Source organism: Pseudophryne corroboree, chromosome 10, assembly GCF_028390025.1.
Source record: "Pseudophryne corroboree isolate aPseCor3 chromosome 10, aPseCor3.hap2, whole genome shotgun sequence".
NCBI classification, from domain to species: Eukaryota; Metazoa; Chordata; class Amphibia; order Anura; family Myobatrachidae; genus Pseudophryne; species Pseudophryne corroboree.
In genome coordinates, this window is record NC_086453.1 from 88247270 (window position 1) to 88318535 (window position 71266).

Sequence of the window (71266 nt, forward strand, 5' to 3'; positions counted from 1 at the left end):
TGGATTTGTAGTACAATTCAGCTTGCACATTCTGTGGCAGGATTGCCACAGCCAAAATCAGTAAAAGCCCATTCCACAAGGAAAGTGGGCTCATCTTGGGCGGCTGCCCGAGGGGTCTCGGCTTTACAACTTTGCCGAGCAGCTACTTGGTCAGGGGCAAACACGTTTGCTAAATTCTACAAATTTGATACCCTGGCTGAGGAGGACCTGGAGTTCTCTCATTCGGTGCTGCAGAGTCATCCGCACTCTCCCGCCCGTTTGGGAGCTTTGGTATAATCCCCATGGTCCTTACGGAGTCCCAGCATCCACTAGGACGTCAGAGAAAATAAGATTTTACTTACCGATAAATCTATTTCTCATAGTCCGTAGTGGATGCTGGGCGCCCATCCCTAGTGCGGATTGTCTGCAATACTTGTATATAGTTATTGTTACAAAAATTCGGGTTATTATTGTTGTGAGCCATCTTTTCAGAGGCTCCCTTGCGTTTATCATACTGTTAACTGGGTTCAGATCACAAGTTGTACGGTGTGATTGGTGTGGCTGGTATGAGTCTTACCCGGGATTCAATATCCTTCCTTATTATGTACGCTCGTCCGGGCACAGTATCCTAACTGAGGCTTGGAGGAGGGTCATAGGGGGAGGAGCCAGTGCACACCACCTGATCCTTAAGCTTTTGTTTTGTGCCCTGTCTCCTGCGGAGCCGCTATTCCCCATGGTCCTTACGGAGTCCCAGCATCCACTACGGACTATGAGAAATAGATTTATCGGTAAGTAAAATCTTATTTTTACATTAAGAACCGAATTACTGCTGAAATGAGAAAGAACCTTTCCTGAATAAAATGTATCTGCTGCTGAATACATGTTTCCTCTATCTCTAATTAACCCCGAAAATAAATCAGTTATGTGGGTGTCCTCATGAGGCATGTATTCCTGAATAGGTCCCCATGAGGAAGGTTCCAGACATATGTCCCGATGAGGATAGAAAAACGAGTATGTGTGTGTGTGTGTGCGTGTGTCCTGTGCACTTGTTTATATATCCTAATGGGGACAAGGGCCAGACGGCACACCAACACTGGCGGGACCTCCGACATGGTGGGGACCTAAAATGAGGTCCCCACGAGTCTGACCCTGGGAGGTGATAGAGGAGTCATGTCTCAACTACCCAGCATACAATTCTCGCAAGTCCCCGAGAATCACGTTTACCAGACTGGAATGGGTGTCGGTGTGTATGCAATGCAGAGTGTGTTTAAAGCAAACAGTTCCCCTGCAGCGGTGGGGAGCATTCCGAGCGCGGCGGAGCGCGGAAGGGGGGGTCCCTCCCTGGTCCGCCCGGGGGCCGACGTGGACTCCCTGGCCGGGCTTAATAGTCAGGGGCGGGTCCACCGGGAGGGGAGGAGGGCCCGGAAGGCTTAAGCCTCGGGCCGTCAAGACGGCTGGAGCGAGTCCGGGCCTGGCCGCCTCCTCGTCCCGGCCAAATCAACCCCCGGTCCGTCCGGCGGCTCCACGGCCTGGGCTTCCCGTCCAGCGGAGGACACCCCTCCTCTCGCCTGATCTTCACCCGGTGAGAGCCCGGGCCGCGGAAGCCGGCGGGTGGCCGGGCTGCGGAAGCCGGCGAGAGCCCGGGCTGTTCTTCTCTTCCATGCATCCGTCCGTTATTTCATTTTCTGTCTGCATGTACGGAGCCCGGGTCGGGGAAGCCGGAGGGAGCCCGGGCCGCGGAAGCCGGCGGGTGGCCGGGCTGCGGAAGCCGACGAGAGCCCGGGCTGTTCTTCTCTTCCATGCATCCGTCCGTTATTTCATTTTCTGTCTGCATGTACGGAGCCCAGGTCGGGGAAGCCGGAGGGAGCCCGGGCCGCGGAAGCCGGCGGGTGGCCGGGCTGCGGAAGCCGACGAGAGCCCGGGCTGTTCTTCTCTTCCATGCATCCGTCCGTTATTTCATTTTCTGTCTGCATGTACGCCGTCCGCCGCCTCCCCCCGCACGCGTCGGTCCTCCCCCCGGGCCCCCGCGGTCCGTGGAACGCTGCCGGCGAGCGTCGCCCTCCCGCACGGAAGTGTCGCGGATGACTGCGGACCGGGGCGCCCGCGGCTGGCCGGCGCTTCCATGGGTTCGGGGAGGAGAGTGGGAAGCCTGGGTCGAGCGCGCCCTCGGCCGCTCGTGTCGCTACCCGCCGGAGCACACCTCCGCCGGATCAGTAGGTACCAACGAGGCGAGCGAGAGAGCTGGGACTCTGTCCGGGGCCGATAAGCCTGGTTCCCTGGAGCTTTTGCGAAAGGACCCGTGACAGAAGATGCGCAGAGCTCAGAGATCGGCATGGGCAGGGCCTTCTTGCATCCGATTTTGCCCAGGCAGGGCTCCAGGAACCGTGTCCCAAAAAGCAAAATCATTTGGAGCTCTGGTGAATGGGCGCGTGACAGGATAGCCGTGGAGCTCGGATAACAGCTCAGAGATCGGCATGGGCAGGGCCTTCTTGCATCCGATTTTGCCCAGGCAGGTCTCCAGGAACCGGGTCCCAAAAAGCAAAATCATTTGGAGCTTTGGTGAATGGGCGCGTGACAGGATAGCCGTGGAGCTCGGATAACAGCTCAGAGATCGGCATGATCAGGGCCTTCTTGCATCCGATTTTGCCCAGGCAGGGCTCCAGGAACCGAGTCCCAAAAAGCAAAATCATTTGGAGCTCTGGTGAATGGGCGCGTGACAGGATAGCCGTGGAGCTCGGATAACAGCTCAGAGATCGGCATGGGCAGGGTCTTCTTGCATCCGATTTTGCCCAGGCAGGGCTCCAGGAACCGTGTCCCAAAAAGCAAAATCATTTGGAGCTCTGGTGAATGGGCGCGTGACAGGATAGCCGTGGAGCTCGGATAATAGCTCAGAGATCGGCATGGGCAGGGCCTTCTTGCATCCGATTTTTCCCAGGCAGGGCTCCAGGAACCGTGTCCCAAAAAGCAAAATAATTTGGAGCTCTGGTGAATGGGCGCGTGACAGGATAGCCGTGGAGCTCGGATAACAGCTCAGAGATCGGCATGGGCAGGGCCTTCTTGCATCCGATTTTGCCCAGGCAGGGCTCCAGGAACCGGGTCCCAAAAAGCAAAATCATTTGGAGCTCTGGTGAATGGGCGCGTGACAGGATAGCCGTGGAGCTCGGATAACAGCTCAGAGATCGGCATGGGCAGGGCCTTCTTGCATCCGATTTTGCCCAGGCAGGGCTCCAGGAACCGGGTCCCAAAAAGCAAAATCATTTGGAGCTCTGGTGAATGGGAGCGTGACAGGATAGCCGTGGAGCTCGGATAACAGCTCAGAGATCGGCATGGGCAGGGCCTTCTTGCATCCGATTTTGCCCAGGCAGGGCTCCAGGAACCGTGTCCCAAAAAGCAAAATCATTTGGAGCTCTGGTGAATGGGAGCGTGACAGGATAGCCGTGGAGCTCCGATAACAGCTCAGAGATCGGCATGGGCAGGGCCTTCTTGCATCCGATTTTGCCCAGGCAGGGCTCCAGGAACCGGGTCCCAAAAAGCAAAATCATTTGGAGCTCTGGTGAATGGGCGCGTGACAGGATAGCCGTGAAGCTCGGATAACAGCTCAGAGATCGGCATGGGCAGGGCCTTCTTGCATCCGATTTTGCCCAGGCAGAGCTCCAGGAACAGGTTCCCAAAAAGCAAAATCATTTGGAGCTCTGGTGAATGGGCGCGTGACAGGATAGCCGTGGAGCTCGGATAACAGCTCAGAGATCGGCATGGGCAGGGCCTTCTTGCATCCGATTTTGCCCAGGCAGGGCTCCAGGAACCGGGTCCCAAAAAGCAAAATCATTTGGAGCTCTGGTGAATGGGCGCGTGACAGGATAGCCGTGGAGCTCGGATAACAGCGTGGGCAGGACCATCTCCCCTATGGTTCCTATTAACGGTCCGCGACGGGCGTCCGTTGGAGCCCGACGTACGGCCCGGGCACGTCTCCTTTTCCCCCGCAGGCAGCGCCCCCCGGCGGGCCAAATCGGGTACTGCAATTTGTGGAAGTCTGGCCGTTGAGTGCGGACTGGCACCCCTCGGGCCGGGACAGGCTTCCGGGAGCCTGGGGAAAATCGGAGCATGTGATGCAAAAGTGTTGCGCGCGCCACCCGACACGTGACTCTAGTAAGAACCACCTCTCCGGATGTGTAATAGAAAGCACGTGCTGGGGCCTGGGACCTTTATTCACGGTGGGCGTGGTTAGACAGAAAGCGCGGGCTTGGTACGGTGTGTGCGCCACAAACCCCGGAAGTCCTGGGTCTGCTGGTCACATTGAGGCAATGGACGGAACCGACGGCAGTGACGAAGACTATCTCCCCGACTCGTCAGAGTTGAGCAGCTTGGATGATAGTGGAGGGGAGGAGATGTCTTTTCACGGCAGGCAGGTTCTGGAAGTGTCCGGGGCTTGCTCCACGGAGGCTGAACCAAGTCTCCATCCGGCCCGCGCAGTGTCGGTCCAGGTACTTACCCGAAAAGCAGATGGTTCGATTGCATGTAACAAGAAAAATTTCTGCCTGTGGTGCGAGAGGCCATTCTCAAAAATTGCGAGACATGTGCAAGCTGTCCACCACAATGAGCATGAGGTAGCAAGGGCACTCAGCTTTCCGAAGCGCTCCAGGGAAAGGACGGTGCAGCTAGACCTGATTCGCACCCGGGGAAACTTTGCCCATAATGTCGGGGTTCTCCGTGAGGGCAGCGGAGTCCTCCTACCGTGCAAGCAGCCGGAAGAAGCAACGGCTCCCCAAGATTTCATGCACTGTGTAAAATGTAAAGGGCTATTCTCCAGGAAGCACCTGTGGCGCCATGTGAAGAGGTGCCCGCTCCGCAAAAGTGACAGCCCCAAACCTGGAAGAACCAGGGTGCAGGGTCTCTTCACTTACGCCACACCTCTCCCGAAAGATGTTGGCACCGGCCTCTGGAAGTTGCTGAGCGAAATTAATTATGATGATGTGGTACCGGTAATCAAAGGGGACCGCTGTATTATGCAGTTCGGTCAGCACCTCTATAACCGTCTGGGGTCTGATGTCAGCAAGCATGATTACATCCGTCAGAAGCTCAGAGAGGTGGGGCGGCTTCTGCTGAAGGCGATGAAGGTCACACCGTTGCGGTGTATGGAAGATTTCATTTGCCCACCGAATTTCCTGCAAGTGGTGCATGCTGTGAGGAGCCTGGCTGGTTACGATGATTGCACCAATACATATAAAATACCCTCGTTGGCTCTGAAGGTGGGACACAGCTTGCAGAAGATTTCTGCTATGGTGGAGTGTCAGGCACTGATGGAGGGCAGTGCCCTGACAGTGGAGCGTGCCCGAAACTTTCGGAAAATTTATGAGGCGAGGTGGAGCGAGCTCATCTCCACTGCTGCCCTGAAGACACTTCGAGAGATAAAATGGAATGCACCGCTGCTTCTGCCCTTCACTGATGATGTTAAGCGCTTGAACCTGTACCTCCTTGACCGTCAGCGAGAGTACATTGATGAGTTGTCCGCCCACCCTTCCAAACAGCAGTGGTCCATGTTGGCCAAAGTTACCCTCACACAGTTGATTCTCTTCAACCGCAGGAGAGAAGGTGAGGTTTCCAAGATGTTGCTCTCCTCCTTCGATTTACGGCACACAGCCGATTTGCAGGGTGATGTGGCTCAGGCCCTGTCAGAGCTGGAGAAGGCACTCTGTCGTCACTTCTCCCGTATTGAGATTCCTGGGAAAAGAGGCAGGAAAGTCCCTGTCCTGTTATCCCCAAGCATGCAGAAAGCGATGGAGCTCCTCACAGAGAAGCGGACAGAATGTGATGTGACCCCACACAATATATACATGTTTGCTAGGCCAACAGCCATGTCCCATTATAGGGGATCCGACTGCATACGTCTCTGCGCCCGGGAGTGTGGGGCCAAGCACCCCGAAGCATTATCTTCCACCCGCCTACGGAAGCATGTGGCTACACTTTCCAGGGTCCTCAACCTGAGCGATACAGAGATGGATCAGCTTGCTGATTTCCTTGGACATGATATCCGGGTGCATCGGCATTATTACCGCCTCCCGGAGGGTACCCTTCAACTGGCCAAGTTGAGCAAGCTCTTTCTGGCTCTCGAGCAAGGGAGAATGGCTGAATTCCGGGGCCACAATCTGGAAGAGATCTCCATTGATCCAAACGGTAGGTATCACTTGACAGTGTGGCTCCACGGACTGACTGTCTAAGTGGGCTGGTGTGATCGGTTTCCCTGTCCTCTATCCACAGAGCCGATCCAGGTGGTGAGCGATGACTCTGGGGATGAGTCAGAGAGTCAAGATACTGAGGTTCCCATGGGGCACATGGGAAAAGAAGCCGGCAGCGTGGTGGCGGCGGATGGAGGTGCAGCTAAAGGTGGGTGTGACTGTCCATTCCATTTGAGATGCGTCCATGACTGGTGGTGGCGTTGCGTGGTGACTGACCTTTCTTCTCCCGCACAGGTGACAAAAGGGGTGCCAAGCGCAATCCGTGGACCCCAGCAGAAGTGAAAGCTGTTGAACGTCACATGATTCGGTTCATTCGCTCATTCAAGGTGCCGGGCAAGAATGACTGTGATGCGTGCCTAAGGGCAGAACGACAAGCGCTGAAGGCTCGGAACTGGCTCTCGGTTAAGTTTCTCTGACGTCCTAGTGGATGCTGGGACTCCGTAAGGACCATGGGGAATAGCGGCTCCGCAGGAGACAGGGCACAAAATAAAAGCTTAAGGATCAGGTGGTGTGCACTGGCTCCTCCCCCTATCACCCTCCTCCAAGCCTCAGTTAGATTTTTGTGCCCGGCCGAGAAGGGTGCAATCTAGGTGGCTCTCCTGAGCTGCTTAGAATAAAAGTTTAGTTTAGGTTTTTTTATTTTCAGTGAGTCCTGCTGGCAACAGGCTCACTGCATCGTGGGACTAAGGGGAGAAGAAACGGACTCACCTGAGTGCAGAGTGGATCGGGTTTCTTAGGCTACTGGACATTAGCTCCAGAGGGACGATCACAGGTTCAGCCTGGATGGGTCACCGGAGCCGCGCCGCCGTCCCCCTTACAGAGCCAGAAGAGACAAAGAGGTCCGGTGAAATCGGCGGCAGAAGACATCCTGTCTTCAGTCTAAGGTAGCGCACAGCACCGCAGCTGTGCGCCATTGCTCTCAGCACACTTCACACTCCGGTCACTGAGGGTGCAGGGCGCTGGGGGGGAGCGCCCTGAGACGCAATATAACAGTATATACCTTAGGTGGCAAAAAGAATACATCACATATAGCTCCTGGGCTATATGGATGTATTTTAATCCCCTGCCATTTTTACACAAAAAAGCGGGAGATAAGGACGTCGTGAAGGGGCGGAGCCTATGTCCTCAGCACACAAGCGCCATTTTCCCTCACAGCTCCGCTGGAAGGACGGCTCCCTGACTCTCCCCTGCAGTCCTGCTTCAGAATCAGGGTAAAAAAGAGAAGGGGGGGCATTTTTGGCAGCAAATAACGATAATAACAGCAGCTATAAGGGAATAACACTTATATAAGGTTATCCCTGTATATATATATAGCGCTGGGTGTGTGCTGGCAGACTCTCCCTCTGTCTCTCCAAAGGGCTAAGTGGGGTCCTGTCCTCTATCAGAGCATTCCCGGTGTGTGTGCTGTGTGTCGGTACGCGTGTGTCGACATGTATGAGGAGGAAAATGATGTGGAGGCGGGGCAGTTGCCTGTGTTGGTGATGTCACCCCCTAGGGAGTCGACACCTGACTGGATGATTGTATTTAAACAATTAAGTGATAATATCAACAATTTGCAAAAAACTGTTGACGACATGAGACAGCCGGCAAATCAATTAGTGCCTGTCCAGGCGTCTCAGACACCGTCAGGGGCGCTAAAACGCCCGTTACCTCAGTGGGTCGACACAGACCCTGACACAGATACTGAGTCTAGTGTCGACGGTGACGAGACAAACGTAATGTCCAGTAGGGCCACACGTTACATGATCACGGCAATGAAAGAGGCATTGAACCTTTCTGACACTACAAGTACCACAAAGAAGGGTATTATGTGGGGTGAGAAAAAACTACCAATAGTTTTTCCTGAGTCAGAGGAAATAAATGAGGTGTGTGAAAAAGCGTGGGTTTCCCCCGATAAAAAACAGCTAATTTCTAAAAAATTATTAGCATTATATCCCTTCCCGCCAGAGGTTAGGGCGCGTTGGGAAACACCCCCTAGGGTAGATAAGGCGCTCACACGTTTATCTAAACAAGTAGCGTTACCGTCTCCTGATACGGCCACCCTCAAAGAACCAGCTGATAGAAGGCTGGAAAATATCCTAAAAAGTATATACACACATACTGGTGTTATACTGCGACCAGCAATCGCCTCAGCCTGGATGTGCAGTGCTGGAGTCGCATGGTCGGATTCCCTGACTGAGAATATTGATACCCTGGATAGGGACAATATTTTGTTAACTATAGAACATTTAAAGGATGCATTACTATATATGCGTGATGCACAGAGGGATATTTGCACCCTGGCATCAAGAGTAAGTGCTATGTCCATCTCTGCCAGAAGAGCGTTATGGACGCGACAGTGGTCAGGGGATGCGGATTCCAAACGGCACATGGAAGTATTGCCGTATAAAGGGGAGGAGTTATTTGGGGCTGGTCTATCGGACCTGGTGGCCACGGCAACGGCTGGAAAATCCACCTTTTTACCCCAGGTCACTCCACATCAGCAGAAAAAGACACCGTCTTTTCAAACTCAGTCCTTTCGTTCCCATAAGTACAAGCGAGCAAAAGGCCACTCTTTTCTGCCCCGGGGCAGAGGAAGAGGAAAAAGACTGCACCATGCAGCCGCTTCACAGGAGCAGAAGCCCTCCCCTGCTTCTGCCAAGTCTTCAGCATGACGCTGGGGCTTTACAAGCAGACTCAGATATGGTGGGGGCCCGTCTCAAGAATTTCAACGCGCAGTGGGCTCACTCGCAAGTGGATCCCTGGATTCTACAGGTAGTATCGCAAGGGTACAAACTGGAATTCGAGGCGTTTCCCCCTCGTCGGTTCCTGAAGTCTGCTTTACCAAAGTCTCCCTCCGACAGGGAGGCAGTTTTGGAAGCCATTCACAAGCTGTATTCCCAGCAGGTGATAATCAAGGTACCCCTCCTGCAACAAGGAAAGGGGTATTATTCCACGCTGTTTGTGGTACCGAAGCCGGACGGCTCGGTGAGACCAATTTTAAATCTGAAATCCTTGAACACTTACATAAAAAGGTTCAAATTCAAGATGGAGTCACTCAGAGCAGTGATAGCGAACCTGGAAGAAGGGGACTATATGGTGTCTCTGGACATCAAAGATGCTTATCTCCACGTCCCAATATACCCTTCTCACCAAGGGTACCTCAGGTTTGTAGTACAAAACTGTCATTATCAGTTTCAGACGCTGCCGTTTGGATTGTCCACGGCACCTCGGGTCTTTACCAAGGTAATGGCCGAAATGATGATTCTTCTACGAAGAAAAGGCATTTTAATTATCCCTTACTTGGACGATCTCCTGATAAGGGCAAGATCCAGGGAACAGTTAGAAGTCGGAGTAGCACTATCTCAGGTAGTGTTACGTCAGCACGGGTGGATTCTAAATATTCCAAAATCGCAGCTGATTCCAACGACACGTCTACTGTTCCTAGGAATGATTCTGGACACAGTCCAGAAGAAGGTGTTTCTCCCGGAGGAGAAGGCCAGGGAGTTATCCGAGCTAGTCAGGAACCTCCTAAAACCAGGCCAGGTCTCAGTGCATCAGTGCACGAGGGTCCTGGGAAAAATGGTGGCTTCTTACGAAGCGATTCCATTCGGAAGATCCCATGCAAGAACATTTCAGTGGGATCTACTGGACAAATGGTCCGGATCGCATCTGCAGATGCATCAGCGGATAACCCTGTCGCCAAGGACAAGGGTGTCTCTCCTGTGGTGGCTGCAGAGTGCTCATCTACTAGAGGGCCGCAGATTTGGCATTCAGGATTGGATCCTGGTAACCACGGATGCCAGCCTGAGAGGCTGGGGAGCAGTCACACAGGGAAGGAATTTCCAGGGCTTGTGGTCAAGCATGGAAACATCTCTTCATATAAACATTCTGGAACTAAGGGCCATTTACAATGCCCTAAGTCAAGCAAAACCTCTGCTTCAGGGTCAGGCGGTGTTGATCCAATCGGACAACATCACGTCAGTCGCCCACGTAAACAGACAGGGCGGCACGAGAAGCAGGAGGGCAATGGCAGAAGCTGCAAGGATTCTTCGCTGGGCGGAAAATCATGTGATAGCACTGTCAGCAGTGTTCATTCCGGGAGTGGACAACTGGGAAGCAGACTTCCTCAGCAGACACGACCTTCACCCGGGAGAGTGGGGACTTCACCCAGAAGTCTTCCACCTGATTGTAAACCGTTGGGAAAAACCAAAGGTGGACATGATGGCGTCACGTCTAAACAAAAAACTGGACAGATATTGCGCCAGGTCAAGGGACCCTCAGGCAATAGCAGTGGACGCTCTGGTAACGCCGTGGGTGTACCAGTCAGTGTATGTGTTCCCTCCTCTGCCTCTCATACCAAAAGTACTGAGAATCATAAGAAGGAGAGGAGTAAGAACTATACTCGTGGTCCCGGATTGGCCAAGAAGGACTTGGTACCCGGAACTTCAAGAGATGCTCACGGACGAACCGTGGCCTCTACCTCTAAGACAGGACCTGCTACTGCAGGGGCCTTGTCTGTTTCAAGACTTACCGCGGCTGCGTTTGACGGCATGGCGGTTGAACGCCGGATCCTGAGGGAAAAAGGCATTCCAGAAGAAGTCATTCCTACTCTGGTCAAAGCCAGGAAGGACGTAACCGCAAAACATTATCACCGCATTTGGCGTAAATATGTTGCGTGGTGTGAGGCCAAGAGGGCCCCTACAGAGGAATTTCAACTGGGTCGTTTCCTTCATTTCCTGCAAACAGGACTGTCTATGGGCCTAAAATTAGGGTCCATTAAGGTTCAAATTTCGGCCCTGTCGATTTTCTTCCAAAAAGAACTGGCTTCAGTACCTGAAGTTCAGACATTTGTAAAAGGGGTGCTGCACATACAGCCTCCTTTTGTGCCTCCAGTGGCACCTTGGGATCTCAATGTGGTGTTGAGTTTTCTAAAGTCACATTGGTTTGAACCACTTTCCACTGTGGACTTAAAATATCTCACATGGAAGGTGTCGATGCTGTTAGCCTTGGCTTCAGCCTGGCGTGTGTCAGAATTGGCGGGTTTATCATATAAAAGCCCTTACTTAATTTTTCATTCTGACAGGGCGGAATTGAGGACTCGTCCTCAATTTCTACCTAAGGTGGTTTCTGCATTTCACATGAACCAACCTATTGTGGTACCTGCGGCTACCAGGGACTTAGAGGACTCTAAGTTGCTTGACGTTGTCAGGGCCTTGAAAATATATGTTTCCAGGACGGCTGGAGTCAGAAAATCTGACTCGCTGTTTATCCTGTATGCACCCAACAAACTGGGTGCTCCTGCTTCTAAGCAGACGATTGCTCGTTGGATTTGTAGTACAATTCAGCTTGCACATTCTGTGGCAGGATTGCCACAGCCAAAATCAGTAAAAGCCCATTCCACAAGGAAAGTGGGCTCATCTTGGGCGGCTGCCCGAGGGGTCTCGGCTTTACAACTTTGCCGAGCAGCTACTTGGTCAGGGGCAAACACGTTTGCTAAATTCTACAAATTTGATACCCTGGCTGAGGAGGACCTGGAGTTCTCTCATTCGGTGCTGCAGAGTCATCCGCACTCTCCCGCCCGTTTGGGAGCTTTGGTATAATCCCCATGGTCCTTACGGAGTCCCAGCATCCACTAGGACGTCAGAGAAAATAAGATTTTACTTACCGATAAATCTATTTCTCATAGTCCGTAGTGGATGCTGGGCGCCCATCCCTAGTGCGGATTGTCTGCAATACTTGTATATAGTTATTGTTACAAAAATTCGGGTTATTATTGTTGTGAGCCATCTTTTCAGAGGCTCCCTTGCGTTTATCATACTGTTAACTGGGTTCAGATCACAAGTTGTACGGTGTGATTGGTGTGGCTGGTATGAGTCTTACCCGGGATTCAATATCCTTCCTTATTATGTACGCTCGTCCGGGCACAGTATCCTAACTGAGGCTTGGAGGAGGGTCATAGGGGGAGGAGCCAGTGCACACCACCTGATCCTTAAGCTTTTGTTTTGTGCCCTGTCTCCTGCGGAGCCGCTATTCCCCATGGTCCTTACGGAGTCCCAGCATCCACTACGGACTATGAGAAATAGATTTATCGGTAAGTAAAATCTTATTTTTACATTAAGAACCGAATTACTGCTGAAATGAGAAAGAACCTTTCCTGAATAAAATGTATCTGCTGCTGAATACATGTTTCCTCTATCTCTAATTAACCCCGAAAATAAATCAGTTATGTGGGTGTCCTCATGAGGCATGTATTCCTGAATAGGTCCCCATGAGGAAGGTTCCAGACATATGTCCCGATGAGGATAGAAAAACGAGTATGTGTGTGTGTGTGTGCGTGTGTCCTGTGCACTTGTTTATATATCCTAATGGGGACAAGGGCCAGACGGCACACCAACACTGGCGGGACCTCCGACATGGTGGGGACCTAAAATGAGGTCCCCACGAGTCTGACCCTGGGAGGTGATAGAGGAGTCATGTCTCAACTACCCAGCATACAATTCTCGCAAGTCCCCGAGAATCACGTTTACCAGACTGGAATGGGTGTCGGTGTGTATGCAATGCAGAGTGTGTTTAAAGCAAACAGTTCCCCTGCAGCGGTGGGGAGCATTCCGAGCGCGGCGGAGCGCGGAAGGGGGGGTCCCTCCCTGGTCCGCCCGGGGGCCGACGTGGACTCCCTGGCCGGGCTTAATAGTCAGGGGCGGGTCCACCGGGAGGGGAGGAGGGCCCGGAAGGCTTAAGCCTCGGGCCGTCAGGACGGCTGGAGCGAGTCCGGGCCTGGCCGCCTCCTCGTCCCGGCCAAATCAACCCCCGGTCCGTCCGGCGGCTCCACGGCCTGGGCTTCCCGTCCAGCGGAGGACACCCCTCCTCTCGCCTGATCTTCACCCGGCGAGAGCCCGGGCCGCGGAAGCCGGCGGGTGGCCGGGCTGCGGAAGCCGGCGAGAGCCCGGGCTGTTCTTCTCTTCCATGCATCCGTCCGTTATTTCATTTTCTGTCTGCATGTACGGAGCCCGGGTCGGGGAAGCCGGAGGGAGCCCGGGCCGCGGAAGCCGGCGGGTGGCCGGGCTGCGGAAGCCGACGAGAGCCCGGGCTGTTCTTCTCTTCCATGCATCCGTCCGTTATTTCATTTTCTGTCTGCATGTACGGAGCCCAGGTCGGGGAAGCCGGAGGGAGCCCGGGCCGCGGAAGCCGGCGGGTGGCCGGGCTGCGGAAGCCGACGAGAGCCCGGGCTGTTCTTCTCTTCCATGCATCCGTCCGTTATTTCATTTTCTGTCTGCATGTACGCCGTCCGCCGCCTCCCCCCGCACGCGTCGGTCCTCCCCCCGGGCCCCCGCGGTCCGTGGAACGCTGCCGGCGAGCGTCGCCCTCCCGCACGGAAGTGTCGCGGATGACTGCGGACCGGGGCGCCCGCGGCTGGCCGGCGCTTCCATGGGTTCGGGGAGGAGAGTGGGAAGCCTGGGTCGAGCGCGCCCTCGGCCGCTCGTGTCGCTACCCGCCGGAGCACACCTCCGCCGGATCAGTAGGTACCAACGAGGCGAGCGAGAGAGCTGGGACTCTGTCCGGGGCCGATAAGCCTGGTTCCCTGGAGCTTTTGCGAAAGGACCCGTGACAGAAGATGCGCAGAGCTCAGAGATCGGCATGGGCAGGGCCTTCTTGCATCCGATTTTGCCCAGGCAGGGCTCCAGGAACCGTGTCCCAAAAAGCAAAATCATTTGGAGCTCTGGTGAATGGGCGCGTGACAGGATAGCCGTGGAGCTCGGATAACAGCTCAGAGATCGGCATGGGCAGGGCCTTCTTGCATCCGATTTTGCCCAGGCAGGGCTCCAGGAACCGGGTCCCAAAAAGCAAAATCATTTGGAGCTCTGGTGAGTGGGCGCGTGACAGGATAGCCGTGGAGCTCGGATAACAGCTCAGAGATCGGCATGGGCAGGGCCTTCTTGCATCTGATTTTGCCCAGGCAGGGCTCCAGGAACCGGGTCCCAAAAAGCAAAATCATTTGGAGCTCTGGTGAATGGGCGCGTGACAGGATAGCTGTGGAGCTCGGATAACAGCTCAGAGATCGGCATGGGCAGGGCCTTCTTGCATCCGATTTTTCCCAGGCAGGGCTCCAGGAACCGGGTCCCAAATAGCAAAATCATTTGGAGCTCTGGTGAATGGGCGCGTGACAGGATAGCCGTGGAGCTCGGATAACAGCTCAGAGATCGGCATGGGCAGGGCCTTCTTGCATCCGATTTTGCCCAGGCAGGGCTCCAGGAACCGTGTCCCAAAAAGCAAAATCATTTGGAGCTCTGGTGAATGGGCGCGTGACAGGATAGCCGTGGAGCTCGGATAACAGCTCAGAGATCGGCATGGGCAGGGCCTTCTTGCATCCGATTTTGCCCAGGCAGGGCTCCAGGAACCGGGTCCCAAAAAGCAAAATCATTTGGAGCTCTGGTGAATGGGCGCGTGACAGGATAGCCGTGGAGCTCGGCTAACAGCTCAGAGATCGGCATGGGCAGGGCCTTCTTGCATCCGATTTTGCCCAGGCAGGGCTCCAGGAACCGGGTCCCAAAAAGCAAAATCATTTGGAGCTCTGGTGAATGGGCGCGTGACAGGATAGCCGTGGAGCTCGGATAACAGCTCAGAGATCGGCATGGGCAGGGCCTTCTTGCATCCGATTTTGCCCAGGCAGGGCTCCAGGAACCGGGTCCCAAAAAGCAAAATCATTTGGAGCTCTGGTGAATGGGAATAATTAATTAGTATAGCTAAATTGTAGAATTATTTCTTTGTATACTTCAATCAAGAAAATGAGACAAACCAGTAACAATCAATACTACTCTGTCCAATTAAGATGGGGTTTCATATTGATTAGACATGACCTTTGCTTTTTTGGACGAAGTGCCTATGTTGTAGTTATTTAAGGTATCAACAGAGTAGTAGCTGATGATACAATCGCTTGGTGTATGGGCGCGTGACAGGATAGCCGTGGAGCTCGGCTAACAGCTCAGAGATCGGCATGGGCAGGGCCTTCTTGCATCCGATTTTGCCCAGGCAGGGCTCCAGGAACCGGGTCCCAAAGAGCAAAATCATTTGGAGCTCTGGTGAATGGGCGCGTGACATGATAGCCGTGGAGCTCGGATAACAGCTCAGAGATCGGCATGGGCAGGGCCTTCTTGCATCCGATTTTGCCCAGGCAGGGCTCCAGGAACCGGGTCCCAAAAAGCAAAATCATTTGGAGCTCTGGTGAATGGGCGCGTGACAGGATAGCCGTGGAGCTCGGATAACAGCTCAGAGATCGGCATGGGCAGGGCCTTCTTGCATCCGATTTTGCCCAGGCAGGGCTCCAGGAACCGTGTCCCAAAAAGCAAAATCATTTGGAGCTCTGGTGAATGGGCGCGTGACAGGATAGCAGTGGAGCTCGGATAACAGCTCAGAGATCGGCATGGGCAGGGCCTTCTTGCATCCGATTTTGCCCAGGCAGGGCTCCAGGAACCGGGTCCCAAAAAGCAAAATCATTTGGAGCTCTGGTGAATGGGCGCGTGACAGGATAGCCGTGGAGCTCGGATAACAGCTCAGAGATCTGCATGGGCAGGGCCTTCTTGCATCCGATTTTGCCCAGGCAGGGCTCCAGGAACCGTGTCCCAAAAAGCAAAATCATTTGGAGCTCTGGTGAATGGGCGCGTGACAGGATAGCCGTGGAGCTCGGATAACAGCTCAGAGATCGGCATGGGCAGGGCCTTCTTGCATCCGATTTTGCCCAGGCAGGGCTCCAGGAACCGTGTCCCAAAAAGCAAAATCATTTGGAGCTCTGGTGAATGGGCGCGTGACAGGATAGCCGTGGAGCTCGGATAACAGCTCAGAGATCGGCATGGGCAGGGCCTTCTTGCATCCGATTTTGCCCAGGCAGGGCTCCAGGAACCGTGTCCCAAAAAGCAAAATCATTTGGAGCTCTGGTGAATGGGAATAATTAATTAGTATAGCTAAATTGTAGAATTATTTCTTTGTATACTTCAATCAAGAAAATGAGACAAACCAGTAACAATCAATACTACTCTATCCAATTAAGATGGGGTTTCATATTGATTAGACATGACCTTTGCTTTTTTGGACGAAGTGCCTATGTTGTAGTTAAGGTATCAACAGAGTAGTAGCTGATGATACAATCGCTTGGTGAATGGGCGCGTGACAGGATAGCCGTGGAGCTCGGATAACAGCTCAGAGATCGGCATGGGCAGGGCCTTCTTGCATCCGATTTTGCCCAGGCAGGGCTCCAGGAACCGTGTCCCAAAAAGCAAAATCATTTGGAGCTCTGGTGAATGGGCGCGTGACAGGATAGCCGTGGAACTCGGATAACAGCACAGAGATCGGCATGGGCAGGGCCTTCTTGCATCCGATTTTGCCCAGGCAGGGCTCCAGGAACCGTGTCCCAAAAAGCAAAATCATTTGGAGCTCGGGTGAATGGGAATAATTAATTAGTTTAGCTAAATTGTAGAATTATTTCTTTGTATACTTCAATCAAGAAAATGAGACAAACCAGTAACAATCAATACTACTCTGTCCAATTAAGATGGGGTTTCATATTGATTAGACATGACCTTTGCTTTTTTGGACGAAGTGCCTATGTTGTAGTTATTTAAGGTATCAACAGAGTAGTAACTGATGATACAATCGCTTGGTGAATGGGCGCGTGACAGGATAGCCGTGGAGCTCGGATAACAGCTCAGAGATCGGCATGGGCAGGGCCTTCTTGCATCCGATTTTGCCCAGGCAGGGCTCCAGGAACCGGGTCCCAAAAAGCAAAATCATTTGGAGCTCTGGTGAATGGGCGCGTGACAGGATAGCCCTGGAGCTCGGATAACAGCTCAGAGATCGGCATGGGCAGGGCCTTCTTGCATCCAATTTTGCCCAGGCAGGGCTCCAGGAACCGGGTCCCAAAAAGCAAAATCATTTGGAGCTCTGGTGAATGGGCGCGTGACAGGATAGCTGTGGAGCTCGGATAACAGCTCTGAGATCGGCATGGGCAGGGCCTTCTTGCATCCGATTTTGCCCAGGCAGGGCTCCAGGAACCGGGTCCCAAAAAGCAAAACCATTTGGAGCTCTGGTGAATGGGCGCGTGACAGGATAGCCGTGGAGCTCGGATAACAGCTCAGAGATCGGCATGGGCAGGGCCTTCTTGCATCCGATTTTGCCCAGGCAGGGCTCCAGGAACCGTGTCCCAAAAAGCAAAATCATTTGGAGCTCTGGTGAATGGGCGCATGACAGGATAGCCGTGGAGCTCGGATAACAGCTCAGAGATCGGCATGGGCAGGGCCTTCTTGCATCCGATTTTTCCCAGGCAGGGCTCCAGGAACCGTGTCCCAAAAAGCAAAATCATTTGGAGCTCTGGTGAATGGGCGCGTGACAGGATAGCCGTGGAACTCGGATAACAGCACAGAGATCGGCATGGGCAGGGCCTTCTTGCATCCGATTTTGCCCATGCAGGGCTCCAGGAACCGTGTCCCAAAAAGCAAAATCATTTGGAGCTCGGGTGAATGGGAATAATTAATTAGTTTAGCTAAATTGTAGAATTATTTCTTTGTATACTTCAATCAAGAAAATGAGACAAACCAGTAACAATCAATACTACTCTGTCCAATTAAGATGGGGTTTCATATTGATTAGACATGACCTTTGCTTTTTTGGACGAAGTGCCTATGTTGTAGTTATTTAAGGTATCAACAGAGTAGTAACTGATGATACAATCGCTTGGTGTATGGGCGCGTGACAGGATAGCCGTGGAGCTCGGATAACAGCTCAGAGATCGGCATGGGCAGGGCCTTCTTGCATCCGATTTTGCCCAGGCAGGGCTCCAGGAACCGGGTCCCAAAAAGCAAAATCATTTGGAGCTCTGGTGAATGGGCGCGTGACAGGATAGCCGTGGAGCTCGGATAACAGCTCAGAGATCGGCATGGGCAGGGCCTTCTTGCATCCGATTTTGCCCAGGCAGGGCTCCAGGAACCGGGTCCCAAAAAGCAAAATCATTTGGAGCTCTGGTGAATGGGCGCGTGACAGGATAGCCGTGGAGCTCGGATAACAGCTCAGAGATCGGCATGGGCAGGGCCTTCTTGCATCCGATTTTGCCCAGGCAGGGCTCCAGGAACCGGGTCCCAAAAAGCAAAATCATTTGGAGCTCTGGTGAATGGGCGCGTGACAGGATAGCCGTGGAGCTCGGATAACAGCTCAGAGATCGGCATGGGCAGGGCCTTCTTGCATCCGATTTTGCCCAGGCAGGGCTCCAGGAACCGTGTCCCAAAAAGCAAAATCATTTGGAGCTCTGGTGAATGGGCGCGTGACAGGATAGCCGTGGAGCTTGGATAACAGCGTGGGCAGGACCATCTCCCCTATGGTTCCTATTAACAGTCCGCGACGGGCGTCCGTTGGAGCCCGACGTACGGCCCAGGCACGTCTCCTTTTCCCCCGCAGGCAGCGCCCCCCGGCGGGCCAAATCGGGTACTGCAATTTGTGGAAGTCTGGCCGATGAGTGCGGACTGGCACCCCTCGGGCCGGGACAGGCTTCCGGGAGCCTGGGGAAAATCGGAGCATGTGATGCAAAAGTGTCGCGCGCGCCACCCGACATGTGACTCTAGTAAGAACCACCTCTCCGGATGTGTAATAGAAAGCACGTGCTGGGGCCTGGGACCTTGATTCACGGTGGGCATGGTTAGACAGAATGGAGCTCGGATAACAGCTCAGAGATCGGCATGGGCAGGGCCTTCTTGCATCCGATTTTGCCCAGGCAGGGCTCCAGGAACCGTGTCCCAAAAAGCAAAATCATTTGGAGCTCTGGTGAATGGGCGTGTGACAGGATAGCCGTGGAGCTCGGATAACAGCTCAGAGATCGGCATGGGCAGGGCCTTCTTGCATCCGATTTTGCCCAGGCAGGGCTCCAGGAACCGGGTCCCAAAAAGCAAAATCATTTGGAGCTCTGGTGAATGGGCGCGTGACAGGATAGCCGTGGAGCTCGGATAACAGCTCAGAGATTGGCATGGGCAGGGCCTTGCATCCGATTTTGCCCAGGCAGGGCTCCAGGAACCGGGTCCCAAAAAGCAAAATCATTTGGAGCTCTGGTGAATGGGCGCGTGACAGGATAGCCGTGGAGCTCGGATAACAGCTCAGAGATCGGCATGGGCAGGGCCTTCTTGCATCCGATTTTGCCCAGGCAGGGCTCCAGGAACCGGGTCCCAAAAAGCAAAATCATTTGGAGCTCTGGTGAATGGGCGCTTGACAGGATAGCCGTGGAGCTCGGATAACAGCTCAGAGATCGGCATGGGCAGGGCCTTCTTGCATCTGATTTTGCCCAGGCCAGGGCTCCAGGAACCGGGTCCCAAAAAGCAAAATCATTTGGAGCTCTGGTGAATGGGCGCGTGACAGGATAGCCGTGGAACTCGGATAACAGCACAGAGATCGGCATGGGCAGGGCCTACTTGCATCCGATTTTGCCCAGGCAGGGCTCCAGGAACCGTGTCCCAAAAAGCAAAATCATTTGGAGCTCGGGTGAATGGGAATAATTAATTAGTTTAGCTAAATTGTAGAATTATTTCTTTGTATACTTCAATCAAGAAAATGAGACAAACCAGTAACAATCCATACTACTCTGTCCAATTAAGATGGGGTTTCATATTAGAAATGACCTTTGCTTTTTTGGACGAAGTGCCTATGTTGTAGTTATTTAAGGTATCAACAGAGTAGTAACTGATGATACAATCGCTTGGTGAATGGGCGCGTGACAGGATAGCCGTGGAGCTCGGATAACAGCTCAGAGATCGGCATGGCAGGGCCTTCTTGCATCCGATTTTGCCCAGGCAGGGCTCAGGAACCGGGTCCCAAAAAGCAAAATCATTTGGAGCTCTGGTGAATGGGCGCGTGACAGGATAGCCTGGAGCTCGGATAACAGCTCTGTCGCTCTTTACTCTATAATGTTCCTACTCTATCATCTCTTAATGCTCTTATAGTTGGATCGGCATGGGCAGGGCCTTCTTGCATCCGATTTTGCCCAGGCAGGGCTCCAGGAACCGGGTCCCAAAAAGCAAAATCATTTGGAGCTCTGGTGAATGGGCGCGTGACAGGATAGCCGTGGAGCTCGGATAACAGCTCAGAGATCGGCATGGGCAGGGCCTTCTTGCATCGATTTTGCCCAGGCAGGGCTCCAGGAACCGTGTCCCAAAAAGCAAAATCATTTGGAGCTCTGGTGAATGGGCGCATGACAGGATAGCCGTGGAGCTCGGATAACAGCTCAGAGATCGGCATGGGCAGGGCCTTCTTGCATCCGATTTTGCCCAGGCAGGGCTCCAGGAACCGTGTCCCTAAAAGCAAAATCATTTGGAGCTCTGGTGAATGGGCGCGTGACAGGATAGCCGTGGAGCTCGGATAACAGCTCAGAGATCGGCATGGGCAGGGCCTTCTTGCATCCGATTTTGCCCAGGCAGGGCTCCAGGAACCGTGTCCCAAAAAGCAAAATCATTTGGAGCTCTGGTGAATGGGCGCGTGACAGGATAGCCGTGGAGCTCGGATAACAGCTCAGAGATCGGCATGGGCAGGGCCTTCTTGTATCCGATTTTGCCCAGGCAGGGCTCCAGGAACCGTGTCCCAAAAAGCAAAATCATTTGGAGTTTTGGTGAATGGGCACGTGACAGGATAGCCGTGGAGCTCGGATAACAGCTCAGAGATCGGCATGGGCAGGGCCTTCTTGCATCCGATTTTGCCCAGGCAGGGCTCCAGGAACCGGGTCCCAAAAAGCAAAATCATTTGGAGCTCTGGTGAATGGGCGCGTGACAGGATAGCCGTGGAGCTCGGATAACAGCTCAGAGATCGGCATGGGCAGGGCCTTCTTGCATCCGATTTTGCCCAGGCAGGGCTCCAGGAACCGGGTCCCAAAAAGCAAAATCATTTGGAGCTCTGGTGAATGGGCGCGTGACAGGATAGCCGTGGAGCTCGGATAACAGCTCAGAGATCGGCATGGGCAGGGCCTTCTTGCATCCGATTTTGCCCAGGCAGGGCTCCAGGAATCGGGTCCCAAAAAGCAAAATCATTTGGAGCTCTGGTGAATGGGCGCGTGACAGGATAGCCGTGGAGCTCGGATAACAGCTCAGAGATCGGCATGGGCAGGGCCTTCTTGCATCCGATTTTGCCCAGGCAGGGCTCCAGGAACCGTGTCCCAAAAAGCAAAATCATTTGGAGCTCTGGTGAATGGGCGCATGACAGGATAGCCGTGGAGCTCGGATAACAGCTCAGAGATCGGCATGGGCAGGGCCTTCTTGCATCCGATTTTGCCCAGGCAGGGCTCCAGGAACCGTGTCCCAAAAAGCAAAATCATTTGGAGCTCTGGTGAATGGGCGCGTGACAGGATAGCCGTGGAGCTCGGATAACAGCTCAGAGATCGGCATGGGCAGGGCCTTCTTGCATCCAATTTTGCCCAGGCAGGGCTCCAGGAACCGTGTCCCAAAAAGCAAAATCATTTGGAGCTCTGGTGAATGGGCGCGTGACAGGATAGCCGTGGAGCTCGGATAACAGCTCAGAGATCGGCATGGGCAGGGCCTTCTTGTATCCGATTTTGCCCAGGCAGGGCTCCAGGAACCGTGTCCCAAAAAGCAAAATCATTTGGAGCTCTGGTGAATGGGCGCGTGACAGGATAGCCGTGGAGCTCGGATAACAGCTCAGAGATCGGCATGGGCAGGGCCTTCTTGCATCCGATTTTGCCCAGGCAGGGCTCCCGGAACCGGGTCCCTAAAAGCAAAATCATTTGGAGCTCTGGTGAATGGGCGCGTGACAGGATAGCCGTGGAGCTCGGATAACAGCTCAGAGATCGGCATGGGCAGGGCCTTCTTGCATCCGATTTTGCCCAGGCAGGGCTCCCGGAACCGGGTCCCAAAAAGCAAAATCATTTGGAGCTCTGGTGAATGGGCGCGTGACAGGATAGCCGTGGAGCTCGGATAACAGCTCAGAGATCGGCATGGGCAGGGCCTTCTTGCATCCGATTTTGCCCAGGCAGGGCTCCAGGAACCGGGTCCCAAAAAGCAAAATCATTTGGAGCTCTGGTGAATGGGCGCGTGACAGGATAGCCGTGGAGCTCGGATAACAGCTCAGAGATCGGCATGGGCAGGGCCTTCTTGCATCCGATTTTGCCCAGGCAGGGCTCCAGGAACCGGGTCCCAAAAAGCAAAATCATTTGGAGCTCTGGTGAATGGGCGCGTGACAGGATAGCCGTGGAGCTCGGATAACAGCTCAGAGATCGGCATGGGCAGGGCCTTCTTGCATCCGATTTTGCCCAGGCAGGGCTCCAGGAACCGGGTCCCAAAAAGCAAAATCATTTGGAGCTCTGGTGAATGGGCGCGTGACAGGATAGCCGTGGAGCTCGGATAACAGCTCAGAGATCGGCATGGGCAGGGCCTTCTTGCATCCGATTTTGCCCAGGCAGGGCTCCAGGAACCGTGTCCCAAAAAGCAAAATCATTTGGAGCTCTGGTGAATGGGCGCGTGACAGGATAGCCGTGGAGCTTGGATAACAGCGTGGGCAGGACCATCTCCCCTATGGTTCCTATTAACAGTCCGCGACGGGCGTCCGTTGGAGCCCGACGTACGGCCCAGGCACGTCTCCTTTTCCCCCGCAGGCAGCGCCCCCCGGCGGGCCAAATCGGGTACTGCAATTTGTGGAAGTCTGGCCGATGAGTGCGGACTGGCACCCCTCGGGCCGGGACAGGCTTCCGGGAGCCTGGGGAAAATCGGAGCATGTGATGCAAAAGTGTCGCGCGCGCCACCCGACATGTGACTCTAGTAAGAACCACCTCTCCGGATGTGTAATAGAAAGCACGTGCTGGGGCCTGGGACCTTGATTCACGGTGGGCATGGTTAGACAGAATGGAGCTCGGATAACAGCTCAGAGATCGGCATGGGCAGGGCCTTCTTGCATCCGATTTTGCCCAGGCAGGGCTCCAGGAACCGTGTCCCAAAAAGCAAAATCATTTGGAGCTCTGGTGAATGGGCGTGTGACAGGATAGCCGTGGAGCTCGGATAACAGCTCAGAGATCGGCATGGGCAGGGCCTTCTTGCATCCGATTTTGCCCAGGCAGGGCTCCAGGAACCGGGTCCCAAAAAGCAAAATCATTTGGAGCTCTGGTGAATGGGCGCGTGACAGGATAGCCGTGGAGCTCGGATAACAGCTCAGAGATTGGCATGGGCAGGGCCTTGCATCCGATTTTGCCCAGGCAGGGCTCCAGGAACCGGGTCCCAAAAAGCAAAATCATTTGGAGCTCTGGTGAATGGGCGCGTGACAGGATAGCCGTGGAGCTCGGATAACAGCTCAGAGATTGGCATGGGCAGGGCCTTCTTGCATCCGATTTTGCCCAGGCAGGGCTCCAGGAACCGGGTCCCAAAAAGCAAAATCATTTGGAGCTCTGGTGAATGGGCGCGTGACAGGATAGCCGTGGAGCTCGGATAACAGCTCAGAGATCGGCATGGGCAGGGCCTTCTTGCATCTGATTTTGCCCAGGCCAGGGCTCCAGGAACCGGGTCCCAAAAAGCAAAATCATTTGGAGCTCTGGTGAATGGGCGCGTGACAGGATTGCCGTGGAGCTCGGATAGCAGCTCAGAGATCGGCATGGGCAGGGCCTTCTTGCATCCGATTTTGCCCAGGCAGGGCTCCAGGAACCATGTCCCAAAAAGCAAAATCATTTGGAGCTCTGGTGAATGGGCGCGTGACAGGATAGCCGTGGAGCTCGGATAACAGCTCAGAGATCGGCATGGGCAGGGCCTTCTTGCATCCGATTTTGCCCAGGCAGGGCTCCAGGAACCGTGTCCCAAAAAGCAAAATCATTTGGAGCTCTGGTGAATGGGAATAAGTAATTAGTATAGCTAAATTGTAGAATTATTTCTTTGTATACTTCAATCAAGAAAATGAGACAAACCAGTAACAATCAATACTACTCTGTCCAATTAAGATGGGGTTTCATATTGATTAGACATGACCTTTGCTTTTTTGGACGAAGTGCCTATGTTGTAGTTATTTAAGGTATCAACAGAGTAGTAGCTGATGATACAATCGCTTGGTGAATGGGCGCGTGACAGGATAGCCGAGGAGCTCGGATAACAGCTCAGAGATCGGCATGGGCAGGGCCTTCTTGCATCCGATTTTGCCCAGGCAGGGCTCCAGGAACCGGGTCCCAAAAAGCAAAATCATTTGGAGCTCTGGTGAAAGGGCGCGTGACAGGATAGCCGTGGAGCTCGGATAACAGCTCAGAGATCGGCATGGGCAGGGCCTTCTTGCATCCGATTTTGCCCAGGCCAGGGCTCCTGGAACCGGGTCCCAAAAAGCAAAATCATTTGGAGCTCTGGTGAATGGGCGTGTGACAGGATAGCTGTGGAGCTCGGATAACAGCTCAGAGATCGGCATGGGCAGGGCCTTCTTGCATCCGATTTTGCCCAGGCAGGGCTCCAGGAACCGGGTCCCAAAAAGCAAAATCATTTGGAGCTCTGGTGAATGGGCGCGTGACAGGATAGCTGTGGAGCTCGGATAACAGCTCAGACATCGGCATGGGCAGGGCCTTCTTGCATCCGATTTTGCCCAGGCAGGGCTCCAGGAACCGGGTCCCAAAAAGCAAAATCATTTGGAGCTCTGGTGAATGGGCGTGTGACAGTATAGCCGTGGAGCTCGGATAACAGCTCAGAGATCGGCATGGGCAGGGCCTTCTTGCATCCGATTTTGCCCAGGCAGGGCTCCAGGAACCGGGTCCCAAAAAGCAAAATCATTTGGAGCTCTGGTGAATGGGCGCGTGACAGGATAGCCGTGGAGCTCGGATAACAGCTCAGAGATCGGCATGGGCAGGGCCTTCTTGCATCCGATTTTGCCCAGGCAGGGCTCCAGGAACCGGGTCCCAAAAAGCAAAATCATTTGGAGCTCTGGTGAATGGGCGCGTGACAGGATAGCTGTGGAGCTCGGATAACAGCTCAGAGATCGGCATGGGCAGGGCCTTCTTGCATCCGATTTTGCCCAGGCAGGGCTCCTGGAACCGGGTCCCAAAAAGCAAAATCATTTGGAGCTCTGGTGAATGGGCGCGTGACAGGATAGCCGTGGAGCTCGGATAACAGCTCAGAGATCGGCATGGGCAGGGCCTTCTTGCATCCGATTTTGCCCAGGCAGGGCTCCAGGAACCGGGTCCCAAAAAGCAAAATCATTTGGAGCTCTGGTGAATGGGCGTGTGACAGGATAGCTGTGGAGCTCGGATAACAGCTCAGAGATCGGCATGGGCAGGGCCTTCTTGCATCCGATTTTGCCCAGGCAGGGCTCCAGGAACCGGGTCCCAAAAAGCAAAATCATTTGGAGCTCTGGTGAATGGGCGCGTGACAGGATAGCTGTGGAGCTCGGAAAACAGCTCAGAGATCGGCATGGGCAGGGCCTTCTTGCATCCGATTTTGCCCAGGCAAGGGCTCCAGGAACCGGGTCCCAAAAAGCAAAATCATTTGGAGCTCTGGTGAATGGGCGTGTGACAGGATAGCCATGGAGCTCGGATAACAGCTCAGAGATCGGCATGGGCAGGGCCTTCTTGCATCTGATTTTGCCCAGGCAGGGCTCCAGGAACCGGGTCCCAAAAAGCAAAATCATTTGGAGCTCTGGTGAATGGGCGTGTGACAGGATAGCTGTGGAGCTCGGATAACAGCTCAGAGATCGGCATGGGCAGGGCCTTCTTGCATCCGATTTTGCCCAGGCAGGGCTCCAGGAACCGGGTCCCAAAAAGCAAAATCATTTGGAGCTCTGGTGAATGGGCGCGTGACAGGATAGCCGTGGAGCTCGGATAACAGCTCAGAGATCGGCATGGGCAGGGCCTTCTTGCATCTGATTTTGCCCAGGCCAGGGCTCCAGGAACCGGGTCCCAAAAAGCAAAATCATTTGGAGCTCTGGTGAATGGGCGCGTGACAGGATTGCCGTGGAGCTCGGATAGCAGCTCAGAGATCGGCATGGGCAGGGCCTTCTTGCATCTGATTTTGCCCAGGCAGGGCTCCAGGAACCATGTCCCAAAAAGCAAAATCATTTGGAGCTCTGGTGAATGGGCGCGTGACAGGATAGCCGTGGAGCTCGGATAACAGCTCAGAGATCGGCATGGGCAGGGCCTTCTTGCATCCGATTTTGCCCAGGCAGGGCTCCAGGAACCGGGTCCCAAAAAGCAAAATCATTTGGAGCTCTGGTGAATGGGCACGTGACAGGATAGCCGTGGAGCTCGGATAACAGCTCAGAGATCGGCATGGGCAGGGCCTTCTTGCATCCGATTTTGCCCAGGCAGGGCTCCAGGAACCGTGTCCCAAAAAGCAAAATCATTTGGAGCTCTGGTGAATGGGAATAAGTAATTAGTATAGCTAAATTGTAGAATTATTTCTTTGTATACTTCAATCAAGAAAATGAGACAAACCAGTAACAATCAATACTACTCTGTCCAATTAAGATGGGGTTTCATATTGATTAGACATGACCTTTGCTTTTTTGGACGAAGTGCCTATGTTGTAGTTATTTAAGGTATCAACAGAGTAGTAGCTGATGATACAATCGCTTGGTGAATGGGCGCGTGACAGGATAGCCGAGGAGCTCGGATAACAGCTCAGAGATCGGCATGGGCAGGGCCTTCTTGCATCCGATTTTGCCCAGGCAGGGCTCCAGGAACCGGGTCCCAAAAAGCAAAATCATTTGGAGCTCTGGTGAAAGGGCGCGTGACAGGATAGCCGTGGAGCTCGGATAACAGCTCAGAGATCGGCATGGGCAGGGCCTTCTTGCATCCGATTTTGCCCAGGCCAGGGCTCCAGGAACCGGGTCCCAAAAAGCAAAATCATTTGGAGCTCTGGTGAATGGGCGTGTGACAGGATAGCTGTGGAGCTCGGATAACAGCTCAGAGATCGGCATGGGCAGGGCCTTCTTGCATCCGATTTTGCCCAGGCAGGGCTCCAGGAACCGGGTCCCAAAAAGCAAAATCATTTGGAGCTCTGGTGAATGGGCGCGTGACAGGATAGCTGTAGAGCTCGGATAACAGCTCAGAGATCGGCATGGGCAGGGCCTTCTTGCATCCGATTTTGCCCAGGCAGGGCTCCAGGAACCGGGTCCCAAAAAGCAAAATCATTTGGAGCTCTGGTGAATGGGCGTATGACAGGATAGCCGTGGAGCTCGGATAACAGCTCAGAGATCGGCATGGGCAGGGCCTTCTTGCATCCGATTTTGCCCAGGCAGGGCTCCAGGAACCGGGTCCCAAAAAGCAAAATCATTTGGAGCTCTGGTGAATGGGCGCGTGACAGGATAGCTGTGGAGCTCGGATAACAGCTCAGACATCGGCATGGGCAGGGCCTTCTTGCATCCGATTTTGCCCAGGCAGGGCTCCAGGAACCGGGTCCCAAAAAGCAAAATCATTTGGAGCTCTGGTGAATGGGCGTGTGACAGTATAGCCGTGGAGCTCGGATAACAGCTCAGAGATCGGCATGGGCAGGGCCTTCTTGCATCCGATTTTGCCCAGGCAGGGCTCCAGGAACCGGGTCCCAAAAAGCAAAATCATTTGGAGCTCTGGTGAATGGGCGCGTGACAGGATAGCCGTGGAGCTCGGATAACAGCTCAGAGATCGGCATGGGCAGGGCCTTCTTGCATCCGATTTTGCCCAGGCAGGGCTCCAGGAACCGGGTCCCAAAAAGCAAAATCATTTGGAGCTCTGGTGAATGGGCGCGTGACAGGATAGCTGTGGAGCTCGGATAACAGCTCAGAGATCGGCATGGGCAGGGCCTTCTTGCATCCGATTTTGCCCAGGCAGGGCTCCAGGAACCGGGTCCCAAAAAGCAAAATCATTTGGAGCTCTGGTGAATGGGCGCGTGACAGGATAGCCGTGGAGCTCGGATAACAGCTCAGAGATCGGCATGGGCAGGGCCTTCTTGCATCCGATTTTGCCCAGGCAGGGCTCCAGGAACCGGGTCCCAAAAAGCAAAATCATTTGGAGCTCTGGTGAATGGGCGTGTGACAGGATAGCTGTGGAGCTCGGATAACAGCTCAGAGATCGGCATGGGCAGGGCCTTCTTGCATCCGATTTTGCCCAGGCAGGGCTCCAGGAACCGGGTCCCAAAAAGCAAAATCATTTGGAGCTCTGGTGAATGGGCGTGTGACAGGATAGCTGTGGAGCTCGGATAACAGCTCAGAGATCGGCATGGGCAGGGCCTTCTTGCATCCGATTTTGCCCAGGCAGGGCTCCAGGAACCGGGTCCCAAAAAGCAAAATCATTTGGAGCTCTGGTGAATGGGCGTGTGACAGGATAGCCATGGAGCTCGGATAACAGCTCAGAGATCGGCATGGGCAGGGCCTTCTTGCATCCGATTTTGCCCAGGCAGGGCTCCAGGAACCGGGTCCCAAAAAGCAAAATCATTTGGAGCTCTGGTGAATGGGCGCGTGACAGGATAGCCGTGGAGCTCGGATAACAGCTCAGAGATCGGCATGGGCAGGGCCTTCTTGCATCCGATTTTGCCCAGGCAGGGCTCCAGGAACCGGGTCCCAAAAAGCAAAATCATTTGGAGCTCTGGTGAATGGGCGTGTGACAGGATAGCTGTGGAGCTCGGATAACAGCTCAGAGATCGGCATGGGCAGGGCCTTCTTGCATCCGATTTTGCCCAGGCAGGGCTCCAGGAACCGGGTCCCAAAAAGCAAAATCATTTGGAGCTCTGGTGAATGGGCGCGTGACAGGATAGCCGTGGAGCTCGGATAACAGCTCAGAGATCTGCATGGGCAGGGCCTTCTTGCATCTGATTTTGCCCAGGCCAGGGCTCCAGGAACCGGGTCCCAAAAAGCAAAATCATTTGGAGCTCTGGTGAATGGGCGCGTGACAGGATTGCCGTGGAGCTCGGATAGCAGCTCAGAGATCGGCATGGGCAGGGCCTTCTTGCATCTGATTTTGCCCAGGCAGGGCTCCAGGAACCATGTCCCAAAAAGCAAAATCATTTGGAGCTCTGGTGAATGGGCGCGTGACAGGATAGCCGTGGAGCTCGGATAACAGCTCAGAGATCGGCATGGGCAGGGCCTTCTTGCATCCGATTTTGCCCAGGCAGGGCTCCAGGAACCGGGTCCCAAAAAGCAAAATCATTTGGAGCTCTGGTGAATGGGCGCGTGACAGGATAGCCGTGGAGCTCGGATAACAGCTCAGAGATCGGCATGGGCAGGGCCTTCTTGCATCCGATTTTGCCCAGGCAGGGCTCCAGGAACCGTGTCCCAAAAAGCAAAATCATTTGGAGCTCTGGTGAATGGGAATAAGTAATTAGTATAGCTAAATTGTAGAATTATTTCTTTGTATACTTCAATCAAGAAAATGAGACAAACCAGTAACAATCAATACTACTCTGTCCAATTAAGATGGGGTTTCATATTGATTAGACATGACCTTTGCTTTTTTGGACGAAGTGCCTATGTTGTAGTTATTTAAGGTATCAACAGAGTAGTAGCTGATGATACAATCGCTTGGTGAATGGGCGCGTGACAGGATAGCCGAGGAGCTCGGATAACAGCTCAGAGATCGGCATGGGCAGGGCCTTCTTGCATCCGATTTTGCCCAGGCAGGGCTCCAGGAACCGGGTCCCAAAAAGCAAAATCATTTGGAGCTCTGGTGAATGGGCGCGTGACAGGATAGCCGTGGAGCTCGGATAACAGCTCAGAGATCGGCATGGGCAGGGCCTTCTTGCATCCGATTTTGCCCAGGCAGGGCTCCAGGAACTGGGTCCCAAAAAGCAAAATCATTTGGAGCTCTGGTGAATGGGCGTGTGACAGGATAGCTGTGGAGCTCGGATAACAGCTCAGAGATCGGCATGGGCAGGGCCTTCTTGCATCCGATTTTGCCCAGGCAGGGCTCCAGGAACCGGGTCCCAAAAAGCAAAATCATTTGGAGCTCTGGTGAATGGGCGCGTGACAGGATAGCTGTGGAGCTCGGATAACAGCTCAGAGATCGGCATGGGCAGGGCCTTCTTGCATCCGATTTTGCCCAGGCAGGGCTCCAGGAACCGGGTCCCAAAAAGCAAAATCATTTGGAGCTCTGGTGAATGGGCGTGTGACAGGATAGCCGTGGAGCTCGGATAACAGCTCAGAGATCGGCATGGGCAGGGCCTTCTTGCATCCGATTTTGCCCAGGCAGGGCTCCAGGAACCGGGTCCCAAAAAGCAAAATCATTTGGAGCTCTGGTGAATGGGCGCGTGACAGGATAGCCGTGGAGCTCGGATAACAGCTCAGAGATCGGCATGGGCAGGGCCTTCTTGCATCCGATTTTGCCCAGGCAGGGCTCCAGGAACCGGGTCCCAAAAAGCAAAATCATTTGGAGCTCTGGTGAATGGGCGCATGACAGGATAGCTGTGGAGCTCGGATAACAGCTCAGAGATCGGCATGGGCAGGGCCTTCTTGCATCCGATTTTGCCCAGGCAGGGCTCCAGGAACCGGGTCCCAAAAAGCAAAATCATTTGGAGCTCTGGTGAATGGGCGCGTGACAGGATAGCCGTGGAGCTCGGATAACAACTCAGAGATCGGCATGGGCAGGGCCTTCTTGCATCCGATTTTGCCCAGGCAGGGCTCCAGGAACCGGGTCCCAAAAAGCAAAATCATTTGGAGCTCTGGTGAATGGGCGTGTGACAGGATAGCTGTGGAGCTCGGATAACAGCTCAGAGATCGGCATGGGCAGGGCCTTCTTGCATCCGATTTTGCCCAGGCAGGGCTCCAGGAACCGGGTCCCAAAAAGCAAAATCATTTGGAGCTCTGGTGAATGGGCGTGTGACAGGATAGCTGTGGAGCTCGGATAACAGCTCAGAGATCGGCATGGGCAGGGCCTTCTTGCATCCGATTTTGCCCAGGCAGGGCTTCAGGAACCGGGTCCCAAAAAGCAAAATCATTTGGAGCTCTGGTGAATGGGCGCGTGACAGGATAGCCGTGGAGCTCGGAAAACAGCTCAGAGATCGGCATGGGCAGGGCCTTCTTGCATCCGATTTTGCCCAGGCAGGGCTCCAGGAACCGGGTCCCAAAAAGCAAAATCATTTGGAGCTCTGGTGAATGGGCGTGTGACAGGATAGCCGTGGAGCTCGGATAACAGCTCAGAGATCGGCATGGGCAGGGCCTTCTTGCATCCGATTTTGCCCAGGCAGGGCTCCAGGAACCGGGTCCTAAAAAGCAAAATCATTTGGAGCTCTGGTGAATGGGCGCGTGACAGGATAGCCATGGAGCTCGGATAACAGCTCAGAGATCGGCATGGGCAAGGCCTTCTTGCATCCGATTTTGCCCAGGCAGGGCTCCAGGAACCGTGTCCCAAAAAGCAAAATAATTTGGAGCTCTGGTGAAAGGGAATAAGTAATTAGTATAGCTAAATTGTAGAATTATTTCTTTGTATACTTCAATCAAGAAAATGAGACAAACCAGTAACAATCAATACTACTCTGTCCAATTAAGATGGGGTTTCATATTGATTAGACATGACCTTTGCTTTTTTGGACGAAGTGCCTATGTTGTAGTTATTTAAGGTATCAACAGAGTGAGTAGTAGCTGATGATACAATCGATTGGTGAATGGGCGTGTGACAGGATAGCCGTGGAGCTCGGATAACAGCTCAGAGATCGGCATGGGCAGGGCCTTCTTGCATCCGATTTTGCCCAGGCAGGGCTCCAGGAACCGTGTCCCAAAAAGCAAAATCATTTGGAGCTCTGGTGAATGGGCGCGTGACAGGATAGCCGTGGAGCTTGGATAACAGCGTGGGCAGGACCATCTCCCCTATGGTTCCTATTAACAGTCCGCGACGGGCGTCCGTTGGAGCCCGACGTACGGCCCAGGCACGTCTCCTTTTCCCCCGCAGGCAGCGCCCCCCGGCGGGCCAAATCGGTACTGCAATTTGTGGAAGTCTGGCCGATGAGTGCGGACTGGCACCCCTCGGGCCGGGACAGGCTTCCGGGAGCCTGGGGAAAATCGGAGCATGTGAAGCAAAAGTGTCGCGCGCGCCACCCGACATGTGACTCTAGTAAGAACCACCTCTCCGGATGTGTAATAGAAAGCACGTGCTGGGGCCTGGGACCTTGATTCACGGTGGGCGTGGTTAGACAGAATGGAGCTCGGATAACAGCTCAGAGATCGGCATGGGCAGGGTCTTCTTGCATCCGATTTTGCCCAGGCAGGGCTTCAGGAACCGTGTCCCAAAAAGCAAAATCATTTGGAGCTCTGGTGAATGGGCGCGTGACAGGATAGCCGTGGAGCTCGGATAACAGCTCAGAGATCGGCATGGGCAGGGTTTTCTTGCATCCGATTTTGCCCAGGCAGGGCTCCAGGAACCGTGTCCCAAAAAGCAAAATCATTTGGAGCTCTGGTGAATGAGCGCGTGACAGGATAGCCGTGGATCTCGGATAACAGCTCAGAGATTGGCATGGGCAGGGCCTTCTTGCATCCGATTTTGCCCAGGCAGGGCTCCAGGAACCGTGTCCCAAAAAGCAAAATAATTTGGAGCTCTGGTGAATGGGAATAAGTAATTAGTATAGCTAAATTGTAGAATTATTTCTTTGTATACTTCAATCAAGAAAATGAGACAAACCAGTAACAATCAATACTACTCTGTCCAATTAAGATGGGGTTTCATATTGATTAGACATGACCTTTGCTTTTTTGGACGAAGTGCCTATGTTGTAGTTATTTAAGGTATCAACAGAGTAGTAGCTGATGATACAATCGCTTGGTGAATGGGCGCGTGACAGGATAGCCGTGGAGCTCGGATAACAGCTCAGAGAGCGGCATGGGCAGGGCCTTCTTGCATCCGATTTTGCCCAGGCAGGGCTCCAGGAACCGGGTCCCAAAAAGCAAAATCATTTGGAGCTCTGGTGAATGGGCGCGTGACAGGATAGCCGTGGAGCTCGGATAACAGCTCAGAGATCGGCATGGGCAGGGCATTCTTGCATCCGATTTTGCCCAGGCCAGGGCTCCAGGAACCGGGTCCCAAAAAGCAAAATCATTTGGAGCTCTGGTGAATGGGCGTGTGACAGGATAGCTGTGGAGCTCGGATAACAGCTCAGAGATCGGCATGGGCAGGGCCTTCTTGCATCCGATTTTGCCCAGGCAGGGCTCCAGGAACCGGGTCCCAAAAAGCAAAATCATTTGGAGCTCTGGTGAATGGGCGCGTGACAGGATAGCCGTGGAGCTCGGATAACAGCTCAGAGATCGGCATGGGCAGGGCCTTCTTGCATCCGATTTTGCCCAGGCAGGGCTCCAGGAACTGGGTCCCAAAAAGCAAAATCATTTGGAGTTCTGGTGAATGGGCGTGACAGGATAGCTGTGGAGCTCGGATAACAGCTCAGAGATCGGCATGGGCAGGGCCTTCTTGCATCCGATTTTGCCCAGGCAGGGCTCCAGGAACCGGGTCCCAAAAAGCAAAATCATTTGGAGCTCTGGTGAATGGGCGTGTGACAGGATAGCCGTGGAGCTCGGATAACAGCTCAGAGATCGGCATGGGCAGGGCCTTCTTGCATCCGATTATGCCCAGGCAGGGCTCCAGGAACCGGGTCCCAAAAAGCAAAATCATTTGGAGCTCTGGTGAATGGGCGCGTGACAGGATAGCCGTGGAGCTCGGAAAACAGCTCAGACCGGGTCCCAAAAAGCAAAATCATTTGGAGCTCTGGTGAATGGGCGCGTGACAGGATAGCCGTGGAGCTCGGATAACAGCTCAGAGATCGGCATGGGCAGGGCCTTCTTGCATCCGATTTTGCCCAGGCAGGGCTCCAGGAACCGTGTCCCAAAAAGCAAAATCATTTGGAGCTCTGGTGAATTGGCGCGTGACAGGATAGCCGTGGAGCTCGGATAACAGCTCAGAGATCGGCATGGGCAGGGCCTTCTTGCATCCGATTTTGCCCAGGCAGGGCTCCAGGAACCGGGTCCCAAAAAGCAAAATCATTTGGAGCTCTGGTGAATGGGCGCGTGACAGAATAGCCGTGGAGCTCGGATAACAGCTCAGAGATCGGCATGGGCAGGGCCTTCTTGCATCCGATTTTGCCCAGGCAGGGCTCCAGGAACCGGGTCCCAAAAAGCAAAATCATTTGGAGCTCTGGTGAATGGGCGCGTGACAGGATAGCCGTGGAGCTCGGATAACAGCTCAGAGATTGGCATAGGCAGGGCCTTCTTGCATCCGATTTTGCCCAGGCAGGGCTCCAGGAACCGGGTCCCAAAAAGCAAAATCATTTGGAGCTCTGGTGAATGGGCGCGTGACAGGATAGCCGTGGAGCTCGGATAACAGCTCAGAGATCGGCATGGGCAGGGCCTTCTTGCATCCGATTTTGCCCAGGCAGGGCTCCAGGAACCGGGTCCCAAAAAGCAAAATCATTTGGAGCTCTGGTGAATGGGCGCGTGACAGGATAGCCGTGGAGCTCGGATAACAGCTCAGAGATCGGCATGGGCAGGGCCTTCTTGCATCCGATTTTGCCCAGGCAGGGCTCCAGGAACCGGGTCCCAAAAAGCAAAATCATTTGGAGCTCTGGTGAATGGGCGTGTGACAGGATAGCTGTGGAGCTCGGATAACAGCTCAGAGATCGGCATGGGCAGGGCCTTCTTGCATCCGATTTTGCCCAGGCAGGGCTCCAGGAACCGGGTCCCAAAATGCAAAATCATTTGGAGCTCTGGTGAATGGGCGTGTGACAGGATAGCTGTGGAGCTCGGATAACAGCTCAGAGATCGCCATGGGCAGGGCCTTCTTGCATCCGATTTTGGCCAGGCAGGGCTCCAGGAACCGGGTCCCAAAAAGCAAAATCATTTGGAGCTCTGGTGAATGGGCGCGTGACAGGATAGCCGTGGAGCTCGGAAAACAGCTCAGAGATCGGCATGGGCAGGGCCTTCTTGCATCCGATTTTGCCCAGGCAGGGCTCCAGGAACCGGGTCCCAAAAAGCAAAATCATTTGGAGCTCTGGTGAATGGGCGCGTGACAGGATAGCCGTGGAGCTCGGATAACAGCTCAGAGATTGGCATGGGCAGGGCCTTCTTGCATCCGATTTTGCCCAGGCAGGGCTCCAGGAACCGGGTCCCAAAAAGCAAAATCATTTGGAGCTCTGGTGAATGGGCGCGTGACAGGATAGCCGTGGAGCTCGGATAACAGCTCAGAGATCGGCATGGGCAGGGCCTTCTTGCATCCGATTTTGCCCAGGCAGGGCTCCAGGAACCGGGTCCCAAAAAGCAAAATCATTTGGAGCTCTGGTGAATGGGCGCGTGACAGGATAGCCGTGGAGCTCGGATAACAGCTCAGAGATCGGCATGGGCAGGGCCTTCTTGCATCCGATTTTGCCCAGGCAGGGCTCCAGGAACCGGGTCCCAAAAAGCAAAATCATTTGGAGCTCTGGTGAATGGGCGCGTGACAGGATAGCTGTGGAGCTCGGATAATAGCTCAGCGATCGGCATGGGCAGGGCCTTCTTGCATCCGATTTTGCCCAGGCAGGGCTCCAGGAACCGGGTCCCAAAAAGCAAAATCATTTGGAGCTCTGGTGAATGGGCGCGTGACAGGATAGCCGTGGAGCTCGGATAACAGCTCAGAGATCGGCATGGGCAGGGCCTTCTTGCATCCGATTTTGCCCAGGCAGGGCTCCAGGAACCGGGTCCCAAAAAGCAAAATCATTTGGGGCTCTGGTGAATGGGCGCGTGACAGGATAGCCGTGGAGCTCGGATAACAGCTCAGAGATCGGCATGGGCAGGGCCTTCTTGCATCCGATTTTGCCCAGGCAGGGCTCCAGGAACCGTGTCCCAAAAAGCAAAATCATTTGGAGCTCTGGTGAATGGGCGCGTGACAGGATAGCCGTGGAGCTCGGATAACAGCTCAGAGATCGGCATGGGCAGGGCCTTCTTGCATCCGATTTTGCCCAGGCAGGGCTCCAGGAACCGGGTCCCAAAAAGCAAAATCATTTGGAGCTCTGGTGAATGGGCGCGTGACAGGATAGCTGTGGAGCTCGGATAACAGCTCAGAGATCGGCATGGGCAGGGCCTTCTTGCATCCGATTTTGCCCAGGCAGGGCTCCAGGAACCGTGTCCCAAAAAGCAAAATAATTTGGAGCTCTGGTGAATGGGAATAAGTAATTAGTATAGCTAAATTGTAGAATTATTTCTTTGTATACTTCAATCAAGCAAAAAAGAGACAAACCAGTAACAATCAATACTACTCTGTCCAATTAAGATGGGGTTTCATATTGATTAGACATGACCTTTGCTTTTTTGGACGAAGTGCCTATGTTGTAGTTATTTAAGGTATCAACAGAGTAGTAGCTGATGATACAATCGCTTGGTGAATGGGCGCGTGACAGGATAGCCGTGGAGCTCGGATAACAGCTCAGAGAGCGGCATGGGCAGGGCCTTCTTGCATCCGATTTTGCCCAGGCAGGGCTCCAGGAACCGGGTCCCAAAAAGCAAAATCATTTGGAGCTCTGGTGAATGGGCGCGTGACAGGATAGCCGTGGAGCTCGGATAACAGCTCAGAGATCGGCATGGGCAGGGCATTCTTGCATCCGATTTTGCCCAGGCCAGGGCTCCAGGAACCGGGTCCCAAAAAGCAAAATCATTTGGAGCTCTGGTGAATGGGCGTGTGACAGGATAGCTGTGGAGCTCGGATAACAGCTCAGAGATCGGCATGGGCAGGGCCTTCTTGCATCCGATTTTGCCCAGGCAGGGCTCCAGGAACCGGGTCCCAAAAAGCAAAATCATTTGGAGCTCTGGTGAATGGGCGCGTGACAGGATAGCCGTGGAGCTCGGATAACAGCTCAGAGATCGGCATGGGCAGGGCCTTCTTGCATCCGATTTTGCCCAGGCAGGGCTCCAGGAACTGGGTCCCAAAAAGCAAAATCATTTGGAGCTCTGGTGAATGGGCGTGACAGGATAGCTGTGGAGCTCGGATAACAGCTCAGAGATCGGCATGGGCAGGGCCTTCTTGCATCCGATTTTGCCCAGGCAGGGCTCCAGGAACCGGGTCCCAAAAAGCAAAATCATTTGGAGCTCTGGTGAATGGGCGCGTGACAGGATAGCCGTGGAGCTCGGATAACAGCTCAGAGATCGGCATGGGCAGGGCCTTCTTGCATCCGATTTTGCCCAGGCAGGGCTCCAGGAACCGGGTCCCAAAAAGCAAAATCATTTGGAGCTCTGGTGAATGGGCGCGTGACAGGATAGCCGTGGAGCTCGGATAACAGCTCAGACCGGGTCCCAAAAAGCAAAATCATTTGGAGCTCTGGTGAATGGGCGCGTGACAGGATAGCCGTGGAGCTCGGATAACAGCTCAGAGATCGGCATGGGCAGGGCCTTCTTGCATCCGATTATGCCCAGGCAGGGCTCCAGGAACCGGGTCCCAAAAAGCAAAATCATTTGGAGCTCTGGTGAATGGGCGCGTGACAGGGATAGCCGTGGAGCTCGGAAAACAGCTCAGACCGGGTCCCAGAAAGCAAAATCATTTGGAGCTCTGGTGAATGGGCGCGTGACAGGATAGCCGTGGAGCTCGGATAACAGCTCAGAGATCGGCATGGGCAGGGCCTTCTTGCATCCGATTTTGCCCAGGCAGGGCTCCAGGAACCGTGTCCCAAAAAGCAAAATCATTTGGAGCTCTGGTGAATTGGCGCGTGACAGGATAGCCGTGGAGCTCGGATAACAGCTCAGACCGGGTCCCAAAAAGCAAAATCATTTGGAGCTCTGGTGAATGGGCGCGTGACAGGATAGCCGTGGAGCTCGGATAACAGCTCAGAGATCGGCATGGGCAGGGCCTTCTTGCATCCGATTATGCCCAGGCAGGGCTCCAGGAACCGGGTCCCAAAAAGCAAAATCATTTGGAGCTCTGGTGAATGGGCGCGTGACAGGATAGCCGTGGAGCTCGGAAAACAGCTCAGACCGGGTCCCAAAAAGCAAAATCATTTGGAGCTCTGGTGAATGGGCGCGTGACAGGATAGCCGTGGAGCTCGGATAACAGCTCAGAGATCGGCATGGGCAGAGCCTTCTTGCATCCGATTTTGCCCAGGCAGGGCTCCAGGAACCGGGTCCCAAAAAGCAAAATCATTTGGAGCTCTGGTGAATGGGCGCGTGACAGGATAGCCGTGAAGCTCGGATAACAGCTCAGAGATCGGCATGGGCAGGGCCTTCTTGTATCCGATTTTGCCCAGGCAGGGCTCCAGGAACCGGGTCCCTAAAAGCAAAATCATTTGGAGCTCTGGTGAATGGGCGCGTGACAGGATAGCCGTGGAGCTCGGATAACAGCTCAGAGATCGGCATGGGCAGGGCCTTCTTGCATCCGATTTTGCCCAGGCAGGGCTCCAGGAACCGTGTCCCAAAAAGCAAAATAATTTGGAGCTCTGGTGAATGGGCGCGTGACAGGATAGCCGTGGAGCTCGGATAACAGCTCAGAGATCGGCATGGGCAGGGCCTTCTTGCATCCGATTTTGCCCAGGCAGGGCTCCAGGAACCGGGTCCCAAAAAGCAAAATCATTTGGAGCTCTGGTGAATGGGCGCGTGACAGGATAGCCGTGGAGCTCGGATAACAGCTCAGAGATCGGCATGGGCAGGGTCTTCTTGCATCCGATTTTGCCCAGGCAGGGCTCCATGAACCGGGTCCCAAAAAGCAAAATCATTTGGAGCTCTGGTGAATGGGCGCGTGACAGGATAGCCGTGGAGCTCGGATAACAGCTCAGAGATCGGCATGGGCAGGGCCTTCTTGCATCCGATTTTGCCCAGGCAGGGCTCCAGGAACCGGGTCCCAAAAAGCAAAATCATTTGGAGCTCTGGTGAATGGGCGCGTGACAGGATAGCCGTGGAGCTCGGATAACAGCTCAGAGATCGGCATGGGCAGGGCCTTCTTGCATCCGATTTTGCCCAGGCAGGGCTCCAGGAACCGGGTCCCAAAAAGCAAAATCATTTGAAGCTCTGGTGAATGGGCGCGTGACAGGATAGCCGTGGAGCTCGGATAACAGCTCAGAGATCGGCATGGGCAGGGCCTTGCATCCGATTTTGCCCAGGCAGGGCTCCAGGAACCGGGTCCCAAAAAGCAAAATCATTTGGAGCTCTGGTGAATGGGCGCGTGACAGGATAGCCGTGGAGCTCGGATAACAGCTCAGAGATCGGCATGGGCAGGGCCTTCTTGCATCCGATTTTGCCCAGGCAGGTCTCCAGGAACCGGGTCCCAAAAAGCAAAATCATTTGGAGCTTTGGTGAATGGGCGCGTGACAGGATAGCCGTGGAGCTCGGATAACAGCTCAGAGATCGGCATGATCAGGGCCTTCTTGCATCCGATTTTGCCCAGGCAGGGCTCCAGGAACCGAGTCCCAAAAAGCAAAATCATTTGGAGCTCTGGTGAATGGGCGCGTGACAGGATAGCCGTGGAGCTCGGATAACAGCTCAGAGATCGGCATGGGCAGGGTCTTCTTGCATCCGATTTTGCCCAGGCAGGGCTCCAGGAACCGTGTCCCAAAAAGCAAAATCATTTGGAGCTCTGGTGAATGGGCGCGTGACAGGATAGCCGTGGAGCTCGGATAATAGCTCAGAGATCGGCATGGGCAGGGCCTTCTTGCATCCGATTTTTCCCAGGCAGGGCTCCAGGAACCGTGTCCCAAAAAGCAAAATAATTTGGAGCTCTGGTGAATGGGCGCGTGACAGGATAGCCGTGGAGCTCGGATAACAGCTCAGAGATCGGCATGGGCAGGGCCTTCTTGCATCCGATTTTGCCCAGGCAGGGCTCCAGGAACCGGGTCCCAAAAAGCAAAATCATTTGGAGCTCTGGTGAATGGGCGCGTGACAGGATAGCCGTGGAGCTCGGATAACAGCTCAGAGATCGGCATGGGCAGGGCCTTCTTGCATCCGATTTTGCCCAGGCAGGGCTCCAGGAACCGGGTCCCAAAAAGCAAAATCATTTGGAGCTCTGGTGAATGGGAGCGTGACAGGATAGCCGTGGAGCTCGGATAACAGCTCAGAGATCGGCATGGGCAGGGCCTTCTTGCATCCGATTTTGCCCAGGCAGGGCTCCAGGAACCGTGTCCCAAAAAGCAAAATCATTTGGAGCTCTGGTGAATGGGAGCGTGACAGGATAGCCGTGGAGCTCCGATAACAGCTCAGAGATCGGCATGGGCAGGGCCTTCTTGCATCCGATTTTGCCCAGGCAGGGCTCCAGGAACCGGGTCCCAAAAAGCAAAATCATTTGGAGCTCTGGTGAATGGGCGCGTGACAGGATAGCCGTGAAGCTCGGATAACAGCTCAGAGATCGGCATGGGCAGGGCCTTCTTGCATCCGATTTTGCCCAGGCAGAGCTCCAGGAACAGGTTCCCAAAAAGCAAAATCATTTGGAGCTCTGGTGAATGGGCGCGTGACAGGATAGCCGTGGAGCTCGGATAACAGCTCAGAGATCGGCATGGGCAGGGCCTTCTTGCATCCGATTTTGCCCAGGCAGGGCTCCAGGAACCGGGTCCCAAAAAGCAAAATCATTTGGAGCTCTGGTGAATGGGCGCGTGACAGGATAGCCGTGGAGCTCGGATAACAGCGTGGGCAGGACCATCTCCCCTATGGTTCCTATTAACGGTCCGCGACGGGCGTCCGTTGGAGCCCGACGTACGGCCCGGGCACGTCTCCTTTTCCCCCGCAGGCAGCGCCCCCCGGCGGGCCAAATCGGGTACTGCAATTTGTGGAAGTCTGGCCGTTGAGTGCGGACTGGCACCCCTCGGGCCGGGACAGGCTTCCGGGAGCCTGGGGAAAATCGGAGCATGTGATGCAAAAGTGTTGCGCGCGCCACCCGACACGTGACTCTAGTAAGAACCACCTCTCCGGATGTGTAATAGAAAGCACGTGCTGGGGCCTGGGACCTTTATTCACGGTGGGCGTGGTTAGACAGAAAGCGCGGGCTTGGTACGGTGTGTGCGCCACAAACCCCGGAAGTCCTGGGTCTGCTGGTCACATTGAGGCAATGGACGGAACCGACGGCAGTGACGAAGACTATCTCCCCGACTCGTCAGAGTTGAGCAGCTTGGATGATAGTGGAGGGGAGGAGATGTCTTTTCACGGCAGGCAGGTTCTGGAAGTGTCCGGGGCTTGCTCCACGGAGGCTGAACCAAGTCTCCATCCGGCCCGCGCAGTGTCGGTCCAGGTACTTACCCGAAAAGCAGATGGTTCGATTGCATGTAACAAGAAAAATTTCTGCCTGTGGTGCGAGAGGCCATTCTCAAAAATTGCGAGACATGTGCAAGCTGTCCACCACAATGAGCATGAGGTAGCAAGGGCACTCAGCTTTCCGAAGCGCTCCAGGGAAAGGACGGTGCAGCTAGACCTGATTCGCACCCGGGGAAACTTTGCCCATAATGTCGGGGTTCTCCGTGAGGGCAGCGGAGTCCTCCTACCGTGCAAGCAGCCGGAAGAAGCAACGGCTCCCCAAGATTTCATGCACTGTGTAAAATGTAAAGGGCTATTCTCCAGGAAGCACCTGTGGCGCCATGTGAAGAGGTGCCCGCTCCGCAAAAGTGACAGCCCCAAACCTGGAAGAACCAGGGTGCAGGGTCTCTTCACTTACGCCACACCTCTCCCGAAAGATGTTGGCACCGGCCTCTGGAAGTTGCTGAGCGAAATTAATTATGATGATGTGGTACCGGTAATCAAAGGGGACCGCTGTATTATGCAGTTCGGTCAGCACCTCTATAACCGTCTGGGGTCTGATGTCAGCAAGCATGATTACATCCGTCAGAAGCTCAGAGAGGTGGGGCGGCTTCTGCTGAAGGCGATGAAGGTCACACCGTTGCGGTGTATGGAAGATTTCATTTGCCCACCGAATTTCCTGCAAGTGGTGCATGCTGTGAGGAGCCTGGCTGGTTACGATGATTGCACCAATACATATAAAATACCCTCGTTGGCTCTGAAGGTGGGACACAGCTTGCAGAAGATTTCTGCTATGGTGGAGTGTCAGGCACTGATGGAGGGCAGTGCCCTGACAGTGGAGCGTGCCCGAAACTTTCGGAAAATTTATGAGGCGAGGTGGAGCGAGCTCATCTCCACTGCTGCCCTGAAGACACTTCGAGAGATAAAATGGAATGCACCGCTGCTTCTGCCCTTCACTGATGATGTTAAGCGCTTGAACCTGTACCTCCTTGACCGTCAGCGAGAGTACATTGATGAGTTGTCCGCCCACCCTTCCAAACAGCAGTGGTCCATGTTGGCCAAAGTTACCCTCACACAGTTGATTCTCTTCAACCGCAGGAGAGAAGGTGAGGTTTCCAAGATGTTGCTCTCCTCCTTCGATTTACGGCACACAGCCGATTTGCAGGGTGATGTGGCTCAGGCCCTGTCAGAGCTGGAGAAGGCACTCTGTCGTCACTTCTCCCGTATTGAGATTCCTGGGAAAAGAGGCAGGAAAGTCCCTGTCCTGTTATCCCCAAGCATGCAGAAAGCGATGGAGCTCCTCACAGAGAAGCGGACAGAATGTGATGTGACCCCACACAATATATACATGTTTGCTAGGCCAACAGCCATGTCCCATTATAGGGGATCCGACTGCATACGTCTCTGCGCCCGGGAGTGTGGGGCCAAGCACCCCGAAGCATTATCTTCCACCCGCCTACGGAAGCATGTGGCTACACTTTCCAGGGTCCTCAACCTGAGCGATACAGAGATGGATCAGCTTGCTGATTTCCTTGGACATGATATCCGGGTGCATCGGCATTATTACCGCCTCCCGGAGGGTACCCTTCAACTGGCCAAGTTGAGCAAGCTCTTTCTGGCTCTCGAGCAAGGGAGAATGGCTGAATTCCGGGGCCACAATCTGGAAGAGATCTCCATTGATCCAAACGGTAGGTATCACTTGACAGTGTGGCTCCACGGACTGACTGTCTAAGTGGGCTGGTGTGATCGGTTTCCCTGTCCTCTATCCACAGAGCCGATCCAGGTGGTGAGCGATGACTCTGGGGATGAGTCAGAGAGTCAAGATACTGAGGTTCCCATGGGGCACATGGGAAAAGAAGCCGGCAGCGTGGTGGCGGCGGATGGAGGTGCAGCTAAAGGTGGGTGTGACTGTCCATTCCATTTGAGATGCGTCCATGACTGGTGGTGGCGTTGCGTGGTGACTGACCTTTCTTCTCCCGCACAGGTGACAAAAGGGGTGCCAAGCGCAATCCGTGGACCCCAGCAGAAGTGAAAGCTGTTGAATGTCACATGATTCGGTTCATTCGCTCATTCAAGGTGCCGGGCAAGAATGACTGTGATGCGTGCCTAAGGGCAGAACGACAAGCGCTGAAGGCTCGGAACTGGCTCTCGGTTAAGTTTCTCTGACGTCCTAGTGGATGCTGGGACTCCGTAAGGACCATGGGGAATAGCGGCTCCGCAGGAGACAGGGCACAAAATAAAAGCTTAAGGATCAGGTGGTGTGCACTGGCTCCTCCCCCTATCACCCTCCTCCAAGCCTCAGTTAGATTTTTGTGCCCGGCCGAGAAGGGTGCAATCTAGGTGGCTCTCCTGAGCTGCTTAGAATAAAAGTTTAGTTTAGGTTTTTTTATTTTCAGTGAGTCCTGCTGGCAACAGGCTCACTGCATCGTGGGACTAAGGGGAGAAGAAACGGACTCACCTGAGTGCAGAGTGGATCGGGTTTCTTAGGCTACTGGACATTAGCTCCAGAGGGACGATCACAGGTTCAGCCTGGATGGGTCACCGGAGCCGCGCCGCCGTCCCCCTTACAGAGCCAGAAGAGACAAAGAGGTCCGGTGAAATCGGCGGCAGAAGACATCCTGTCTTCAGTCTAAGGTAGCGCACAGCACCGCAGCTGTGCGCCATTGCTCTCAGCACACTTCACACTCCGGTCACTGAGGGTGCAGGGCGCTGGGGGGGAGCGCCCTGAGACGCAATATAACAGTATATACCTTAGGTGGCAAAAAGAATACATCACATATAGCTCCTGGGCTATATGGATGTATTTTAATCCCCTGCCATTTTTACACAAAAAAGCGGGAGATAAGGACGTCGTGAAGGGGCGGAGCCTATGTCCTCAGCACACAAGCGCCATTTTCCCTCACAGCTCCGCTGGAAGGACGGCTCCCTGACTCTCCCCTGCAGTCCTGCTTCAGAATCAGGGTAAAAAAGAGAAGGGGGGGCATTTTTGGCAGCAAATAACGATAATAACAGCAGCTATAAGGGAATAACACTTATATAAGGTTATCCCTGTATATATATATAGCGCTGGGTGTGTGCTGGCAGACTCTCCCTCTGTCTCTCCAAAGGGCTAAGTGGGGTCCTGTCCTCTATCAGAGCATTCCCGGTGTGTGTGCTGTGTGTCGGTACGCGTGTGTCGACATGTATGAGGAGGAAAATGATGTGGAGGCGGGGCAGTTGCCTGTGTTGGTGATGTCACCCCCTAGGGAGTCGACACCTGACTGGATGATTGTATTTAAACAATTAAGTGATAATATCAACAATTTGCAAAAAACTGTTGACGACATGAGACAGCCGGCAAATCAATTAGTGCCTGTCCAGGCGTCTCAGACACCGTCAGGGGCGCTAAAACGCCCGTTACCTCAGTGGGTCGACACAGACCCTGACACAGATACTGAGTCTAGTGTCGACGGTGACGAGACAAACGTAATGTCCAGTAGGGCCACACGTTACATGATCACGGCAATGAAAGAGGCATTGAACCTTTCTGACACTACAAGTACCACAAAGAAGGGTATTATGTGGGGTGAGAAAAAACTACCAATAGTTTTTCCTGAGTCAGAGGAAATAAATGAGGTGTGTGAAAAAGCGTGGGTTTCCCCCGATAAAAAACAGCTAATTTCTAAAAAATTATTAGCATTATATCCCTTCCCGCCAGAGGTTAGGGCGCGTTGGGAAACACCCCCTAGGGTAGATAAGGCGCTCACACGTTTATCTAAACAAGTAGCATTACCGTCTCCTGATACGGCCACCCTCAAAGAACCAGCTGATAGAAGGCTGGAAAATATCCTAAAAAGTATATACACACATACTGGTGTTATACTGCGACCAGCAATCGCCTCAGCCTGGATGTGCAGTGCTGGAGTCGCATGGTCGGATTCCCTGACTGAGAATATTGATACCCTGGATAGGGACAATATTTTGTTAACTATAGAACATTTAAAGGATGCATTACTATATATGCGTGATGCACAGAGGGATATTTGCACCCTGGCATCAAGAGTAAGTGCTATGTCCATCTCTGCCAGAAGAGCGTTATGGACGCGACAGTGGTCAGGGGATGCGGATTCCAAACGGCACATGGAAGTATTGCCGTATAAAGGGGAGGAGTTATTTGGGGCTGGTCTATCGGACCTGGTGGCCACGGCAACGGCTGGAAAATCCACCTTTTTACCCCAGGTCACTCCACATCAGCAGAAAAAGACACCGTCTTTTCAAACTCAGTCCTTTCGTTCCCATAAGTACAAGCGAGCAAAAGGCCACTCTTTTCTGCCCCGGGGCAGAGGAAGAGGAAAAAGACTGCACCATGCAGCCGCTTCACAGGAGCAGAAGCCCTCCCCTGCTTCTGCCAAGTCTTCAGCATGACGCTGGGGCTTTACAAGCAGACTCAGATATGGTGGGGGCCCGTCTCAAGAATTTCAACGCGCAGTGGGCTCACTCGCAAGTGGATCCCTGGATTCTACAGGTAGTATCGCAAGGGTACAAACTGGAATTCGAGGCGTTTCCCCCTCGTCGGTTCCTGAAGTCTGCTTTACCAAAGTCTCCCTCCGACAGGGAGGCAGTTTTGGAAGCCATTCACAAGCTGTATTCCCAGCAGGTGATAATCAAGGTACCCCTCCTGCAACAAGGAAAGGGGTATTATTCCACGCTGTTTGTGGTACCGAAGCCGGACGGCTCGGTGAGACCAATTTTAAATCTGAAATCCTTGAACACTTACATAAAAAGGTTCAAATTCAAGATGGAGTCACTCAGAGCAGTGATAGCGAACCTGGAAGAAGGGGACTATATGGTGTCTCTGGACATCAAAGATGCTTATCTCCACGTCCCAATATACCCTTCTCACCAAGGGTACCTCAGGTTTGTAGTACAAAACTGTCATTATCAGTTTCAGACGCTGCCGTTTGGATTGTCCACGGCACCTCGGGTCTTTACCAAGGTAATGGCCGAAATGATGATTCTTCTACGAAGAAAAGGCATTTTAATTATCCCTTACTTGGACGATCTCCTGATAAGGGCAAGATCCAGGGAACAGTTAGAAGTCGGAGTAGCACTATCTCAGGTAGTGTTACGTCAGCACGGGTGGATTCTAAATATTCCAAAATCGCAGCTGATTCCAACGACACGTCTACTGTTCCTAGGAATGATTCTGGACACAGTCCAGAAGAAGGTGTTTCTCCCGGAGGAGAAGGCCAGGGAGTTATCCGAGCTAGTCAGGAACCTCCTAAAACCAGGCCAGGTCTCAGTGCATCAGTGCACGAGGGTCCTGGGAAAAATGGTGGCTTCTTACGAAGCGATTCCATTCGGAAGATCCCATGCAAGAACATTTCAGTGGGATCTACTGGACAAATGGTCCGGATCGCATCTGCAGATGCATCAGCGGATAACCCTGTCGCCAAGGACAAGGGTGTCTCTCCTGTGGTGGCTGCAGAGTGCTCATCTACTAGAGGGCCGCAGATTTGGCATTCAGGATTGGATCCTGGTAACCACGGATGCCAGCCTGAGAGGCTGGGGAGCAGTCACACAGGGAAGGAATTTCCAGGGCTTGTGGTCAAGCATGGAAACATCTCTTCATATAAACATTCTGGAACTAAGGGCCATTTACAATGCCCTAAGTCAAGCAAAACCTCTGCTTCAGGGTCAGGCGGTGTTGATCCAATCGGACAACATCACGTCAGTCGCCCACGTAAACAGACAGGGCGGCACGAGAAGCAGGAGGGCAATGGCAGAAGCTGCAAGGATTCTTCGCTGGGCGGAAAATCATGTGATAGCACTGTCAGCAGTGTTCATTCCGGGAGTGGACAACTGGGAAGCAGACTTCCTCAGCAGACACGACCTTCACCCGGGAGAGTGGGGACTTCACCCAGAAGTCTTCCACCTGATTGTAAACCGTTGGGAAAAACCAAAGGTGGACATGATGGCGTCACGTCTAAACAAAAAACTGGACAGATATTGCGCCAGGTCAAGGGACCCTCAGGCAATAGCAGTGGACGCTCTGGTAACGCCGTGGGTGTACCAGTCAGTGTATGTGTTCCCTCCTCTGCCTCTCATACCAAAAGTACTGAGAATCATAAGAAGGAGAGGAGTAAGAACTATACTCGTGGTCCCGGATTGGCCAAGAAGGACTTGGTACCCGGAACTTCAAGAGATGCTCACGGACGAACCGTGGCCTCTACCTCTAAGACAGGACCTGCTACTGCAGGGGCCTTGTCTGTTTCAAGACTTACCGCGGCTGCGTTTGACGGCATGGCGGTTGAACGCCGGATCCTGAGGGAAAAAGGCATTCCAGAAGAAGTCATTCCTACTCTGGTCAAAGCCAGGAAGGACGTAACCGCAAAACATTATCACCGCATTTGGCGTAAATATGTTGCGTGGTGTGAGGCCAAGAGGGCCCCTACAGAGGAATTTCAACTGGGTCGTTTCCTTCATTTCCTGCAAACAGGACTGTCTATGGGCCTAAAATTAGGGTCCATTAAGGTTCAAATTTCGGCCCTGTCGATTTTCTTCCAAAAAGAACTGGCTTCAGTACCTGAAGTTCAGACATTTGTAAAAGGGGTGCTGCACATACAGCCTCCTTTTGTGCCTCCAGTGGCACCTTGGGATCTCAATGTGGTGTTGAGTTTTCTAAAGTCACATTGGTTTGAACCACTTTCCACTGTGGACTTAAAATATCTCACATGGAAGGTGTCGATGCTGTTAGCCTTGGCTTCAGCCTGGCGTGTGTCAGAATTGGCGGCTTTATCATATAAAAGCCCTTACTTAATTTTTCATTCTGACAGGGCGGAATTGAGGACTCGTCCTCAATTTCTACCTAAGGTGGTTTCTGCATTTCACATGAACCAACCTATTGTGGTACCTGCGGCTACCAGGGACTTAGAGGACTCTAAGTTGCTTGACGTTGTCAGGGCCTTGAAAATATATGTTTCCAGGACGGCTGGAGTCAGAAAATCTGACTCGCTGTTTATCCTGTATGCACCCAACAAACTGGGTGCTCCTGCTTCTAAGCAGACGATTGCTCGTTGGATTTGTAGTACAATTCAGCTTGCACATTCTGTGGCAGGATTGCCACAGCCAAAATCAGTAAAAGCCCATTCCACAAGGAAAGTGGGCTCATCTTGGGCGGCTGCCCGAGGGGTCTCGGCTTTACAACTTTGCCGAGCAGCTACTTGGTCAGGGGCAAACACGTTTGCTAAATTCTACAAATTTGATACCCTGGCTGAGGAGGACCTGGAGTTCTCTCATTCGGTGCTGCAGAGTCATCCGCACTCTCCCGCCCGTTTGGGAGCTTTGGTATAATCCCCATGGTCCTTACGGAGTCCCAGCATCCACTAGGACGTCAGAGAAAATAAGATTTTACTTACCGATAAATCTATTTCTCATAGTCCGTAGTGGATGCTGGGCGCCCATCCCTAGTGCGGATTGTCTGCAATACTTGTATATAGTTATTGTTACAAAAATTCGGGTTATTATTGTTGTGAGCCATCTTTTCAGAGGCTCCCTTGCGTTTATCATACTGTTAACTGGGTTCAGATCACAAGTTGTACGGTGTGATTGGTGTGGCTGGTATGAGTCTTACCCGGGATTCAATATCCTTCCTTATTATGTACGCTCGTCCGGGCACAGTATCCTAACTGAGGCTTGGAGGAGGGTCATAGGGGGAGGAGCCAGTGCACACCACCTGATCCTTAAGCTTTTGTTTTGTGCCCTGTCTCCTGCGGAGCCGCTATTCCCCATGGTCCTTACGGAGTCCCAGCATCCACTACGGACTATGAGAAATAGATTTATCGGTAAGTAAAATCTTATTTTTACATTAAGAACCGAATTACTGCTGAAATGAGAAAGAACCTTTCCTGAATAAAATGTATCTGCTGCTGAATACATGTTTCCTCTATCTCTAATTAACCCCGAAAATAAATCAGTTATGTGGGTGTCCTCATGAGGCATGTATTCCTGAATAGGTCCCCATGAGGAAGGTTCCAGACATATGTCCCGATGAGGATAGAAAAACGAGTATGTGTGTGTGTGTGTGCGTGTGTCCTGTGCACTTGTTTATATATCCTAATGGGGACAAGGGCCAGACGGCACACCAACACTGGCGGGACCTCCGACATGGTGGGGACCTAAAATGAGGTCCCCACGAGTCTGACCCTGGGAGGTGATAGAGGAGTCATGTCTCAACTACCCAGCATACAATTCTCGCAAGTCCCCGAGAATCACGTTTACCAGACTGGAATGGGTGTCGGTGTGTATGCAATGCAGAGTGTGTTTAAAGCAAACAGTTCCCCTGCAGCGGTGGGGAGCATTCCGAGCGCGGCGGAGCGCGGAAGGGGGGGTCCCTCCCTGGTCCGCCCGGGGGCCGACGTGGACTCCCTGGCCGGGCTTAATAGTCAGGGGCGGGTCCACCGGGAGGGGAGGAGGGCCCGGAAGGCTTAAGCCTCGGGCCGTCAGGACGGCTGGAGCGAGTCCGGGCCTGGCCGCCTCCTCGTCCCGGCCAAATCAACCCCCGGTCCGTCCGGCGGCTCCACGGCCTGGGCTTCCCGTCCAGCGGAGGACACCCCTCCTCTCGCCTGATCTTCACCCGGCGAGAGCCCGGGCCGCGGAAGCCGGCGGGTGGCCGGGCTGCGGAAGCCGGCGAGAGCCCGGGCTGTTCTTCTCTTCCATGCATCCGTCCGTTATTTCATTTTCTGTCTGCATGTACGGAGCCCAGGTCGGGGAAGCCGGAGGGAGCCCGGGCCGCGGAAGCCGGCGGGTGGCCGGGCTGCGGAAGCCGACGAGAGCCCGGGCTGTTCTTCTCTTCCATGCATCCGTCCGTTATTTCATTTTCTGTCTGCATGTACGCCGTCCGCCGCCTCCCCCCGCACGCGTCGGTCCTCCCCCCGGGCCCCCGCGGTCCGTGGAACGCTGCCGGCGAGCGTCGCCCTCCCGCACGGAAGTGTCGCGGATGACTGCGGACCGGGGCGCCCGCGGCTGGCCGGCGCTTCCATGGGTTCGGGGAGGAGAGTGGGAAGCCTGGGTCGAGCGCGCCCTCGGCCGCTCGTGTTGCTACCCGCCGGAGCACACCTCCGCCGGATCAGTAGGTACCAACGAGGCGAGCGAGAGAGCTGGGACTCTGTCCGGGGCCGATAAGCCTGGTTCCCTGGAGCTTTTGCGAAAGGACCCGTGACAGAAGATGCGCAGAGCTCAGAGATCGGCATGGGCAGGGCCTTCTTGCATCCGATTTTGCCCAGGCAGGGCTCCAGGAACCGTGTCCCAAAAAGCAAAATCATTTGGAGCTCTGGTGAATGGGCGCGTGACAGGATAGCCGTGGAGCTCGGATAACAGCTCAGAGATCGGCATGGGCAGGGCCTTCTTGCATCCGATTTTGCCCAGGCAGGGCTCCAGGAACCGGGTCCCAAAAAGCAAAATCATTTGGAGCTCTGGTGAGTGGGCGCGTGACAGGATAGCCGTGGAGCTCGGATAACAGCTCAGAGATCGGCATGGGCAGGGCCTTCTTGCATCTGATTTTGCCCAGGCAGGGCTCCAGGAACCGGGTCCCAAAAAGCAAAATCATTTGGAGCTCTGGTGAATGGGCGCGTGACAGGATAGCTGTGGAGCTCGGATAACAGCTCAGAGATCGGCATGGGCAGGGCCTTCTTGCATCCGATTTTTCCCAGGCAGGGCTCCAGGAACCGGGTCCCAAATAGCAAAATCATTTGGAGCTCTGGTGAATGGGCGCGTGACAGGATAGCCGTGGAGCTCGGATAACAGCTCAGAGATCGGCATGGGCAGGGCCTTCTTGCATCCGATTTTGCCCAGGCAGGGCTCCAGGAACCGTGTCCCAAAAAGCAAAATCATTTGGAGCTCTGGTGAATGGGCGCGTGACAGGATAGCCGTGGAGCTCGGATAACAGCTCAGAGATCGGCATGGGCAGGGCCTTCTTGCATCCGATTTTGCCCAGGCAGGGCTCCAGGAACCGGGTCCCAAAAAGCAAAATCATTTGGAGCTCTGGTGAATGGGCGCGTGACAGGATAGCCGTGGAGCTCGGATAACAGCTCAGAGATCGGCATGGGCAGGGCCATCTTGCATCCGATTTTGCCCAGGCAGGTCTCCAGGAACCGTGTCCCAAAAAGCAAAATCATTTGGAGCTCTGGTGAATGGGCGCGTGACAGGATAGCCGTGGAGCTCGGATAACAGCTCAGAGATCGGCATGGGCAGGGCCTTCTTGCATCCGATTTTGCCCAGGCAGGGCTCCAGGAACCGGGTCCCAAAAAGCAAAATCATTTGGAGCTCTGGTGAATGGGCGCGTGACAGGATAGCCGTGGAGCTCGGATAACAGCTCAGAGATCGGCATGGGCAGGGCCTTCTTGCATCCGATTTTGCCAAGGCAGGGCTCCAGGAACCGTGTCCCAAAAAGCAAAATCATTTGGAGCTCTGGTGAATGGGCGCGTGGCAGGATAGCCGTGGAGCTCGGATAACAGCTCAGAGATCGGCATGGGCAGGGCCTTCTTGCATCCGATTTTGCCCAGGCAGGGCTCCAGGAACCGGGTCCCAAAAAGCAAAATCATTTGGAGCTCTGGTGAGTGGGCGCGTGACAGGATAGCCGTGGAGCTCGGATAACAGCTCAGAGATCGGCATGGGCAGGGCCTTCTTGCATCTGATTTTGCCCAGGCAGGGCTCCAGGAACCGGGTCCCAAAAAGCAAAATCATTTGGAGCTCTGGTGAATGGGCGCGTGACAGGATAGCTGTGGAGCTCGGATAACAGCTCAGAGATCGGCATGGGCAGGGCCTTCTTGCATCCGATTTTTCCCAGGCAGGGCTCCAGGAACCGGGTCCCAAATAGCAAAATCATTTGGAGCTCTGGTGAATGGGCGCGTGACAGGATAGCCGTGGAGCTCGGATAACAGCTCAGAGATCGGCATGGGCAGGGCCTTCTTGCATCCGATTTTGCCCAGGCAGGGCTCCAGGAACCGTGTCCCAAAAAGCAAAATCATTTGGAGCTCTGGTGAATGGGCGCGTGACAGGATAGCCGTGGAGCTCGGATAACAGCTCAGAGATCGGCATGGGCAGGGCCTTCTTGCATCCGATTTTGCCCAGGCAGGGCTCCAGGAACCGGGTCCCAAAAAGCAAAATCATTTGGAGCTCTGGTGAATGGGCGCGTGACAGGATAGCCGTGGAGCTCGGATAACAGCTCAGAGATCGGCATGGGCAGGGCCATCTTGCATCCGATTTTGCCCAGGCAGGTCTCCAGGAACCGTGTCCCAAAAAGCAAAATCATTTGGAGCTCTGGTGAATGGGCGCGTGACAGGATAGCCGTGGAGCTCGGATAACAGCTCAGAGATCGGCATGGGCAGGGCCTTCTTGCATCCGATTTTGCCCAGGCAGGGCTCCAGGAACCGGGTCCCAAAAAGCAAAATCATTTGGAGCTCTGGTGAATGGGCGCGTGACAGGATAGCCGTGGAGCTCGGATAACAGCTCAGAGATCGGCATGGGCAGGGCCTTCTTGCATCCGATTTTGCCAAGGCAGGGCTCCAGGAACCGTGTCCCAAAAAGCAAAATCATTTGGAGCTCTGGTGAATGGGCGCGTGACAGGATAGCCGTGGAGCTCGGATAACAGCTCAGAGATCGGCATGGGCAGGGCCTTCTTGCATCCGATTTTGCCCAGGCAGGGCTCCAGGAACCGGGTCCCAAAAAGCAAAATCATTTGGAGCTCTGGTGAATGGGCGCGTGACAGGATAGCCGTGGAGCTCGGATAACAGCTCAGAGATCGGCATGGGCAGGGCCTTCTTGCATCCGATTTTGCCCAGGCAGGGCTCCAGGAACCGGGTCCCAAAAAGCAAAATCATTTGGAGCTCTGGTGAATGGGAATAATTAATTAGTATAGCTAAATTGTAGAATTATTTCTTTGTATACTTCAATCAAGAAAATGAGACAAACCAGTAACAATCAATACTACTCTATCCAATTAAGATGGGGTTTCATATTGATTAGACATGACCTTTGCTTTTTTGGACGAAGTGCCTATGTTGTAGTTAAGGTATCAACAGAGTAGTAGCTGATGATACAATCGCTTGGTGAATGGGCGCGTGACAGGATAGCCGTGGAGCTCGGATAACAGCTCAGAGATCGGCATGGGCAGGGCCTTCTTGCATCCGATTTTGCCCAGGCAGGGCTCCAGGAACCGTGTCCCAAAAAGCAAAATCATTTGGAGCTCTGGTGAATGGGCGCGTGACAGGATAGCCGTGGAACTCGGATAACAGCACAGAGATCGGCATGGGCAGGGCCTTCTTGCATCCGATTTTGCCCAGGCAGGGCTCCAGGAACCGTGTCCCAAAAAGCAAAATCATTTGGAGCTCGGGTGAATGGGAATAATTAATTAGTTTAGCTAAATTGTAGAATTATTTCTTTGTATACTTCAATCAAGAAAATGAGACAAACCAGTAACAATCAATACTACTCTGTCCAATTAAGATGGGGTTTCATATTGATTAGACATGACCTTTGCTTTTTTGGACGAAGTGCCTATGTTGTAGTTATTTAAGGTATCAACAGAGTAGTAACTGATGATACAATCGCTTGGTGAATGGGCGCGTGACAGGATAGCCGTGGAGCTCGGATAACAGCTCAGAGATCGGCATGGGCAGGGCCTTCTTGCATCCGATTTTGCCCAGGCAGGGCTCCAGGAACCGGGTCCCAAAAAGCAAAATCATTTGGAGCTCTGGTGAATGGGCGCGTGACAGGATAGCCGTGGAGCTTGGATAACAGCGTGGGCAGGACCATCTCCCCTATGGTTCCTATTAACAGTCCGCGACGGGCGTCCGTTGGAGCCCGACGTACGGCCCAGGCACGTCTCCTTTTCCCCCGCAGGCAGCGCCCCCCGGCGGGCCAAATCGGGTACTGCAATTTGTGGAAGTCTGGCCGATGAGTGCGGACTGGCACCCCTCGGGCCGGGACAGGCTTCCGGGAGCCTGGGGAAAATCGGAGCATGTGATGCAAAAGTGTCGCGCGCGCCACCCGACATGTGACTCTAGTAAGAACCACCTCTCCGGATGTGTAATAGAAAGCACGTGCTGGGGCCTGGGACCTTGATTCACGGTGGGCATGGTTAGACAGAATGGAGCTCGGATAACAGCTCAGAGATCGGCATGGGCAGGGCCTTCTTGCATCCGATTTTGCCCAGGCAGGGCTCCAGGAACCGTGTCCCAAAAAGCAAAATCATTTGGAGCTCTGGTGAATGGGCGTGTGACAGGATAGCCGTGGAGCTCGGATAACAGCTCAGAGATCGGCATGGGCAGGGCCTTCTTGCATCCGATTTTGCCCAGGCAGGGCTCCAGGAACCGTGTCCCAAAAAGCAAAATCATTTGGAGCTCTGGTGAATGGGCGCATGACAGGATAGCCGTGGAGCTCGGATAACAGCTCAGAGATCGGCATGGGCAGGGCCTTCTTGCATCCGATTTTTCCCAGGCAGGGCTCCAGGAACCGTGTCCCAAAAAGCAAAAGCATTTGGAGCTCTGGTGAATGGGCGCGTGACAGGATAGCCGTGGAACTCGGATAACAGCACAGAGATCGGCATGGGCAGGGCCTACTTGCATCCGATTTTGCCCAGGCAGGGCTCCAGGAACCGTGTCCCAAAAAGCAAAATCATTTGGAGCTCGGGTGAATGGGAATAATTAATTAGTTTAGCTAAATTGTAGAATTATTTCTTTGTATACTTCAATCAAGAAAATGAGACAAACCAGTAACAATCAATACTACTCTGTCCAATTAAGATGGGGTTTCATATTGATTAGACATGACCTTTGCTTTTTTGGACGAAGTGCCTATGTTGTAGTTATTTAAGGTATCAACAGAGTAGTAACTGATGATACAATCGCTTGGTGAATGGGCGCGTGACAGGATAGCCGTGGAGCTCGGATAACAGCTCAGAGATCGGCATGGGCAGGGCCTTCTTGCATCCGATTTTGCCCAGGCAGGGCTCCAGGAACCGGGTCCCAAAAAGCAAAATCATTTGGAGCTCTGGTGAATGGGCGCGTGACAGGATAGCCCTGGAGCTCGGATAACAGCTCTGAGATCGGCATGGGCAGGGCCTTCTTGCATCCGATTTTGCCCAGGCAGGGCTCCAGGAACCGGGTCCCAAAAAGCAAAATCATTTGGAGCTCTGGTGAATGGGCGCGTGACAGGATAGCCGTGGAGCTCGGATAACAGCTCAGAGATCGGCATGGGCAGGGCCTTCTTGCATCGATTTTGCCCAGGCAGGGCTCCAGGAACCGTGTCCCAAAAAGCAAAATCATTTGGAGCTCTGGTGAATGGGCGCATGACAGGATAGCCGTGGAGCTCGGATAACAGCTCAGAGATCGGCATGGGCAGGGCCTTCTTGCATCCGATTTTGCCCAGGCAGGGCTCCAGGAACCGTGTCCCAAAAAGCAAAATCATTTGGAGCTCTGGTGAATGGGCGCGTGACAGGATAGCCGTGGAGCTCGGATAACAGCTCAGAGATCGGCATGGGCAGGGCCTTCTTGCATCCAATTTTGCCCAGGCAGGGCTCCAGGAACCGTGTCCCAAAAAGCAAAATCATTTGGAGCTCTGGTGAATGGGCGCGTGACAGGATAGCCGTGGAGCTCGGATAACAGCTCAGAGATCGGCATGGGCAGGGCCTTCTTGTATCCGATTTTGCCCAGGCAGGGCTCCAGGAACCGTGTCCCAAAAAGCAAAATCATTTGGAGCTCTGGTGAATGGGCACGTGACAGGATAGCCGTGGAGCTCGGATAACAGCTCAGAGATCGGCATGGGCAGGGCCTTCTTGCATCCGATTTTGCCCAGGCAGGGCTCCAGGAACCGGGTCCCAAAAAGCAAAATCATTTGGAGCTCTGGTGAATGGGCGTGTGACAGGATAGCCGTGGAGCTCGGATAACAGCTCAGAGATCGGCATGGGCAGGGCCTTCTTGCATCCGATTTTGCCCAGGCAGGGCTCCAGGAACCGGGTCCCAAAAAGCAAAATCATTTGGAGCTCTGGTGAATGGGCGCGTGACAGGATATCCGTGGAGCTCGGATAACAGCTCAGAGATTGGCATGGGCAGGGCCTTGCATCCGATTTTGCCCAGGCAGGGCTCCAGGAACCGGGTCCCAAAAAGCAAAATCATTTGGAGCTCTGGTGAATGGGCGCGTGACAGGATAGCCGTGGAGCTCGGATAACAGCTCAGAGATTGGCATGGGCAGGGCCTTCTTGCATCCGATTTTGCCCAGGCAGGGCTCCAGGAACCGGGTCCCAAAAAGCAAAATCATTTGGAGCTCTGGTGAATGGGCGCGTGACAGGATAGCCGTGGAGCTCGGATAACAGCTCAGAGATCGGCATGGGCAGGGCCTTCTTGCATCTGATTTTGCCCAGGCCAGGGCTCCAGGAACCGGGTCCCAAAAAGCAAAATCATTTGGAGCTCTGGTGAATGGGCGCGTGACAGGATTGCCGTGGAGCTCGGATAGCAGCTCAGAGATCGGCATGGGCAGGGCCTTCTTGCATCCGATTTTGCCCAGGCAGGGCTCCAGGAACCATGTCCCAAAAAGCAAAATCATTTGGAGCTCTGGTGAATGGGCGCGTGACAGGATAGCCGTGGAGCTCGGATAACAGCTCAGAGATCGGCATGGGCAGGGCCTTCTTGCATCCGATTTTGCCCAGGCAGGGCTCCAGGAACCGTGTCCCAAAAAGCAAAATCATTTGGAGCTCTGGTGAATGGGAATAAGTAATTAGTATAGCTAAATTGTAGAATTATTTCTTTGTATACTTCAATCAAGAAAATGAGACAAACCAGTAACAATCAATACTACTCTGTCCAATTAAGATGGGGTTTCATATTGATTAGACATGACCTTTGCTTTTTTGGACGAAGTGCCTATGTTGTAGTTATTTAAGGTATCAACAGAGTAGTAGCTGATGATACAATCGCTTGGTGAATGGGCGCGTGACAGGATAGCCGAGGAGCTCGGATAACAGCTCAGAGATCGGCATGGGCAGGGCCTTCTTGCATCCGATTTTGCCCAGGCAGGGCTCCAGGAACCGGGTCCCAAAAAGCAAAATCATTTGGAGCTCTGGTGAAAGGGCGCGTGACAGGATAGCCGTGGAGCTCGGATAACAGCTCAGAGATCGGCATGGGCAGGGCCTTCTTGCATCCGATTTTGCCCAGGCCAGGGCTCCAGGAACCGGGTCCCAAAAAGCAAAATCATTTGGAGCTCTGGTGAATGGGCGTGTGACAGGATAGCTGTGGAGCTCGGATAACAGCTCAGAGATCGGCATGGGCAGGGCCTTCTTGCATCCGATTTTGCCCAGGCAGGGCTCCAGGAACCGGGTCCCAAAAAGCAAAATCATTTGGAGCTCTGGTGAATGGGCGCGTGACAGGATAGCTGTGGAGCTCGGATAACAGCTCAGACATCGGCATGGGCAGGGCCTTCTTGCATCCGATTTTGCCCAGGCAGGGCTCCAGGAACCGGGTCCCAAAAAGCAAAATCATTTGGAGCTCTGGTGAATGGGCGTGTGACAGTATAGCCGTGGAGCTCGGATAACAGCTCAGAGATCGGCATGGGCAGGGCCTTCTTGCATCCGATTTTGCCCAGGCAGGGCTCCAGGAACCGGGTCCCAAAAAGCAAAATCATTTGGAGCTCTGGTGAATGGGCGCGTGACAGGATAGCCGTGGAGCTCGGATAACAGCTCAGAGATCGGCATGGGCAGGGCCTTCTTGCATCCGATTTTGCCCAGGCAGGGCTCCAGGAACCGGGTCCCAAAAAGCAAAATCATTTGGAGCTCTGGTGAATGGGCGCGTGACAGGATAGCTGTGGAGCTCGGATAACAGCTCAGAGATCGGCATGGGCAGGGCCTTCTTGCATCCGATTTTGCCCAGGCAGGGCTCCAGGAACCGGGTCCCAAAAAGCAAAATCATTTGGAGCTCTGGTGAATGGGCGCGTGACAGGATAGCCGTGGAGCTCGGATAACAGCTCAGAGATCGGCATGGGCAGGGCCTTCTTGCATCCGATTTTGCCCAGGCAGGGCTCCAGGAACCGGGTCCCAAAAAGCAAAATCATTTGGAGCTCTGGTGAATGGGCGTGTGACAGGATAGCTGTGGAGCTCGGATAACAGCTCAGAGATCGGCATGGGCAGGGCCTTCTTGCATCCGATTTTGCCCAGGCAGGGCTCCAGGAACCGGGTCCCAAAAAGCAAAATCATTTGGAGCTCTGGTGAATGGGCGCGTGACAGGATAGCTGTGGAGCTCGGAAAACAGCTCAGAGATCGGCATGGGCAGGGCCTTCTTGCATCCGATTTTGCCCAGGCAAGGGCTCCAGGAACCGGGTCCCAAAAAGCAAAATCATTTGGAGCTCTGGTGAATGGGCGTGTGACAGGATAGCCATGGAGCTCGGATAACAGCTCAGAGATCGGCATGGGCAGGGCCTTCTTGCATCCGATTTTGCCCAGGCAGGGCTCCAGGAACCGGGTCCCAAAAAGCAAAATCATTTGGAGCTCTGGTGAATGGGCGCGTGACAGGATAGCCGTGGAGCTCGGATAACAGCTCAGAGATCGGCATGGGCAGGGCCTTCTTGCATCCGATTTTGCCCAGGCAGGGCTCCAGGAACCGGGTCCCAAAAAGCAAAATCATTTGGAGCTCTGGTGAATGGGCGTGTGACAGGATAGCTGTGGAGCTCGGATAACAGCTCAGAGATCGGCATGGGCAGGGCCTTCTTGCATCCGATTTTGCCCAGGCAGGGCTCCAGGAACCGGGTCCCAAAAAGCAAAATCATTTGGAGCTCTGGTGAATGGGCGCGTGACAGGATAGCCGTGGAGCTCGGATAACAGCTCAGAGATCGGCATGGGCAGGGCCTTCTTGCATCTGATTTTGCCCAGGCCAGGGCTCCAGGAACCGGGTCCCAAAAAGCAAAATCATTTGGAGCTCTGGTGAATGGGCGCGTGACAGGATTGCCGTGGAGCTCGGATAGCAGCTCAGAGATCGGCATGGGCAGGGCCTTCTTGCATCTGATTTTGCCCAGGCAGGGCTCCAGGAACCATGTCCCAAAAAGCAAAATCATTTGGAGCTCTGGTGAATGGGCGCGTGACAGGATAGCCGTGGAGCTCGGATAACAGCTCAGAGATCGGCATGGGCAGGGCCTTCTTGCATCCGATTTTGCCCAGGCAGGGCTCCAGGAACCGGGTCCCAAAAAGCAAAATCATTTGGAGCTCTGGTGAATGGGCGCGTGACAGGATAGCCGTGGAGCTCGGATAACAGCTCAGAGATCGGCATGGGCAGGGCCTTCTTGCATCCGATTTTGCCCAGGCAGGGCTCCAGGAACCGTGTCCCAAAAAGCAAAATCATTTGGAGCTCTGGTGAATGGGAATAAGTAATTAGTATAGCTAAATTGTAGAATTATTTCTTTGTATACTTCAATCAAGAAAATGAGACAAACCAGTAACAATCAATACTACTCTGTCCAATTAAGATGGGGTTTCATATTGATTAGACATGACCTTTGCTTTTTTGGACGAAGTGCCTATGTTTTAGTTATTTAAGGTATCAACAGAGTAGTAGCTGATGATACAATCGCTTGGTGAATGGGCGCGTGACAGGATAGCCGAGGAGCTCGGATAACAGCTCAGAGATCGGCATGGGCAGGGCCTTCTTGCATCCGATTTTGCCCAGGCAGGGCTCCAGGAACCGGGTCCCAAAAAGCAAAATCATTTGGAGCTCTGGTGAAAGGGCGCGTGACAGGATAGCCGTGGAGCTCGGATAACAGCTCAGAGATCGGCATGGGCAGGGCCTTCTTGCATCCGATTTTGCCCAGGCCAGGGCTCCAGGAACCGGGTCCCAAAAAGCAAAATCATTTGGAGCTCTGGTGAATGGGCGTGTGACAGGATAGCTGTGGAGCTCGGATAACAGCTCAGAGATCGGCATGGGCAGGGCCTTCTTGCATCCGATTTTGCCCAGGCAGGGCTCCATGAACCGGGTCCCAAAAAGCAAAATCATTTGGAGCTCTGGTGACTGGGCGCGTGACAGGATAGCCGTGGAGCTCGGATAACAGCTCAGAGATCGGCATGGGCAGGGCCTTCTTGCATCCGATTTTGCCCAGGCAGGGCTCCAGGAACTGGGTCCCAAAAAGCAAAATCATTTGGAGCTCTGGTGAATGGGCGTGTGACAGGATAGCTGTGGAGCTCGGATAACAGCTCAGAGATCGGCATGGGCAGGGCCTTCTTGCATCCGATTTTGCCCAGGCAGGGCTCCAGGAACCGGGTCCCAAAAAGCAAAATCATTTGGAGCTCTGGTGAATGGGCGCGTGACAGGATAGCTGTGGAGCTCGGATAACAGCTCAGAGATCGGCATGGGCAGGGCCTTCTTGCATCCGATTTTGCCCAGGCAGGGCTCCAGGAACCGGGTCCCAAAAAGCAAAATCATTTGGAGCTCTGGTGAATGGGCGTGTGACAGGATAGCCGTGGAGCTCGGATAACAGCTCAGAGATCGGCATGGGCAGGGCCTTCTTGCATCCGATTTTGCCCAGGCAGGGCTCCAGGAACCGGGTCCCAAAAAGCAAAATCATTTGGAGCTCTGGTGAATGGGCGCGTGACAGGATAGCCGTGGAGCTCGGATAACAGCTCAGAGATCGGCATGGGCAGGGCCTTCTTGCATCCGATTTTGCCCAGGCAGGGCTCCAGGAACCGGGTCCCAAAAAGCAAAATCATTTGGAGCTCTGGTGAATGGGCGTGTGACAGGATAGCTGTGGAGCTCGGATAACAGCTCAGAGATCGGCATGGGCAGGGCCTTCTTGCATCCGATTTTGCCCAGGCAGGGCTCCAGGAACCGGGTCCCAAAAAGCAAAATCATTTGGAGCTCTGGTGAATGGGCGCGTGACAGGATAGCCGTGGAGCTCGGAAAACAGCTCAGAGATCGGCATGGGCAGGGCCTTCTTGCATCCGATTTTGCCCAGGCAGGGCTCCAGGAACCGTGTCCCAAAAAGCAAAATCATTTGGAGCTCTGGTGAATGGGAATAAGTAATTAGTATAGCTAAATTGTAGAATTATTTCTTTGTATACTTCAATCAAGAAAATGAGACAAACCAGTAACAATCAATACTACTCTGTCCAATTAAGATGGGGTTTCATATTGATTAGACATGACCTTTGCTTTTTTGGACGAAGTGCCTATGTTGTAGTTATTTAAGGTATCAACAGAGTAGTAGCTGATGATACAATCGCTTGGTGAATGGGCGCGTGACAGGATAGCCGAGGAGCTCGGATAACAGCTCAGAGATCGGCATGGGCAGGGCCTTCTTGCATCCGATTTTGCCCAGGCAGGGCTCCAGGAACCGGGTCCCAAAAAGCAAAATCATTTGGAGCTCTGGTGAATGGGCGCGTGACAGGATAGCCGTGGAGCTCGGATAACAGCTCAGAGATCGGCATGGGCAGGGCCTTCTTGCATCCGATTTTGCCCAGGCCAGGGCTCCAGGAACCGGGTCCCAAAAAGCAAAATCATTTGGAGCTCTGGTGAATGGGCGTGTGACAGGATAGCTGTGGAGCTCGGATAACAGCTCAGAGATCGGCATGGGCAGGGCCTTCTTGCATCCGATTTTGCCCAGGCAGGGCTCCAGGAACCGGGTCCCAAAAAGCAAAATCATTTGGAGCTCTGGTGAATGGGCGCGTGACAGGATAGCCGTGGAGCTCGGATAACAGCTCAGAGATTGGCATGGGCAGGGCCTTGCATCCGATTTTGCCCAGGCAGGGCTCCAGGAACCGGGTCCCAAAAAGCAAAATCATTTGGAGCTCTGGTGAATGGGCGCGTGACAGGATAGCCGTGGAGCTCGGATAACAGCTCAGAGATCGGCATGGGCAGGGCCTTCTTGCATCCGATTTTGCCCAGGCAGGGCTCCAGGAACCGGGTCCCTAAAAGCAAAATCATTTGGAGCTCTGGTGAATGGGCGCGTGACAGGATAGCTGTGGAGCTCGGATAACAGCTCAGAGATCGGCATGGGCAGGGCCTTCTTGCATCCGATTTTGCCCAGGCAGGGCTCCAGGAACCGGGTCCCAAAAAGCAAAATCATTTGGAGCTCTGGTGAATGGGCGCATGACAGGATAGCCGTGGAGCTCGGATAACAGCTCAGAGATCGGCATGGGCAGGGCCTTCTTGCATCCGATTTTGCCCAGGCAGGGCTCCAGGAACCGGGTCCCAAAAAGCAAAATCATTTGGAGCTCTGGTGAATGGGCGTGTGACAGGATAGCTGTGGAGCTCGGATAACAGCTCAGAGATCGGCATGGGCAGGGCCTTCTTGCATCCGATTTTGCCCAGGCAGGGCTTCAGGAACCGGGTCCCAAAAAGCAAAATCATTTGGAGCTCTGGTGAATGGGCGCGTGACAGGATAGCCGTGGAGCTCGGAAAACAGCTCAGAGATCGGCATGGGCAGGGCCTTCTTGCATCCGATTTTGCCCAGGCAGGGCTCCAGGAACCGGGTCCCAAAAAGCAAAATCATTTGGAGCTCTGGTGAATGGGCGTGTGACAGGATAGCCGTGGAGCTCGGATAACAGCTCAGAGATCGGCATGGGCAGGGCCTTCTTGCATCCGATTTTGCCCAGGCAGGGCTCCAGGAACCGGGTCCTAAAAAGCAAAATCATTTGGAGCTCTGGTGAATGGGCGCGTGACAGGATAGCCATGGAGCTCGGATAACAGCTCAGAGATCGGCATGGGCAGGGCCTTCTTGCATCCGATTTTGCCCAGGCAGGGCTCCAGGAACCGTGTCCCAAAAAGCAAAATAATTTGGAGCTCTGGTGAAAGGGAATAAGTAATTAGTATAGCTAAATTGTAGAATTATTTCTTTGTATACTTCAATCAAGAAAATGAGACAAACCAGTAACAATCAATACTACTCTGTCCAATTAAGATGGGGTTTCATATTGATTAGACATGACCTTTGCTTTTTTGGACGAAGTGCCTATGTTGTAGTTATTTAAGGTATCAACAGAGTGAGTAGTAGCTGATGATACAATCGATTGGTGAATGGGCGTGTGACAGGATAGCCGTGGAGCTCGGATAACAGCTCAGAGATCGGCATGGGCAGGGCCTTCTTGCATCCGATTTTGCCCAGGCAGGGCTCCAGGAACCGTGTCCCAAAAAGCAAAATCATTTGGAGCTCTGGTGAATGGGCGCGTGACAGGATAGCCGTGGAGCTTGGATAACAGCGTGGGCAGGACCATCTCCCCTATGGTTCCTATTAACAGTCCGCGACGGGCGTCCGTTGGAGCCCGACGTACGGCCCAGGCACGTCTCCTTTTCCCCCGCAGGCAGCGCCCCCCGGCGGGCCAAATCGGTACTGCAATTTGTGGAAGTCTGGCCGATGAGTGCGGACTGGCACCCCTCGGGCCGGGACAGGCTTCCGGGAGCCTGGGGAAAATCGGAGCATGTGATGCAAAAGTGTCGCGCGCGCCACCCGACATGTGACTCTAGTAAGAACCACCTCTCCGGATGTGTAATAGAAAGCACGTGCTGGGGCCTGGGACCTTGATTCACGGTGGGCGTGGTTAGACAGAATGGAGCTCGGATAACAGCTCAGAGATCGGCATGGGCAGGGTCTTCTTGCATCCGATTTTGCCCAGGCAGGGCTTCAGGAACCGTGTTCCAAAAAGCAAAATCATTTGGAGCTCTGGTGAATGGGCGCGTGACAGGATAGCCGTGGAGCTCGGATAACAGCTCAGAGATCGGCATGGGCAGGGCCTTCTTGCATCCGATTTTGCCCAGGCAGGGCTCCAGGAACCGTGTCCCAAAAAGCAAAATCATTTGGAGCTCTGGTGAATGAGCGCGTGACAGGATAGCCGTGGATCTCGGATAACAGCTCAGAGATTGGCATGGGCAGGGCCTTCTTGCATCCGATTTTGCCCAGGCAGGGCTCCAGGAACCGTGTCCCAAAAAGCAAAATAATTTGGAGCTCTGGTGAATGGGAATAAGTAATTAGTATAGCTAAATTGTAGAATTATTTCTTTGTATACTTCAATCAAGAAAATGAGACAAACCAGTAACAATCAATACTACTCTGTCCAATTAAGATGGGGTTTCATATTGATTAGACATGACCTTTGCTTTTTTGGACGAAGTGCCTATGTTGTAGTTATTTAAGGTATCAACAGAGTAGTAGCTGATGATACAATCGCTTGGTGAATGGGCGCGTGACAGGATAGCCGTGGAGCTCGGATAACAGCTCAGAGAGCGGCATGGGCAGGGCCTTCTTGCATCCGATTTTGCCCAGGCAGGGCTCCAGGAACCGGGTCCCAAAAAGCAAAATCATTTGGAGCTCTGGTGAATGGGCGCGTGACAGGATAGCCGTGGAGCTCGGATAACAGCTCAGAGATCGGCATGGGCAGGGCATTCTTGCATCCGATTTTGCCCAGGCCAGGGCTCCAGGAACCGGGTCCCAAAAAGCAAAATCATTTGGAGCTCTGGTGAATGGGCGTGTGACAGGATAGCTGTGGAGCTCGGATAACAGCTCAGAGATCGGCATGGGCAGGGCCTTCTTGCATCCGATTTTGCCCAGGCAGGGCTCCAGGAACCGGGTCCCAAAAAGCAAAATCATTTGGAGCTCTGGTGAATGGGCGCGTGACAGGATAGCCGTGGAGCTCGGATAACAGCTCAGAGATCGGCATGGGCAGGGCCTTCTTGCATCCGATTTTGCCCAGGCAGGGCTCCAGGAACTGGGTCCCAAAAAGCAAAATCATTTGGAGTTCTGGTGAATGGGCGTGACAGGATAGCTGTGGAGCTCGGATAACAGCTCAGAGATCGGCATGGGCAGGGCCTTCTTGCATCCGATTTTGCCCAGGCAGGGCTCCAGGAACCGGGTCCCAAAAAGCAAAATAATTTGGAGCTCTGGTGAATGGGCGCGTGACAGGATAGCCGTGGAGCTCGGATAACAGCTCAGAGAGCGGCATGGGCAGGGCCTTCTTGCATCCGATTTTGCCCAGGCAGGGCTCCAGGAACCGGGTCCCAAAAAGCAAAATCATTTGGAGCTCTGGTGAATGGGCGTGTGACAGGATAGCTGTGGAGCTCGGATAACAGCTCAGAGATCGGCATGGGCAGGGCCTTCTTGCATCCGATTTTGCCCAGGCAGGGCTCCAGGAACCGGGTCCCAAAAAGCAAAATCATTTGGAGCTCTGGTGAATGGGCGTGTGACAGGATAGCCGTGGAGCTCGGATAACAGCTCAGAGATCGGCATGGGCAGGGCCTTCTTGCATCCGATTTTGCCCAGGCAGGGCTCCAGGAACCGGGTCCCAAAAAGCAAAATCATTTGGAGCTCTGGTGAATGGGCGCGTGACAGGATAGCCGTGGAGCTCGGATAACAGCTCAGACCGGGTCCCAAAAAGCAAAATCATTTGGAGCTCTGGTGAATGGGCGCGTGACAGGATAGCCGTGGAGCTCGGATAACAGCTCAGAGATCGGCATGGGCAGGGCCTTCTTGCATCCGATTATGCCCAGGCAGGGCTCCAGGAACCGGGTCCCAAAAAGCAAAATCATTTGGAGCTCTGGTGAATGGGCGCGTGACAGGGATAGCCGTGGAGCTCGGAAAACAGCTCAGACCGGGTCCCAGAAAGCAAAATCATTTGGAGCTCTGGTGAATGGGCGTGTGACAGGATAGCTGTGGAGCTCGGATAACAGCTCAGAGATCGGCATGGGCAGGGCCTTCTTGCATCCGATTTTGCCCAGGCAGGGCTCCAGGAACCGGGTCCCAAAAAGCAAAATCATTTGGAGCTCTGGTGAATGGGCGTGTGACAGGATAGCCGTGGAGCTCGGATAACAGCTCAGAGATCGGCATGGGCAGGGCCTTCTTGCATCCGATTTTGCCCAGGCAGGGCTCCAGGAACCGGGTCCCAAAAAGCAAAATCATTTGGAGCTCTGGTGAATGGGCGCGTGACAGGATAGCCGTGGAGCTCGGATAACAGCTCAGAGATCGGCATGGGCAGGGCCTTCTTGCATCCGATTTTGCCCAGGCAGGGCTCCAGGAACCGGGTCCCAAAAAGCAAAATCATTTGGAGCTCTGGTGAATGGGCGCGTGACAGGATAGCCGTGGAGCTCGGATAACAGCTCAGAGATCGGCATGGGCAGGGCCTTCTTGCATCCGATTTTGCCCAGGCAGGGCTCCAGGAACCGGGTCCCAAAAAGCAAAATCATTTGGAGCTCTGGTGAATGGGCGTGTGACAGGATAGCTGTGGAGCTCGGATAACAGCTCAGAGATCGGCATGGGCAGGGCCTTCTTGCATCCGATTTTGCCCAGGCAGGGCTCCAGGAACCGGGTCCCAAAAAGCAAAATCATTTGGAGCTCTGGTGAATGGGCGTGTGACAGGATAGCTGTGGAGCTCGGATAACAGCTCAGAGATCGGCATGGGCAGGGCCTTCTTGCATCCGATTTTGCCCAGGCAGGGCTCCAGGAACCGGGTCCCAAAAAGCAAAATCATTTGGAGCTCTGGTGAATGGGCGCGTGACAGGATAGCCGTGGAGCTCGGAAAACAGCTCAGAGATCGGCATGGGCAGGGCCTTCTTGCATCCGATTTTGCCCAGGCAGGGCTCCAGGAACCGGGTCCCAAAAAGCAAAATCATTTGGAGCTCTGGTGAATGGGCGCGTGACAGGATAGCCGTGGAGCTCGGATAACAGCTCAGAGATCGGCATGGGCAGGGCCTTCTTGCATCCGATTTTGCCCAGGCAGGGCTCCAGGAACCGGGTCCCAAAAAGCAAAATCATTTGGGGCTCTGGTGAATGGGCGCGTGACAGGATAGCCGTGGAGCTCGGAAAACAGCTCAGAGATCGGCATGGGCAGGGCCTTCTTGCATCCGATTTTGCCCAGGCAGGGCTCCAGGAACCGTGTCCCAAAAAGCAAAATCATTTGGAGCTCTGGTGAATGGGCGCGTGACAGGATAGCCGTGGAGCTCGGATAACAGCTCAGAGATCGGCATGGGCAGGGCCTTCTTGCATCCGATTTTGCCCAGGCAGGGCTCCAGGAACCGGGTCCCAAAAAGCAAAATCATTTGGAGCTCTGGTGAATGGGCGTGTGACAGGATAGCTGTGGAGCTCGGAAAACAGCTCAGAGATCGGCATGGGCAGGGCCTTCTTGCATCCGATTTTGCCCAGGCAGGGCTCCAGGAACCGGGTCCCAAAAAGCAAAATCATTTGGAGCTCTGGTGAATGGGCGTGTGACAGGATAGCTGTGGAGCTCGGAAAACAGCTCAGAGATCGGCATGGGCAGGGTCTTCTTGCATCCGATTTTGCCCAGGCAGGGCTCCAGGAACCGTGTCCCAAAAAGCAAAATCATTTGGAGCTCTGGTGAATGGGCGCGTGACAGGATAGCCGTGGAGCTCGGATAACAGCTCAGAGATCGGCATGGGCAGGGTTTTCTTGCATCCGATTTTGCCCAGGCAGGGCTCCAGGAACCGTGTCCCAAAAAGCAAAATCATTTGGAGCTCTGGTGAATGGGCGCGTGACAGGATAGCCGTGGAGCTCGGATAACAGCTCAGAGATCGGCATGGGCAGGGCCTTCTTGCATCCGATTTTGCCCAGGCAGGGCTCCAGGAACCGGGTCCCAAAAAGCAAAATCATTTGGAGCTCTGGTGAATGGGCGCGTGACAGGATAGCCGTGGAGCTCGGAAAACAGCTCAGAGATCGGCATGGGCAGGGCCTTCTTGCATCCGATTTTGCCCAGGCAGGGCTCCAGGAACCGGGTCCCAAAAAGCAAAATCATTTGGAGCTCTGGTGAATGGGCGCGTGACAGGATAGCCGTGGAGCTCGGATAACAGCTCAGAGATCGGCATGGGCAGGGCCTTCTTGCATCCGATTTTGCCCAGGCAGGGCTCCAGGAACCGGGTCCCAAAAAGCAAAATCATTTGGAGCTCTGGTGAATGGGCGCGTGACAGGATAGCCGTGGAGCTCGGATAACAGCTCAGAGATCGGCATGGGCAGGGCCTTCTTGCATCCGATTTTGCCCAGGCAGGGCTCCAGGAACCGGGTCCCAAAAAGCAAAATCATTTGGAGCTCTGGTGAATGGGCGTGTGACAGGATAGCTGTGGAGCTCGGATAACAGCTCAGAGATCGGCATGGGCAGGGCCTTCTTGCATCCGATTTTGGCCAGGCAGGGCTCCAGGAACCGGGTCCCAAAAAGCAAAATCATTTGGAGCTCTGGTGAATGGGCGCGTGACAGGATAGCCGTGGAGCTCGGATAACAGCTCAGAGATCGGCATGGGCAGGGCCTTCTTGCATCCGATTTTGCCCAGGCAGGGCTCCAGGAACCGGGTCCCAAAAAGCAAAATCATTTGGAGCTCTGGTGAATGGGCGCGTGACAGGATAGCCGTGGAGCTCGGATAACAGCTCAGAGATCGGCATGGGCAGGGCCTTCTTGCATCCGATTTTGCCCAGGCAGGGCTCCAGGAACCGGGTCCCAAAAAGCAAAATCATTTGGAGCTCTGGTGAATGGGCGCGTGACAGGATAGCTGTGGAGCTCGGATAACAGCTCAGAGATCGGCATGGGCAGGGCCTTCTTGCATCCGATTTTGCCCAGGCAGGGCTCCAGGAACCGGGTCCCAAAAAGCAAAATCATTTGGAGCTCTGGTGAATTGGCGCGTGACAGGATAGCCGTGGAGCTCGGATAACAGCTCAGAGATCGGCATGGGCAGGGTCTTCTTGCATCCGATTTTGCCCAGGCAGGGCTCCAGGAACCGTGTCCCAAAAAGCAAAATCATTTGGAGCTCTGGTGAATGGGCGCGTGACAGGATAGCCGTGGAGCTCGGATAACAGCTCAGAGATCGGCATGGGCAGGGCCTTCTTGCATCCGATTTTGCCCAGGCAGGGCTCCAGGAACCGGGTCCCAAAAAGCAAAATCATTTGGAGCTCTGGTGAATGGGCGCGTGACAGGATAGCCGTGGAGCTCGGAAAACAGCTCAGAGATCGGCATGGGCAGGGCCTTCTTGCATCCGATTTTGCCCAGGCAGGGCTCCAGGAACCGGGTCCCAAAAAGCAAAATCATTTGGAGCTCTGGTGAATGGGCGCGTGACAGGATAGCCGTGGAGCTCGGATAACAGCTCAGAGATCGGCATGGGCAGGGCCTTCTTGCATCCGATTTTGCCCAGGCAGGGCTCCAGGAACCGGGTCCCAAAAAGCAAAATCATTTGGAGCTCTGGTGAATGGGCGTGTGACAGGATAGCTGTGGAGCTCGGATAACAGCTCAGAGATCGGCATGGGCAGGGCCTTCTTGCATCCGATTTTGCCCAGGCAGGGCTCCAGGAACCGGGTCCCAAAAAGCAAAATCATTTGGAGCTCTGGTGAATGGGCGTGTGACAGGATAGCTGTGGAGCTCGGATAACAGCTCAGAGATCGGCATGGGCAGGGCCTTCTTGCATCCGATTTTGGCCAGGCAGGGCTCCAGGAACCGGGTCCCAAAAAGCAAAATCATTTGGAGCTCTGGTGAATGGGCGCGTGACAGGATAGCCGTGGAGCTCGGAAAACAGCTCAGAGATCGGCATGGGCAGGGCCTTCTTGCATCCGATTTTGCCCAGGCAGGGCTCCAGGAACCGGGTCCCAAAAAGCAAAATCATTTGGAGCTCTGGTGAATGGGCGCGTGACAGGATAGCCGTGGAGCTCGGATAACAGCTCAGAGATCGGCATGGGCAGGGCCTTCTTGCATCCGATTTTGCCCAGGCAGGGCTCCAGGAACCGGGTCCCAAAAAGCAAAATCATTTGGAGCTCTGGTGAATGGGCGCGTGACAGGATAGCCGTGGAGCTCGGATAACAGCTCAGAGATCGGCATGGGCAGGGCCTTCTTGCATCCGATTTTGCCCAGGCAGGGCTCCAGGAACCGGGTCCCAAAAAGCAAAATCATTTGGAGCTCTGGTGAATGGGCGCGTGACAGGATAGCCGTGGAGCTCGGATAACAGCTCAGAGATTGGCATGGGCAGGGCCTTCTTGCATCCGATTTTGCCCAGGCAGGGCTCCAGGAACCGGGTCCCAAAAAGCAAAATCATTTGGAGCTCTGGTGAATGGGCGCGTGACAGGATAGCCGTGGAGCTCGGAAAACAGCTCAGAGATCGGCATGGGCAGGGCCTTCTTGCATCCGATTTTGCCCAGGCAGGGCTCCAGGAACCGGGTCCCAAAAAGCAAAATCATTTGGAGCTCTGGTGAATGGGCGCGTGACAGGATAGCCGTGGAGCTCGGATAACAGCTCAGAGATCGGCATGGGCAGGGCCTTCTTGCATCCGATTTTGCCCAGGCAGGGCTCCAGGAACCGGGTCCCAAAAAGCAAAATCATTTGGAGCTCTGGTGAATGGGCGCGTGACAGGATAGCCGTGGAGCTCGGATAACAGCTCAGAGATTGGCATGGGCAGGGCCTTCTTGCATCCGATTTTGCCCAGGCAGGGCTCCAGGAACCGGGTCCCAAAAAGCAAAATCATTTGGAGCTCTGGTGAATGGGCGCGTGACAGGATAGCCGTGGAGCTCGGAAAACAGCTCAGAGATCGGCATGGGCAGGGCCTTCTTGCATCCGATTTTGCCCAGGCAGGGCTCCAGGAACCGTGTCCCAAAAAGCAAAATCATTTGGAGCTCTGGTGAATGGGCGCGTGACAGGATAGCCGTGGAGCTCGGATAACAGCTCAGAGATCGGCATGGGCAGGGCCTTCTTGCATCCGATTTTGCCCAGGCAGGGCTCCAGGAACCGGGTCCCAAAAAGCAAAATCATTTGGAGCTCTGGTGAATGGGCGCGTGACAGGATAGCCGTGGAGCTCGGATAACAGCTCAGAGATCGGCATGGGCAGGGCCTTCTTGCATCCGATTTTGCCCAGGCAGGGCTCCAGGAACCGGGTCCCAAAAAGCAAAATCATTTGGAGCTCTGGTGAATGGGCGCGTGACAGGATAGCCGTGGAGCTCGGATAACAGCTCAGAGATCGGCATGGGCAGGGCCTTCTTGCATCCGATTTTGCCCAGGCAGGGCTCCAGGAACC